Source organism: Idiotropiscis lumnitzeri, chromosome 4 (assembly GCF_059441095.1).
Source record: "Idiotropiscis lumnitzeri isolate Australia: NSW breed Sydney's pygmy pipehorse chromosome 4, RoL_Ilum_1.0, whole genome shotgun sequence".
NCBI classification, from domain to species: domain Eukaryota; kingdom Metazoa; phylum Chordata; class Actinopteri; order Syngnathiformes; family Syngnathidae; genus Idiotropiscis; species Idiotropiscis lumnitzeri.
The window spans coordinates 24,199,659-24,254,417 of record NC_142394.1 but is presented as its reverse complement, the minus strand read 5'-3'; the positions used below and the strand labels follow the sequence as shown (position 1 = coordinate 24,254,417).

The 54,759-nt window shown below is 41.9% G+C and overlaps 1 protein-coding gene across 2 annotated transcripts; it reads right to left on the bottom strand.

Annotated features, from left to right (window-relative positions):
* Positions 1 to 2,503: 2,503 nt before the first annotated feature.
* On the bottom strand, positions 2,504 to 49,867 carry glra1 (glycine receptor, alpha 1). Of its 2 annotated transcripts, XM_088294203.1 has the most exons (11): positions 49,103 to 49,867; positions 39,035 to 39,159; positions 38,072 to 38,083; positions 31,743 to 31,781; positions 23,156 to 23,223; positions 19,306 to 19,529; positions 16,269 to 16,351; positions 15,730 to 15,867; positions 12,174 to 12,388; positions 8,090 to 8,236; positions 2,504 to 6,155 (listed from the first exon to the last, which is right to left on the bottom strand). In XM_088294203.1, exons 1-11 carry the CDS (start codon positions 49,171 to 49,173, stop codon positions 5,841 to 5,843), a joined length of 1,437 nt encoding a protein of 478 aa, XP_088150329.1. In that variant the 5' UTR covers positions 49,174 to 49,867; the 3' UTR covers positions 2,504 to 5,840. The 2 variants fall into 2 exon arrangements, with proteins under 2 accessions (XP_088150329.1, XP_088150328.1); XM_088294202.1 differs by lacking the exons at positions 31,743 to 31,781; positions 38,072 to 38,083.
* Positions 49,868 to 54,759: the final 4,892 nt, after the last annotated feature.

Sequence of the window (54,759 nt, the reverse complement as noted above, 5' to 3'; positions counted from 1 at the left end):
GTTTGTGGGCTGACCAATATAGATTTGTGAAAAAAAATTGTTACATCTGACGTTCCGGCCGGACGCCACCGACATGGGGAGCGAATCCGAACAGCACAAAATTTTGCTCCATTCAAACAACAGCAGTACAGCAACCTGCCACCAGGGGGTGGTGACGCACCGCAAGCAAAATGTTTGTAGAAACGTGGACGTAGTCCAAGAACGGCGTCGAAAAACACGTCTCTCGACTTTCAGGTAACTGACAATCACTCAATTATGATTTGAAGCTTTTCACAGCCGCCAGCATCACTTTACTCACTTCCACGAAAGGGAGGGGGCCTGGGGGGAAACTCCACCTCACTCATGGCTAAGAATCAACGGACAAGTGTGACGTCATCGCAGAAAGCAAACTAAACGACACATTTTCATATCAACATGCACCACTCACCTCAGATTACTCAATATGCTCAAATATGTCATCATTTATCACCACCACGTATCACGAATTATCAAATAATCATCACGAGAACACGATCATATTTTGGGGTGAATGAAAGCATATTGATCGTGTTCCCCCCCCCCTCAATTAAGACATTTGCAAACACTGCTTTTACTTTGGAAAACTATGGTCAATGTTTTCACGATGTTAGAGACCAATTAAACCAGTAATTGAATCATAAACTAGATTTTCTGCAACAGTCAATTTGAAATGTCCTGTTTTGTAATAAAAGGGTGGAAACTGAAAGCAATGTTTTTTAAAACTCATTAATTAATTAAAAAATATCAACTGGTGAATCAATTATTTTAAATTCTTGTCAGGTGTAGCAGTCTTATTTCTGAACTTAATGCAGGTGACATCATCAACTATTAAGTGCACACGAAGTTTTAAAAAAGTACAAGATTACCCAAGTGCATTGCAACACCAAAAATGAACAAATAAATAAAATATAAGCTTTAACCACGTACTCTGGTTTCTGCACTCTGTACAACCAAATAATCAAAATTTGCATTTCACTTTTCAACAGTGATGGAAAAACCATCATCCACATTCTAAATATTTTTTTTTCTCTTCTAGTAGCGTCTTGCGATTCATCAGGAGTCACAGCCCACAATATTGTAATGAAATACATCAATTTATTGCAGATCCGCCTGTTGTGAAATGCGCTATATAAATAAAATTGTATTGTATTGTATATGAAAATTAATCCGGGCAGACAACTCCAAGAAAGTGAAACAGTGCCCTCTACTGTCAACTTGATCTCATTAGCAGCAAGCTGTTTCATTTTTTGGTTGCAGTACTTCAGTTTTTGTTGTTACAATTTGAAGGGCACTCAAGCCAAAAATAATTTTTACTTAAGGACTTTCCCTCTTGTGGAAGAGAGTTGACCTTGTCAGTATAACGTTAAAAGCGGTTAAACGGAACATTGGTGTTTTTTACACGTACTACACTCTAATTTTATTTTAGACACATAAATGGAAAATATGCATGTTACTCGAAACACTTCACAATAACCGTTACTAGTAATTAATATTACTAATACCTTTAAGCATTCTGCATTTTGTGTTCAATTACAGTTTCATTTTTCTGCAATTTTTTAATGAGAACACAGTTTCCGTACTTAAACAAATTAAGTGTGCGTAAAACATGCAAAATGTGGACAATAAATAAATAGTCACATTGCATGCAACCTGGCGACTGAATTTGTCCCGAAATGACGAACAAGGAAACATCTGTCAATCAAAACAAACAAACTTACCTGATGTGGATCAAAGTTGCTCCTCCAGTCAAGTATTTTCCCGATAAAAGTTTTTTTTTTGTCCTTGTGACTTTGCACAAGTCTCTCGCCAACCTGTCAACATCAAGGAATGTCTCTTTTTTTTTTTTTTTTTTTTAATCACACGTGTGATGATTACAAGAGAGGACTTCGTTGTCGACGGCCGAAATGTTAGCAAGCTCGATAAGTTTGAAATTGACACCAAAATTCCATGACTGAGCACATTAACTGCCAATGACATTCCTCTCCTTTCCTTTGAATTTTGTCCGTAACATCAAAGACAACACCGACACTCACAAGAAAGCAAATGAACAGCAACTATTGACAAGGGGCACCGCAAAGCATGCTGGGAATTCACCATCGCAAATGTACTCTCACTTTTGAGGGTGGATATAGAAAATCGGGGGAGTGTAGCCAAGAAAGTTTCAACGGTTATCAGGTATTTTGGTTTTGCTGAATCAAAATATTTAAAGTCCCCCCTCTCATGAACTCTATTTTTTCAGATATTCCATTATTTTTCCCATCAGTGTTAAAAATACACCAATTATGACATTTGTATAAACTTATGCTACAAATTTGCTCAGGCTGCATCTGTCTTTTCACACATATCCACACAATATTCTTTGACTTTTGATGCGATATCATGAAAGATGGTATGGCAGATAGCCTTTTATAAACGAAAAAATGTGTCATGTAAAAATCGTCATTCATCGTCAGGCAATGTCAATCAAGAAATGAGACATCACAGAGTCAAGTTTTATTTGCAGTTTTTCATCTTTTTTTTTTTATTTGAACATGACAGATTTTCGAGCGAGCAGTCGCTGACGTTGTTCAAAATGATGTTGATAAAAGGTCGTTAATAGAATAATTAGTAGGACATATTTCAATAAATAGAATATGTATATATATATATCTATATATATATACAGATACAGCAGAAACGCTACATTCTTTTTTTTTGTTCATCAAATTGCTTCACAGTTTTTTTTTTTTTTTCTGTGGTTGTGTGCAAGCAAAAAAGCAAAAACATCCGCCAATCTCACCGTCTTCATATTCATGCAAAATATTCTTGGTCAGATTTTGGAAAATCAACGCGACTTGCGCCACTTTTTCTTTTTTTTTTTTTGAAACTTCTTTTCACCTTCCGTTCGGCTCGGACGGAGTATGCTGCCGTTGCTTGGCGAAAGCAAAAGGGCCGCACAAAAAACGTGCCACCGCAGAAGCTGGAAAAGCGCAAAAAGCCAAAGAAAGGAAAAGAGAAGAGTAAGGCCATTCCGACGTGTGCAAAAAGAATCAGCAAGAATCCAGAATCAATCGTCTCAGCCGTCCGTCAGATGCAACAAATCAAACATGCTACTTGAAAAGACCCCCCTGCCCCAACGATAACAATTCGGAACTCTTCCGAATTATGACGTGACAAAGTAACATGATCTCACGCCAGCACGGCTTTGAAGCGGCGCTCCTTTGGAAGCCCAAAAATGTTTGCGGGTCAGAGGTCAAAGGTTGGGGTCAGCAATATTTGAAGCATTTTTTTTGTCAAATTGGTGAATTAAAATGTATTCCTTCTATTTTTTTTAAAATTCACAGTAATTAAATTGATATATTGCAAATATATAAACATATTATTTCTTCCAACATATAATAAATGTTTTAGTCATCTCATTAAATTGTCCTTTTGTAAATGTAAAAAAAACAACCCACAAAGTAAATGTGTAGTTCATTATATATATATATATACATATATATATATATATATACATACATATATATTTATATATATATATGTATGTATATATATATATATATATATATATATGTGTGTGTGTGCGTGTGTGTGTGTGCGCGCGTGTACATGGACCTAAAGTGAGCCCCCCGTTCATAGGTCCTTGTTTTGTGTTTTTCTGCCAGTGAGCGAGTTTGCCAGCTAGCTAGGCAGCAGCAGTGGCTACGGCACAAACTGTCAGAATCACAACAGAATTTCTACATGAAAAATGAGAGCCAGGTGGCACTAATGTGCCGTGAGTATGGAAACAAGCAGCAAGGTATTGTGATGCTGACAAGCCACAAAAAATTACAAACAAAAAAAAAAAACATTACGGCATTATTTTCATTTTGCAAACACAAAAAAAAAAGTTTGCTTTCTAGGAAAATGTCACGTAGCACGAGGGGATTTTCTTGTGCATCATAAAAGGAAGAACTCAACATTTGAACCAGGAAATGGTAGAATGACCAAACAAAAAAAAGTTTTTTTTTAATCGCGTTTATGAAATGATTTTAATTGTTACGCAAATGTGCAAAAATCAGGGAATGATTTGTACATTTCAAATAGCAGCTGCTGATGAAGCTAAGCTAGCTGTTGGCTAACTAGCAATTGCACATGTCCCAAATTCACGATCGTATTTTTAAGATTTTCATTGTTTTACCAACAAATTGATTGCAAATAAGGGTTTGCCCATGCTACCAGTCACCAACTTGTTAGTAGCAGGTTAACCAAGAACAGTTTGAATGGAAGTTAAAAGAAAAGATGCTAGCAGCTAGCTAGTCTCGTTCAGTGTGAGCGCATTCACCAAATCATGAACAACACACAAAAAGCGGAGAATGACTTGAAGGCTAGCACAGAATCTTACTTATTGAAACACTATTTGTTAGCCAATTAGCATTAGCATTGGTCTTGCCAGTTTCGAATGTCTGATTCTTGTCGTTGCTTCCAGGAAAATCTAACACAAATATTCACGTTAACGTTTGTGCACAACTTGCTGCTGCCCACTGCTGGTTTGGAGTGTGATGGATACACAACATTTGCCGGAAAAAAAAGCAAAAAAGCAAATCATGTGACAACTTTTCCATTTTGTTGTCGAGTTCTGTTGTAGAAAGTCTTGTTTGTACAACTGAAAGGATTCGAGTTCTCGGTCCGTGTCACGTGACGAATAATCGGTGGATGATTGGCGGGCAATGGCGACATGGTTTGCATACGGAGCGCTTTGCATAGAGAAGCCGAGTGAGGATCACGTTCAGGAAGCACGAATCACACCAGTTTGGCACATCCACCCCTCCCCCTGTGAAAAAAAGCTTTAGATTTCAAAATGAAAAATATGAAAATAAAATGTAAATAATCACTTTCATAAATACACAAATCTATTTTTATACATAAAGGAAAAACATCAATGTTAAAAAAATAAAGAAATAAAGTGAAAATATAATAACAAAATAGAAAGTCAATTATTATAAAATAGCAAATAAAAAAATTAAAGAAATTACAAAAAAAGAAAAAAAGGAAAAATAATAATAATAAAAAAAAAATCGACCATGAAAAACAAAAATTAAAAAAAAGTTGAAAACAATCATGAGATTGTTAAAAAATGAAAAATAAACTAATAATAAGAATAAACACCGGCCCTTGTTCGTGTGTGTGTGTGTGTGTGTGTACTTTTTGTGTGTCGTCACTTGGGGGGGGGTCATGTGAAGGGGTTAGCGTGCTAGCATTAGCATCAAAGCAAAAAGTTCATAAATATTCTGGTAGCGTCCCGTCGGGGGGAGGAGCTTGAGTTTGTGATGCTTATCCGCCGTCCATGCCCCCTCCGCACACGTGACTCCGCCCTCAAGGCCCGACGGGCGTGGCCTCTTCTGCTCAATAGATTTTTTTTTTTTTTTTTGAGGTCTCTTGTCATGCAGCCAATCACTTCCTTTCTGGAGGAAGAGGAGGAGAAAAAGAAGAATGAAGAGGAGGAGTTGACTGTGCATGTCCGTCGTGCACAATCTTGAAGAGGAAGAGAGGATGAAATGAAGCGGGAAGAAATGAAGGCGAGGTGTAGAAAGAGGAGACGTGTGAAGATGTGGTCGGAAGAGAAGACGAAGAAGAGGATGAGAGGATAAAGAAGGTGGAGAAAAATGAAGCCGATGAAGAGGAGGAGCAAAAAAAAGATGACGAAAAGAGAAAGAGGAAGAGGAGGAACGAAGATGAAAAAGACGAGGAGAAGAAGAGGAAGATGACGACAAGCAAGGGGTGGAAGTGGATGACAAAGAGGAGAGAGGAGGCGAAGAGGAGAGGAGGAAGCTGGCGAGGGAGCGTGGCGCTTGCGTTTGCATTTATTGTTTGTGGATGTCTTCGCTGCGAATGATCTTGTAGATGATCCAGTAGAAGATGTTGAAGATGAGGAAGACGAGAGGAAAGGCCACGCGCGACACCGTGTCGATGCGCTTGGCGCGGCTGATGAAAAGTTTCTTCATTTCCTCGATGCTCTTCTCGGGCGGCGCTCCCACGGCGTGCCCCGCCCCTCCCGCCGGCGCGTTGTTGTTGTTGCCCTTGATGGCCGCCATGCCGTCCTTCTGCAGGCACGCCGGGCCCACGCCATAACCCGAACCCGGGAAGCTGAAGCGACCGTCGCCGCCGCCGTCATCCTCCTGCAACCACACGACACGCACGCACGAGCGCGTTAACATACAAATTGCCCGTACGCCACGGTTAGAGTTGGTCGAGGTCATTTGTGGATCCCGATGAACCTCGGCGCTAAATTGTCCGAGACTTGAACCCTTTGGCAGGGTCACCCATTACAAACTGGTCCTCAGTGAGGGACCAGAAAAACAACGGCTCAAAAGATGTCCCACCGAAAAAGAGAAAGACTTTGAGACAGCTTCCAGGAAATTCGGAGATTCGGGAGGATGAATGAAAGGATCATATTGAAACTTCTTGGAGTCAAAACACACCTGCCGCCATCTCAGGTGCCTCTCATTAACCACAAATAAAGTTCAGCTGTTCGCATCAGCTTCGGTTTCAGACTAACAAAATGGTGATTTTCCCTCCATTTTGGAGCTAGGACCGAAAAGTATAAGCTTGCTGTCATCAGAGCCAAAAACATTTTCAACCAGAGTGTGAAAATGTGTGGCGGACCAACGAAAGCAATCGCTCGTATTTAAAACAAACAAATTGTACATGCACATACGCTCATTTTGTGCGTGTGTGTGTGCGCATCAGGTAACACGCTCCATTTTTAGCCTTCGTGTCCCAATTCTGTCCTTGACTTCAGGCAACACCGTGTATTACACTTTTGTTATCACACACGCACGCACATGCACACACATATACGCACACACACACGCGTTCGCGCCTGACGTCCTCCATGCGCCCTTGAGCTAAACTATGACAGATGTTGGCCGTTGTTGCTGCCAGGATCAATGGGAGACCAAAAAAATGGAGACACAATAAGGAGGAAGGGAGGGGGGGGGGCAAGAGGATGAGGAGAAGAGAAAAGTAGGAGGAGCCTTAATGGCACCCTAAGCAACATTAACAGGAAGTGGAAGTAAAACATGGCGAGAACGACGGCAAGCGTGAAAGACTGGAAGTGCAATCAAGAGAAAGAACAAGAGAAAGTAGAAGCGGCAGAAAACAGGAAGTGGGAGGAAATAAAGCTTCAAAACAGGAAGTAGAATAAAGACCAAGTGAATGTGGCAAAAAAGGACGAGGAGGAATGAAAAGACAGAAGAGAACAACAGGAAGTTGATTAAAAAGACAAAGAGAGAAGAGCGGAAGTACGTCTTTTGTGCTCTGGCTCGTTTTTCTTTCTTTTTGGGAAGCATAATTCTGGCGACCGATCAAAGAGCTGGGCAGCTTTCCGGGCCGCTCATCAATCAAGCGGCCCGGAAAGCTGCGCGTCGCAGAGCGGCATCCCTCAGGGCTTCGTACTCGCCCCGCCGAGCTTCTCTGGCGGGCCGATCGATGGTGATGCCGGCTAACGAGCCGCCGCGGCTGCCTCGCTAATGGCTCCGCCCCTTAATTGGAGCTGACAAGTTTGCATCGTCTCCTTATCGATTGGCGCCCGGTCATCTTCGCTTGAAATGCTAATCACCTCAGACCAGCACAAAATGGCAACTAATACCAATCACATTTCACTTTCAACTGGACAAAAACGGACTTTTTTGCTTTTTAAAAGTGAATTTAAAGCATTTCTGTGTGAAGAAAGCCGATACCTTTTTGGTTTTGCATGCACAACATGAATCAAATTGTAAGTTTTCAATTCCGAGCATCTGTAAGAACATTTTCTGTTGGTTTCTTGTCAGATGACGCCTGATGTCAGATTTGAGGACTTTCGATCCAACAAAAAAAAAGCCTTTTTCAATATTTGCCTCCTAATGAAAAGCGCTTGTGAGCACAAAGCAGACATTTTGGCGTTGGTTTCCTTTGTATGACATCACAGCATTGAGCGGGTTGCAGAGTTTTTCAGGTGGACCCCCAAAAAAATAAAAAAAATAAATATATATATTTTTTTGTTTATCTTCCGAGACCTAATTCAGAGTCAGTGAGCACAAAGCAGACAACTGCAGCAAAACGAGTAACTGACCTTCATGTGCCGTCGCCGCCGGCGGAAGCGAAGGAGTTCTTTGTGCTGGCGAGCGATGAAGTTGACGGCGGCGTACTCCAGCAGCGCCGAGAAGACGAAGAGCAGACACACGGCCATCCAGATGTCGATGGCCTTCACATACGACACCTGCCGGGAAAGAAGGCCGACGACGGCGCTTTAGTGGGAACATTTAAAACTTGCCGTTTCTCTTCAGGACGTCCTTTGCAATTTTGTCACACACTCGCTGCGGCTGTTTGCAAATAGCAACTTGGTCCTTGTGTGAGAGGAGCCCTCAGGCCAGAAAGATTTATATTCTCACACACACACACACACATCACAGCTAAAACTAAACTCTTAAGCATTGCAATTTGTATCTGGCTTCTTAGGTCTTTTTTTGTGGGCCTACTCATGATAGACATATCTGACTTGGCCGCCATGTTGTGCCCACAAGCAAGAACCAAAACTCAAAAGGTTTCTCAATTTAAAATCGTCCTTCTATTAAGAATTTGTGCTTTAAATATGGAAGCAATTGGACAAAATTATCGTGGGGTTATTTGCTTTCTCCTGGAAATGACCAAGATGACCATAAAATGGTAGATTCAAAGCAAAATGACAGACTTGTGCGTTTTCAGGCAAGGCTTCTGAAGACTTCTTTTTTTTGTGGGTCAACTCATGATGTCGACTAAATGTCATGGTTCCGATTAAAACTGAGTTCAAGGGATAGATTTTCTAAGAATCTGGCAAAATCTAGATGAGAATAGAAATGGCTAAAATATCTATTTCAAATTAAAATTTGCTCATAGCCTCCGACATGTCCACCAAATTTCATGATGGCTTCAGCGGCAAAAAAAAAAAAGAGAAAAAAAAAAGACCAAGGCCAGCTTTCAAAGCGCACAGAAACCAGAAAATTACAACTTAAAGTGCCGCTTCAAACAAAAATGTTAGATTTGACTATTTGTGTCTTTCCAGACTTTTTAACAGGTCTTCTCCTGATAGACATGCCTACCAAATTTAATATTGCTTTTTAAAATTGGCTTTGAATTTCCAGAATGAATTCCCGAAAATTTGAAATGGCTCTTTCAGCGGGTGGCTTATTGAGACTTTTTTGTGGGTCTACTAAAGACATGTCAACCAAATTTCATGTAGCCAAACTGGTTTGAATCTTCAAAACATCTGATTTTCAAATTTGAAAGGGGAGTTCATCTTTCAAAAGGGTCAAAATGCCCTCTTCAAAGAAAAATGGGAGATTTCATAAATATTTCTGGCCGGGAGTTTTTCATATTTTTTTGTAGGTCCACAACAATAATTACTTGAAGTTCCACGAATGTCCAAAAATGAGTATAATGAGCCGCGTCAGACCAAAATAGCAGATTTTTTCTTCATCTTATGGGTCGTAGATTCTTAAGACTTTTTTGTGGGTCCGCTCGTGATAGAGAGGCCTCCCAAAGTCCATGTTGCTACGGGAAACTGCCTTCAGAGGCAGTGAAAAAAAAATGCTTAAAAGCCCTCAAATGGCTGCGTCGAACCAAAATAGAAGACTTTTTAGGCATGGCCACTTGGGACTCTTATTTTGTGGGTCTTCTCCTAATAGACGTTTCAACCAAAAGTCATGTTGTTTTGTGCAACTGGCTTCAGGGTCTGAGCTTACCAGTGAAATTTACGGAGCAAAATACCGGGAAATGAGCCCTTAAATGGTTGCTTCAAACCAAAATGGCAGACTTTCTGTATATTTTCTGTCTCGTCATGTTTGCCAATTTTAACTGGAGTGGGCTGAATTTTCTAAGCATTCTGGCGACGGCTACTGAGCCCATTTTGGAGTTCTTGAGTATTAAAGTCTCTAAAATGTTGATTCATTCACAATGTTCATCATTCACGGTAAAGAGAAAAAAAAAAAAAAACGGCCGCATTTAGAGTGTCTGTTGAGTGGTACCGGAAAGCGGCGTCGTGTTCGTGTACACACGAAGCTAACTATGCTAACTGCGCTAACCACGTTCTGCTCTTTGCCGGTGCACTTCCTTCCTTCGCTAATCTCACCTTCAACATGACGTGCAGCGACTGGATGGGCAGCAATGTGTGTGTGAGCTACACTCAGGTGTGTGTGTGTGTGTGTGTGTGTAAGCTCAGCTGTGCTGTGTGATCATTATTGTGACAGCTGAACTGCAGCGGAATCACGGTTCACTTGTTCAATTTTTAGAGCGCATGAAGCACCTAATGTCCACAAACCATGTGTGTGTGTGTGTGTGTGTGTCTGTGAGTGAGTGTGTGTTGGGGATTACAGCTTCCCTGGACATAATTATACAATCCTATACTGGGTCACGCAAGCTACGACTGTTTTTCTTTCTTTAATCTGAAAATCCCTCACAGGAAAACATTTAGTTGCCTTTTTTTTTTTTTTTTTTTTAACTTTGGCCGTCTTTTTACTTTGCATGTGAACATTGTGTTTGGGTTCATAGACTCATTCTGGATTCCCTAAAGGGATTTCTAAAAATTCTAAATACTAAATCGTGATTTTTAAATGTGGACCATTTAGTTGGTTTCATGAAAAAAAAATAAAAAAATGTTGTGATTAGGGAGTCGGGAATGAGTCAGCGATTTGGAATAGTTTTATCACTTACTCCCAAACGAGCGATGTTCAGAATATTGACAATATTTTTCACAAAAATCTTCAACAAGAATTTCACAACTTGCATAAAAAATACTCTAATGCCACAATTAAATCGAATGAAAAAGAATTGCACTTTTTTTGTCACGCTTCTTGTGGCCACCAGGGAGCAGCATAAAACTGTTGTTCCTCTAGAGAGGATAAAGAATATACGACTGTGAGCAGTGAGATCTACTCCATGTGTGTTGCAACATTTCTGTTCAATCGATTGCTTCAATGATTCCGTACCATAAAGACCTTTTTACACTTCAAATTCAAACCTTTTAACTCATTCACTGCCATTGACGGCTAAAGACGTCAAAAATCTTTTTTTTTTTTTTTTTACTTGGCTGGCAGTGAATGAGTTAATGTAGTTGTTTTCGAAAAACACAAGCTGCAATCTAGTGGCAGTTTGAGAGCAAACTTCAGCTGGGAGTGGCAATCAATAGCTTGAAGCCTCTTTCTTTGAACGCTTGTTCACGAGCTGCCAAACTGCTGCTTGATGTGAAGCGAGTTGAGTCACTGCCATCACTGGCAGACTGCTGCGGCAAGCCAGTGGGATCATTAAGGAACCCCGCCCCGGAAAATACCACAAGACACGCTACTCGAGAACCACGAGGCTCAAACGCAGCGTCGAGTGCAATACAATGAACAAAAAATTGCACAATAGCTGAAAATATCTGTTGACATTCTCTCAAATGTTCATATAAATTATTTTTAGTTATATAAGTTATATCATAAAATTGTACGTTCTCTGAATACGAGTGTCTTTTTGACAACTGCATACCTGTGTTGAAGCCAATACTGCAAATTGTGAGATGCCGGAGAGTGGAAATGAAAGTCTATCTATTCGAGTACATCCATCCAACTTGGGTTGCAACGACAGTAATCTCTCGCCACTTTGTAGTTCGAGTTTCGCGGCCTCAGTGCATCATGGGTTTTCAAAACATATTCATAAAATAAATAAATAAAAATGACAAAAATATTGTGGACCATATTATGGAAAGACGCGTTGTTTCAAAAAGATTTAGTTGCATACGCTCATACGAGGCACCTGATTGGTTCCGGGCACGAGATCGACCAATGATTTGAGGATAAAAATGAGAACTCGTCCATAATTGTCCACTGCCGGGTTTGCAGATCACGAATTGAATTTGTGTATAACAAGTATTTAGAATGTCGGGAGGGTGCAACGGTGTAATAAAGGCGTAATTACCCCGTAAATAAAAATTTACATTAAAAAATAATTATTATAATAATAAAAAAGTCCACCTTTACTTTTCGGTTTTTCGCACTTCGCTGGGGGTTCTGATCGTCATTAACCGTGAAAATTACAGCATTACTATTTATTCGCTGCACAATTGAACTGCAATGTCAAATGTCCGACTCACTACACATATGGCGGCTTGGGAGGGGGGGGCCATTGTTTTATTTGCGACTGACCTTGGGCAGGGAGGCTCTGGATCCCGAACTCTGCGTGGTCATGGTGAGCACGGTGGTGATGCCCAGGCCCACCCTGGCGGGGGCGGCGTCCATGTTGATCCAGAAGGACACCCAGGACAGGATGACGATAAGCAGGGACGGGATGTACATCTGGATCAGGTAGTAACCCATCTGACGCTCCAGGTGGAAGCGGGCCTCGATGCACGTGAACTTGCCTGAGGAGGAAGACATGCAAAGCAAATGATTGGACACCGAGGCGATTTATGAAATTTGAAACAATTACAAGGTATCGGTTCAAATTGTGAACAGACCCCGTTCCGATACATCAATTATTTTCAAATATAGGTACTTGCGTTCAAATGTTTACACTTCAGTTCATATTGCTAATAAACTCATTCACTGCCAGCCCAGGTAAAATGAAAGTACGTCTATATCCGTCAATGGTAGCGAATGAGTTAACGTGACCGTGAGAGGATTCTATTCGAAAGCTGAATATTCGGCCGTCATAAAGTACTCCATATATTAAGTTGATTTGAGTTGAGTTGAGTCTGCGCCAGCTGCAGCGAAAGCAGGAGATAAGGAGACTCAAGTTGACGTCGGAGGAAGCAGAAGAAGCGTGGAAAAGCCCAAGGTTCAAGGAGGCGGCGAGGAGACGAAGGAGTGAGGAGGCATCTGTGCCGGCTGAAGCGTGAGGAGGAGTTGAGGAGTAAGAAGTCGACGGTGTAGAAAGCACACTGCCATCTTTGTCATCTTCGGCGACGTCAAAATCCAGGAAGCAAACCGCAGCGACAGGAAGTCAAATGGCCGCTGACGGAGAAAACACCGTTGACGCCAGCGAGGAAAACCTTCATGCTGCACAAACACGGCAATTTTCATCGCAGCCGCTCGTCAATTCTCTCAAGAGTTGACTGAAATGTCAAATGAAAGATTCTAACGAGGTGATTCGGGAGTCGGGAATGATGAAGACTTCAACGAGAGGCTTGAAACTTCCATGCTAGACACTAAAAACGAGTAAAAACGTTTTGAATTAAAAATAATATATCGAGTATATTCACCTTTAGCAACATTATTAACAAACATGAAAGGGGAAATTTTTATTTGCATGTTCGCCATGAGACTAAACACGCTATTGCCATTAATTGACAATAACATTGACAGATTACGAACTGAACGGATTCATTCATTAATTTTCCTCCATCTTGGTGTGCCGCCATTTTTTTTTTTCCTATATCGCTCGCTGCTGTCGACTGAAACCGACGTCGTTGCGAACGTCTCTTCTGCGATTGGTCACCTAATGATGATGAAAATAAAAAGATTGGACTTCCCCATCGTCACTGCGCATTCCAACAAAATGGCCAACTCACAATTCCCAACCCAGCCGTATCTCGTCAACGCACGCTAACAACGTGCCACGTAAAATGGCCGACCGGCCATTTAATCAGCGCCATCAATATCCGCAACAACCTTCATATGCCTCAAATATCAACCAGGGAGGAAGAGGAAGAGGGAGCTGCGGCTGGATTTATGCGCGCGATACACTTGAGAGCTTTTAAGCTACGTCCATATTTTCCATCCCAGGACAAGATTGAAATGATTCATCCGTGTGTGTGTGTGCGAGAGCTTTAATCAATACAGTCCAGTGGACCGGGACGCACCAGCACGCACACACTCTCACACACCTCACTATATACTACAGGATGGTATCGAATATGCGGGCGAGAATTAGGTGCGGCACGTAATAAGCTTTTCATTTTGTGCTGAAGATTCCGCTGGAATTAACCACAACCAGGACATTCAAAAACCAACAAATACAAACCAGGTTACAGATTTTTTTTATCCAGTAAATTCTTTTCCGTCTTCCACTTCTAACCATCCTTCTTTCCTCCCTCAATTCCTGATCTATACTTTCCTGCTTACCTTCCCCATTTCCTTCCTTGCTGAAGATAACATATGGAAATCGGTAGATTGTTGGCCAGTAAAGGTAGTCCTGCCTGTGTGGGAGGTACAGTAGATTGCTGTTCAGTCGTGACTGTCTTGAAGGCAGATTGTTGTCCAGCAGTGGAAGTTGTGACTGTGTTCAAAGTATTTTGTTGTCCAGTCAAAGTGAATCACGGAGTCAAAATTGGTCAGTCGTGATGTGGTGAAGAAGTTGTAACAATATTGTTAGCGTAATGCAAAGAAGTTGTGGCATTGCGAGGTCCAGCGATCGCTTCCTATTGTTCTCGTTGTTGTTATTGTTCCTGCGGCGGCTGCGGTGCGCAGGGCAGGCGAGTTGTGCAATGCAGCAGGCGGCGAGTTAATTAGTATTTCAAGAGGCTTTTTGTCGCCCACTCTTTGTGTTGCCGGGCGGAATCTCGTCTCTCGCAGTCACACTGCAGCTAATAAATCCCAGCCTCATACAAAAAAAAAAAAAAAAAAAACACACCTTCACTCGTGCTTTATCTCCCATTGGGGGCCAGCCGCCAAAACAAACACACACATGCGCATATTGAGAGCGATGGCCACAGATAAGAAGGAAAGGAAATGAAGAATTGCGTCCTCCTTGACACAAACATGAGAAGGAGCAGCAAGCCTGTCAGCGATGAGCGCGTGACAATCAAGGAGGAGTGAAGAGGAAAACGGAAGAACAAAAGAGGAGGATGACCACGTGACAATAGGGACTGAGTTGAATGTAGATTGTTGCCCAGTAAAGGCAGTAGATGGTTGCTTAGTGTTTTGTCTTGCTGTCCAGTGGAGTGGTAGTGATTTGGTAGGTAGATTGATTTCCAGTATTGGTAGTAGTCACTGTGTTGAAGGCAGATTGTTGTCCAGTAGTGGTGACTGTGTTGAGGGTAGATTGTTGTTCAGTACTGGTAAGAGTAACAGCGTTGTAGCTTGATTTTTGGTGTGTGGCAGTACTGACTGTGTTTGAAGTGAATTGTTGTGTAGTAGTGGTAGTAGTGACTGTGTGGTAAATCAATTTTTGTCCACTAGTGCAAGAAATGACAAAAAAAATGTTGTAGCTGGGTTGATGTCCAGGAGTGTAGTTGTGACTGTGTCTTAGGTAGATTGTTGTCCAGTAGTGGCAGTACAGCCTGTGTGTGAAGAAGATTGTTGTCCTGTAGTGGTAGTAGTGACAGTGTAGAAGGTAGATTGTTATCCAGTCGTGGTTATACTGAATGAGTGGTCGGTAGAATGTTGTCCAGTAGAGGGAGTAGGGATTGTGTTGGAGGCGGTTTGTTGTCCAGTAGTGGTAGTATTGACTATTGAGGGAACTGTAGATTGTTGTCTGACAGCGGTCGTAGTAACTGCATTGTATGTCGGCAGATAATTGCAAGTTGGGGTCAAACTGACTGTGTTGAAGGTAGAATGTTGTCCAGTAGAGGCAGTAGTGACTGAGTTGAAGGTAGATTGTTGTTCAGTACTGGTAAGAGTAAGTGTGTTGGAACTTGATTTTTGTCAAGTGGTAGTTCGTGTGCGATAGGTCGATTGTTGGCTGGTAAAGGTTGTTGTGACTGTTCTCGGTTATTGTTGTGGAGTTCTGGTAGCGGCGCTGAGTTGTGTTTTGATGACTCACCGGTATTGTAGTGTTTGGTGCAGTATCTGAGGTCTTTCTCCTCCTTGAGGATGAACTGCGGCAACGTCAGGCCGTCCGCCACCTGCACGGCGCCTTTCTCGTCCCACTCGAAGATGAGGTCGTTCATCGTGTAGCCAACTGGACACGCACACACACACACACACGAACAAGCGCGTTAGCTTCGCGTCCCCTCGCGCATATTCATCATGTCGGACGACTAGCGTAGCGTCGATACACGTCCACATTTCCTTGTTAAATTTGATGAATGTTGTTCTTTTCTTGTTATTTCCACGGCAAAAGCAAAGGTGACAGGAAGGAAGCGGGACAAAGGATGTGGTCGCTATGGTTACCGAGTGATGTCACGTCTCTGCGACGTTGGCGCCGGGCCGAGAGCGCGTCCGCCGGCCCGCTGCGCCGCTCCTCCTTTCCAGGCGCCTCACGTCTACGCACACACATCTATATCACGCGTCTCACTCTATCCGTGCGCGTGCGTGTGTGTGTGTGTGTGTGTGTGTGTATTTCGTGTGTGTGCGACTCACAGCTTTCCAGCTGCATGATGCACGTTTGCACATCCATCGGGAAGTTCTTCAGATCCATGGGACAGGCCAGCACCAGTGTTATTCTGAGACACACACACACACCCAGTATCAGTTGCCGCTAAGAGGATTCTGTTGATCTTGATCAGCTGAGTAAATATGGTGACGGCTTTGCAGCAGTCGTTGCCGTTCAAATAATTCAAATCAAACTGCAGTTGCCTCAATTGGTCGTCATTCGAAATGAAAGAATTCAGACGAGGTTCCAACGTCAACGACTTTGCCTCGTGCGCCTCAGCTCCGACTGTAATGCGTTTTTTTTTTTTTTCCCGCGGCAGGAGGCAATCAAATCTGGATCGTGAAGAGGGAGCTTTGTAAAACGGCGTTTATGCTCAAAGCTCAATAATTGAAGCAGCAGGAGGATATTTTGGACGTCTTAGGAGATGTTTGGCATCGTCCATGAAAGAAACGAAAGTGAGAGCATCTCAAGGGAGAATATTTCTCCCAATGGCGTTATCATCACCATATCAACACCGTGTACAACTAAATACCACATCGAAAAAAAATTGAAAACAACAGATTGAGATTTTTTAATTTTTTTTTATGAGAATAAAGTCAAAAGATATGGTTGTAATTATTAAACAAAAACAGGACATTACGTCAAGATAAAAAGAAAGTTTTCCCAAGATGAAGTCATGATAATACGATGACAAAGTTGTACTTTTTTTTTTTTAAGTTGTAATGTTCGAAGAAAAATATAAAAAAAAAATATATTTTCATAAAAAAAAGGAAATAATCTTTACAACAAACAAATACATATTTTGTCAAGATAAAAAAATAATTAATGAATTAATAAAGTCATATTTTTCCAAAACAAAGTAGTCGTATTACGACGAGAATTCTTTTTGTTCTCATTAAGAAAAAAATGGAATGTTAGGAGACTAAAAAAAAAACAAATTGTCAGAATATAGCAGAATGAAAAAAATTGCAATACTCTGACATTAAATTCAAAGTTTAAAAGGGAAAGGTGGACCAGCTTCCATGATGTAAATTAGCAAAGAATTTTTAATGACTTTTTAAGATAAGAAATCTGTGTTCTCCGTTACCATAGCGACGCAACTCCCATTGCGAATGAATGGGCCACCACTGATCAAACTTGAAACCGTTTAGCTCATTACAAGTCCCATAGTTTGATTTTCTTCCCAAAATAAAAGCCCACAATTCACACATTTTACTCCCATTTTGACAAAAACTTTTCACATTTTCATTGATTGTTTCATTTGTTTTATTCTCGTAATAAAAGTCAACATTTGCCTTCTGAGATCAGTGAAAGAGTTTCCTTTTAATCAAGGACAAAGGCTAAAATATAAGTAAAAATAAAAAAATAATTTATTTAGTGTTTTTTTTTATTGTGTTTGTTAGTTCAGGAAAGAGAATATAAACTGAATTATACTCTTTACGATCATTTTCACGTATTTCCAAATAGGAAGTCCCTTTTCACATCCGCCGTAGTTCTCCAAAGCATCCCAACGAGGCATAAAGCCATCACAAATTCAACTTGCAAGAGTCAGCAGGCACATTCAAAATGGTCCGATTTTAGCGTCCCGCAAAGTCCAAATTTCGGGGCGCCCCCCCGCCCGCCCGATTTGCGAAGCCAAGAAGAAGCCAAGCGCGGTTTAATCCCGCTTGTAAACGGATCTCGATTGTGCTGCTGTCATGTGAAGGGCTCTCGTAGCTCCTTCTTCGCCTCCTGCCGGTGGACACCATGATGGACGCCGCACGCCGCCGGAATACTAAAAAGCTCCGTCGATTACCGTCGAGGCGAGGCGAGGCAATAAAAGGGAGCGGGAGGAGGAGGTGGGACGGAGGCGGCAATAACTCCTGCAGCCTTGAATTGGACGTCGGCGAGGCGCGATGAAAAGAAAAGCAGCCAGTCCCCGCTCTGACGCATTAATACGAGTTCTGCAGGAGCAGCGTCAAGGTCTGTGCCACGCCGTAAACTGGAAGCCATCAAGTATGGCCTCAAAACTGCATCAAAGTGGCGGAAAAGTCTTCCCTCAAAGATCATTAACATTCGCACGGTTGCTGCCAGCAAGTGATAAAAATGATAAAACACGCCACAAAAACCTGACTCATTTTTCAAAACTAAAATTCAAGTTGACTCATTTGCAGCTAGCCATAATGAGCAATTGTCTGCATAATTCATCATTTTGAAAATGGAAAATTTTATTTGGTAGCCATTAGGGCTGGGTATCCATTCAAATATCCAAAATCGATTCGATTTTCGATTCACTTTGATTTTCGATTCAATCAAAGATTTTATGCCGTACCAATTTAACTTTTGTGTACCTCAGAAGAACCAATGCTGCAAGTAGTACAAACTTATTGCTGTAACTAGGTACTTTAATAAAAATATGACTATTACGCAATTACGAATTGAAGCCAATCCACCATTTTGTTTTTTTCCGCTACTTTCACGGAACACAAGATCTCAAATGAAAGTCATACATCTTTGGGGAAAAACACATTATTAAAAGTATTGATATACGGTTTTATGAATTGACATCGGGCCATGAAGGAAAATCGATTAAAGTCAATGTTTCGATTTTTTTTTTTTAAACTCGACCCGAGTAGCTGTCACACAAAAAATTTGAAAGAACACTTCAAAGGCCAAAATGACAACAGAGAAGCCATCAAATTCCTTGTTGCTAAGTATCGACTTTGGGGGCTGAATCTCCCTGAAAAATCGGACAAAATCTCCAGCATCTTTGATGGAAATGTCTAATTCAAATCAGAATGGCAGAACTTTCTGCGTCTCATCAGGCCTGGTTTCATGAGACTTTTTTGTGGGTTTACCGAATTTCATTTTGCAAAGTCAAACTGGCTTTGGAGGCAGAATTTTCCATCTTGTGCGAATGGCCATAAACGTCAACTCCGACCTGACCAAATTTCATATCGAAAAGTGAAACTGTCTTCCAGGGTGGAATTTCTATTTGAGTCTGAATAATGTGGCAAAGAATACAATTTGTCGCGTGCAAGTCACCGTATGCTGTAGAGCACATTTCCGTTCTTGGAGATGCGCAGCAGCTTGTTATCGGTGGTGACCTCGTGGAAGTTGGCCCCCTTCTCGTTGGCGAAGAACAAGTCGGGTTTCCAGATGGAGTCCAACATGGACGGGTCCAAGTCCAAAGAGTCGTCCGGGTACTCGCTGTACGCCAGACGCGGGTCGTTCCACTGCTGCCTTAAGAAGATGTTCACTCTGTAGTCCTGTCAACAAACGACACGCGAGCGACTTCTCACAAATCGTACGACGACTGAGCTAAGCTTTTCAACATTGGAAAGCAGATTTTTAAGTTTTTCCAATATTTGAGACGGCCCCACACCAAGCTAGCGACAAGCTACAGCTAGCAAGCTAGTAAAGCTAGCCAGCAAAGTCGCTTCCAAGTCAGTCAGTAATCACCGTCTCCATGGCAACCAATAGGAGACACTTCTGACGAGGATCAGTCTCGCCAAGGGGATGACGAGGAGTAAACAACAAAAACTAAAAGCCATGCTAATTGCTAAGCTAACCGAAGATTGATATGTAATTGTGAAACACGGGAATTAAGTGCTTGGGTGATGAGCAAAAGTGGTCATCAAAAAGAAAAAAAAAAGTTCTTTCAAGCCTTTATATCTCGTGTTCCCAAATCCGGTCCTCGAGGGCCGCTCTCCTGCATGTTTTAGATGTCGCCCGCCTCCATCACACCTGATTCAAATGATCAGGATCATTATCAGGCTTCTGCAGGGCTTGCTCATGAGCTGATCATTTGAATCAGGTGTGTTGGAGGAGGGCGACATCTAAAACATGCAGGAGAGCGGCCCACGAGGACCGGATTTGGATACCCTTGCTGGCTGCTAACTTTTTCCATGATAATATTGAAATGAATGAGGTGATTTTTAAAAATTTTTTTTTAATCTTTTGCAGAGTGTTCCAGTCATTCAGGGAAGAAAATAATAATTCTTTGTGTTTCTTTAATGTGCTAATAAGAATTGTTCAAACAGCAGTCTGACTGTTGTTGCATTCAAATCAATTAAGGGGAGAAAGCATGCACACACACAAACACAGGCCATAACGCACCATCATCACAAACACACACACACACGCACACACACGCACACGCACACACTTGTCACGGGATCTTCTAAATGGATTTAGCGCCGGGATAAAAGATGATAAATCCGATTATTTCCGTACTTTGTTGTTTTTCTTTCTAATCTGCTAGCGCGGATTAGTGACCAGTCACTGTTCACTTGCCTCTCTCTCTCTCGCTCTCTCTCTCCTCTCACACTCTCAAACACACACACACTCGAGTAGTTCATTCATTAAGTTAAATATGCTATTTCAGAGGTACACATATGAACTTACAGAAGGCTGCAACTAGATTTTACACCGATCTAATCAAGTGGATTGAAATCGGTCGATATTTTGCTTCTAATGCAAAATCTCTGAGTGACTATGATGTTCTGATTTGCACGAGAGATCATAAGAAACACAACCCTGTTCACCCCAGAGTCATTTTGTGCTGCCATAGGGTATACATGAGACTGAAAGTTAATCTATTTTTAGCTTTGTGGCATGATAACCACGAAGTAAAAGAGTTTCTGTATTTTAAAAAAAAAATTTTTTTTTTTTTACATTAATACAGTTTGCGTTTGAGCATTATACCGGGCAGGTAAGAAATGGACAAACAATGTCGGACAAAATAAATATTGCGGCCTGTGGGTGCCGGGACTTGTACAACAAAGCCAGCTTCTAATATGAGACAAAAAGAAGCCGGCGTAGGCTAGTTGGTGTAGCTGGGAAGTTAAGTGTACGTCAGACAAAAAATGTCTCTGAAAGATGAACCCAGTATCAAAAAATATCAAAAAATTGATGAGTTGAAAATAAATTGATTAATTGCTGCACCTCTAAAAATATCGATGACGAACCTCCTATATCACAATTTGGTCAATTTAAATTATTATTATTATTATTTTATTTAATTTTTTTTACAAATTTTTACTAACGGGTGTTATTTATTTATTTATTTTATTTTTACAAGTCACTGACCAATCAAAAGTGATGAAAATGTGTTGCTTTCTTTTACGATACCGTGTTAATGGTTGAACAAATATTTAGGGGGGGGGGGGGTCTCCTGAAAAATTCGGATTTTGGAGGCACGTAGACTTGTAAGACGCATGATGTAAATACAAAACTTGCAATCTTACATAAAAATGCTACATCAGAGGTGCGTCACATCATAAATACGTTAAACAATGCGTAGATTATCTTCCTTTAATTCAAGTCAGTTTAATATTTGTATTACATGCGTCTTTTAATTTATTTCTAGTTGTGTGTTTATGCACTTCTAAGTTTGCTATCCAAGTGACAAAAAATTCAATTGCGCATCCCAGCCCGAGCAACACGCCGCACGTGCACGCTTGCTGCTCTCTTTTATCAGCACTAATGGAATTTCCGTGTAATGACGCCGCCTCAATCGACTCCTTTGTGGGGGCGCGAGCGGGGGTGCAAATGGGCAACCAGGTGAGGCGCGAGGCGGATTCAATGAGGCAGACGACGGCAGCGGCGGCATTCATTTAGAAATTCCACAAATATCTTCTTGGAGGACAATTGGATGCTTGTCACAAGTGTGGAAATGAATGCGGAGTCAATGATTTTGTGTGTTGCATTTTTGAGCATTTCTTGGCTTTTTAGGGCTGCGACAGCGTCAACAGAAAGTTCTGTCTTTATTCGCAGGCACGTCTCAAAAAGACGGTGGAAATTATTTCCGTCATTCAATTAGTGTCACGAACGATTCATGCCGGGGGGCCAATTCCGATTTCGATATGAATAAAGAGGAAATGGCGAATCTGGGGTTTTCGTTATCTAATAAGCTCAAAACAATTTTTAAAAAAATAAATTAATAATTATTATTATTTATATATTTATATGAATTAAAATATAATTAATAATTGTAATTATTAATAATTTAACAATAAAAAATAATGATTTTCTCGGTGTGTAATGAATTTCTAAATGAATTTCACTTTTTGAATTGATCTGAATTTGATTGAGATGCACTAATCATAACATAAATTACTACTTTCTCGGCATGCACCGTGATTGAAAAAAAAAAAAATCAGAATTTGCCTGGAAAAGTTCTTTTATTTCAGTCGTTCAATTAAAAACAGTGAACGTGACTAAACAGACCATCTCTCGGGGCCAATTCCTGAAAAAAAAAAAGTTTTGAAATATTCAGATATTTTTGGGAGGTGGTGAATCTCAGTTTTTTGTTCTTGTCGAACGGCAAATTTTGCAACAGAAAATCAAAATAAGACAACTTGTGAAGTGTGATTCAAAACATTTTCAACAGTAAACATCTGAAGTTTCTCCTTTACTTTAACAGTGACATCATTCCTATGGAGCTCTGGTGGCAAACTCAAGGCCCGGGGGCCAGATCTGGATCTCCGCCACATTTTATGCGGCCCATGAAGGCTTACCACAATTTTTGCTCCATGTTTATTTCCAAACACAAACACACTGAAAAAATGCTTCACTTTCCTCAAAAGAAAATATTGAAGCTGTTGGCGCTTTTATCTGAAATGCTGTTAAATCTATCACTGTAAACGCAAAACATAAGCGGAATATTTCTCTTTCTATTTCCTTGTGAACCGAAACTTAAAACCGAACCGTGACCTTCGACATCGCGAGTATACATTCATGTGGTGTCACCATGACAACCGGCTCGGCTCTCCTGAAGGCAACCGGAACTACGACGTGGACACGGCGGCTGTAGCGCTTGAACGATGCAGAGAACTTGATTTATTTATTTTATTTTTTAGTCACACTTCATCACGCAGAGCGACGGACTTACCATGGTGGTCTCGGCAATCGAGCCAAAGCTGTTGATGAAGATGTTGCAGGTGACGTTGACGGGAGGACCTGAGAAGGAGCAGAGCACGACACATATCAAGCCACGGGAACGTTGTTCCACGAGTCACCGTTTTTGCGATCAAAATGATCACGCGGATCAACAATATTGTTTCCATTTTCTAAACGTGTACGATAAAAAACACGCAGTTTAATTTGGAAAACACAAACTGCCGATCCGAATTTTGCCCCGCGCAGGTTCGAATCCCGCTGACAACACCAATATGTCGTAAGACACAGATAAAAGACTGGAGGTCCCACCGAGACTTTTCCAAGAGCCCAGGACTCAAATAATTCCACAAAGTCCACACGAAGTCTAGGAAAGGTGAGGACAACCAAAACATTGAAGGAGATGTTGCCTAAAAGGCAACTCACGAGTGCAAACGTGTTCAAGAGTGTCAAGTTTTACCGGAAAGCCCGTTACAGCACAAGTGAAAATGTCCACCACGACGCACACGAACATGCTCACAGAGACACACGCGGACACCCAGAGGTCAATCAAAGTGTTTTATCGCCCTTCCTCCGACACCACCGCCAGCCGCCATCTTGCTGAAATATTAACACAGATGAAAAATCCAGGACCAGCGTCCATAAATTTCTTTCAAAGTCAAACTTGCTCCGACATAAACATCACTACGCTCTGCAAGTATAGGTGTGTGCGTGTATGTCGTGTCGTGTGTGTGTGCCATCGTAGAATCAAAATCAATTTCCACTGCGGATGTAAAGAGTTTACAAATTATAATTTCATATTCTGAAATTGTATTTAACAGGTGACGCTTGTTGATGCTGATTTTAGTGTCTGGGTCACCAGTCCAACGTTCCATATTAACGTGATAACTGCATCTGTGTGTGTGAGTGTGTTTGTCTCTCTATACTTGTGTGGACCAACCTAGACAAAACACCCTTGCTGTGAGGACATTTTGGCTGGTCCTCACAAAGAAAATGCGAGGATGAACCCCATCCATCCTATAAAATGTTCTGTATAAGTTTCATAAGGAGTGCGTGTGCGTGTGTGTGTGTGTGTGTAAGTGGTGGTAAACATCAGCGAGTGCATTATGGGCCTGTACAAACATGGCGGCAAACAAGCGGCAGGGCCCGGCGCCGCCATGTTGACTCCAACCTCTAAACACGCCGCACTTGTTTGTTGGCCTTCTATTATTTATGGGATTTATTTGCCTTCAGGTCACAGCGGGTTTTGGGCGGGCAAACACACACACGCACACACGCCGGCGCAGGCACGCTCACACACTGGGTCGAGCGCTTTAATATCCTGCTGCAAGTCGGTGTCTAATTCCACAGGCGGGCCGAAGGAAGGAGTCTGGATTACTTTGATGGCCAATTACTCTCCCTGTCAGCGTGTGCGCATCCCTGCAGGCGCTTTCCCTGTGAGTGCGTGTGTGTGAGTGTGTGTGAGAGAGAAGCACAATGGTGGTCCATTTAAAGGGGAAGGATGGTGTAAGAGGGCCAAGAGGGCACAAGTGTGGCGAGCTTTGATTGGACCGTGGATGGCCTGGCTGACGAGTGGGCGGAAAAAAAAAAGGGCCTTTATCGTTCCGGTTGGGAACGTAAACACAACAGAATCACAACAACTAGATGACCAGCACATACCGACATGGACTTGGAAACTATAGCGTTATAAAAAGAAGACGGCACCAAAAGACTGCAGACAGAACCTATAAACCCACAGAACATAAAGCTTTACAGAATCCAGATACGAACAATAGTGCTACAGAAGCAAGAAGAAAGAACCCATCAAAAGCAAATAGAACAAACAGAATTTTTTGTTTAACCTAAAGAACATCAAGCCTGACGGAGAACATATAAGATAGAGATGTACAATATATCGAAAAATTATCAATATCGCGATATTGACCCATGCAATAATTTGCCTCATGGAATTGTACGCTTTTATCCGAATTTGACAAGTCAGACACAAACTTGCATCGCCACCCAACTGTTGGACACCATCTCTGGGAATTTCATTTAATATGCGACGAATATATTGAACTTGCTTATTTTGCTGCAAAAAAAGATTCTTTCATGCGATATAATATAAAAATGTCCCTTCTTTAGGCACACGTCAAATATCGCAATAATATTCGATATTGCGATAGTCAACAACCATATCACATAGCGCATATCGTACAGCGCCTACCTAGAGGCCTACATAGCCCATGTACAACCGACCGAAACTAAAACCTGAAGAACTTGACGCTCTATACAAACCGTATACAACCTCGAGCTATCGAAACCAAAAAACCCGGAGAGAACCTATAAACCAACAGAACCTAACGATTCTTTTGGATACGGTCATCATCTGAAAGAACCCCCTCAAAAATGAGATGACACATCTCAAGAGGTCATCCTTGAAATGAGTACAGATCCAAAATGGATAGAATCCAGTGATCAAAAACTCAGATACAACCAATAAAACTTACTGGACGTGTTGTGCAGGATAGAACAAACGTCAGCCAGGTACTGTTAGTACACAACCCAAAATTCATGCGCGCCCCAAGACGAGCCTCTCAGGGGATCTCCCATGATGCAACCTCTTACCCACAGTTGCATCTGAACCACTAACACATTACGGTGAGAACTTGATAGGGAGAAAATCTGAGGTACGAGCAAGCTTCAGAAATGTTGCTCGGGGGGGCGTGAAAGCGGATGGAATGAAGAAAAGTGAATCGAGGTGGACGACGATACGGGACAAGAGATTTGAACGTCTGACGAACAGCTGTTGCAAAACGGCACTTGTTTGTTTACATTCAAATTATTATTATTCAGATTATGAATCATGTTTCTCTCTCTCTCTCATCCACAAAAAAAACCAAAAATCAAAATCACTCGACAAACAAATTGAACCACGAGGTTGGTCACGGAACCGATTCAACTTGTGAGTCAAGCTGCCGCAGTATTTTATTTTCCAACAAATAAAGAACAATCAAAGACCGCCGCCATCCTCATGATCCTGAGTGCAGAGCTTGCGGATGTTTCAGCGGACGTAAACAAACAAACACAAAGACTTTTGGCTGAGCTCGTTAAAGCAAGAAAAAAAAAAAAAAAACGGAATTTGTGACTTAATGAGGATTCTACAGCTTCATTAAATATTCATGGCACTGGCATGCTGGAGAGTTTACCTTTATTGCGCTAATACCCGCATTTACTGCACACGCTAACAGCTCGCGGGCTGAGAAAAAAAAACAAAAAAGAAAGCAAAAAAAAAAAAAAAACCCCATCAGGCATCTTCCAAAATAGAAAGCCAGGCACATTTTCTTTTCCGCTTCTACAAACCACGCAGAGTCCTCACACCAGCGCAAGAAAGAAAGATGCTCTTTGTCGCAGCCAATCAATAAAAAGCGCAGAGAACCTCGTAACAATCTTTTTTCTTCCTGCGAATCTTTTAATGAAGTCGCTTTTGTGACGCTGACGTTTGAAGAATGCAATCGCTGCGTGCCGCATTTTTATTGTTGTTGTTGACTCGACGTGACGGCTAACACTAAACGCTTCAAGCTGCTTTATTTCCTCAAACTTTATCGCGCCGCAACACACGCGTACACACACAGTGGTGCTAACATTTCAATGTATTCTGTCAATAAAGGGAAAAGGAAAGAAACAAGGAGACAAAAGACGGGAAGGCGTGGCAGTAATCCTTGTGGCACTCCAAAGACTAAAAACGGCGCCAATCGTGACAGGTTCTCAAGCAGCTTAGTCATGAGACACCTTCAAAATCAAAATCAATGAAAACAAGCGGCTGAGGCAGTGAGCCTTGTGGAACTCCAAAAACTAGAAAGTTTACTCCATCACTTAATTTAGTGCCGTATCTTAACTCATTCTCAATTAAACAGAATTTTCGAGAAGCTTAGTGATGTGAAGCGTTCATCATGTGTACTCTGTCAAGTTAAACTCGTATCTTGATGTGTTCTAAACCCCGATACTTTTGTAGACTTTGAGTCATGTGCTGCCTTCATACCAAGTACATCAACTTAAAGCGGTGTGGGAATGGCACTGACCCTTGTGGCACTCCAAATTCTCTCCTGTGCAGTAGTGTCACATCTAGAATCATTTTCAGTCCAAAAGAATTTTCTAGAAGTTCGGTGACATAATGCCTCTGTAATGTGTACATCAAAAACAAGGGTGGGCATGGCATGGATCCTTGTGGCACTCCGAAGAGTTTAGTAGGTCAGTAAGTCTAGTTTGTCATCATAGATTGGTCTCAACTGCAGACTTTTCCAGAACATTACGCATGCGGTGCCGTAATATTGGCGCTTACAAGTAACACAAGTGGGTCCGGCATTGAGCCTTGTGGCACTCCAGAGACCTTTCATCTATCGGTCGGTATAATCTTGTATCGTGATGCGTTGTCAAATTTTTGAAACTTGCAGACGACTGCGGCGTGTCGATCTCCACGAAGCATTCAGCTCCAGTCAGAAAGCGATCACATTCACAAAGCTCAAACGACAGTCCGACAACGTCAAGTGTCCCGGAAAGGTCGGACCACAAGCTGACAGGACCAAACCGGTCAAATATTTGAGTTAAGATCAGCACACAGTCGGACGATTTAGCTGCTTTTGAGCTCCACTTTGTTTTTTTAATCAGGCCGAATTTCAATTTCAAGCTTCGGCGGGCGTCGTTAGCCATGCAGTCAGTGCAAAAAAAAGTGCTTAGAAAGGGATTGACGCATGTGCGCCTGTGACACTTTTTGGATGTTTAAAGTCATGTTCGGAACAAACTCGTTCATCTGATCGGACTATTTCTTTGTTGGCCAATTCAGATTTTAGCCGAAATCCGATGGAGTTTGTGTTCCAGAATAAAACGCGACTTGTGACGTGAATGAAATTCACCTTCCGTCCGCCTTTGCTCGCGGCACCGTCCGTTCGGTCGAAACAATTGTGACATTCGTCGCCTTTTGATGATGTATAGTTCAAATGAGCGCCTGACAGCGGTTTTCCATTTCCGGATTTTTCATAGTTAGTTTTTTTTATTCTGCAATAATAGTTTGATACACCCGAAAAATGTGGTCGCGCATTGATATCTCAAATTTTCTTCTGACCCAAACTTGGTCACGTGACGGCTCGTATCTCAAAAGAAGCACAGTGCAGACTTGTTGATTCTTGGCGGACTTCCTGTCTTGTCACCGTTGACTCCGAGCGGCGAATTCCCGAATTCCTTTTTGAAGGCCAAGCTTGAGGCTGCTCACACGTTTCCCGTCATGCTGCTGTCAATCGCATTCTGTCGCTTCACTTCCTGCCAGCCTCTTTAACTTCATTAGTACGAGACGTGCGTGTGTGTGCAGTTGTGAGTCAACACACTAAGCTGCAAATAAACAAAGGACAGAGTGAGGAAAGACGTTCGCAGTTTAATGAGGTGCCGACTTTACACGGGCGAGTTGTTTGAAAATGGAAAATCCACTCGCAGCGTTTCGGACCCCCCAAAAAAAAATCCTTTCCTGTCGCCGTGCGACCACTTGAACGTTCTCATGATGGCGCTTTAGATGTTTTAAAGTGGCGTCACAAAGGGACTTGGAATGTTGTCTTTGCAATATGTTATAACTCGGGCTGTCAAAATGAAAGCATCGACTCTGTCTCTGTGTTTAAGTTCCCACTGGGTCTTGCAAACCAACACTGCTGGAGTGCGGCGCTGGTGGGCAGTTTTGAGAAACGTTTCCAAAATAAATGTCTCCATTTTGATCGTATTCAAGAATCCAAGAAAGCTATTAGAACAGTCTTTGAATTTAATACACTTTATATTTGGTGATTTTGCATCAATTCCAAGATATTATTCAAGTAAATATCTGTTATAAGCTTCGCGAAAAATGTGATTAATCACAATTAATCATGGATTTTTTTTTGTGTGATTAATTAGTTAAAAAAAATGAATCAATTGACAGCATTAGTTATAACAGCTTGCAACTACGGGACTAAAGTGGATATGTTTTGTGATGGAAAAAAAAAATGCAGACCATCGATAACCGCGTCGCCGCCAGTTGATTACAAGTGTTGCACACTTGATAGCTTTGCACTCCCCTTTCGATCTTCTTTGTATGCAAATGAATGTTGTTTTTTTTTCATTTTTTTTTTTTTTATGTGCGCCTCAATGTCTGAGTGTTTTACAATGCATGCAAATGCATCTGTTAAAATATATGCATGAGTGCGTGCACGTGCGCGTGCGTGTCATTTAATGCCGTGTTCTTGGCTTGGTTTTGCGCGGACAGACATTTTCTATCCTATATGCTCGTGCGTTTCAACGTGCGCTTTGGTTTAAACGCGCGTACGTGTGTTCGAGTGGATAACTTAATGAAGTGCGTTGCTGCTGTGCTTTTTAGCTCCGTTTTGTGCAGACGGACATTTTATCTCCCCGTGTGCGCGCGCGTGTGTGTGCGCGCACAATTTAATGAAGTGTGTTGATGCTGCGCTGTTAGCTTGATGCTTTGAATCATCTTGACAGGAAAGAAGATGTATCATGGCAGCTGAGTGCACACGCACAAATACACGCACACGCGCACACACGCGCATCCAGGTTGAGTCACAGTCACGGTCTATATTGAAATGTCATATGAAGGTAAGGCTATGTGTGTGTTTGCCGCGGGCGCGCTGCTGTAAACATGTCGTCAGCCTCAAAGAAAAGCGAAGAAAAGCGAAGCAGGCGTCCATTGACAATCGCGCTCACTTGACTTCAACTGCAGGCTGAGCTCCTCAATGCTTGCACAACATTTGGCTTCCATTTCACGTTTCATTCATACTGTGTTGTTTTTTTTTTTTTCTTGCCTTTTTCTTGTCATCAAATGGGACAAAATGTGAAAAGTGCAGTCAGACATTTAAAGAGGGAAATATACGCTGTTGTGTCAAATTCAGCTTTCCAAGGTCCTGTATCATCCAAATACAGTTGGTACCTTGGATTATGGGTTTGATTTATATAAATCCATTTTATACAGTGAAATGAATTTAAAAAAATGTGAATTGTGAATTGAAAATTATGAAATTAAATTAAAAAACATTTTTTTGTGCTTTTTTTCATGTTGATTATAGAAAAACAGCATTGTTCTTAATACCCCCCCCCCCCCAAATAAACTATAAAGCTTTTTTTTTCCCAAATACAGCGGGACGGCAATTTTTTAACTTTTCAAAGCTGGGCAGTCCGTCCCGCCAGCCCGGCCAGACGCCCATTTTTGAGGCGAGGGTTGGGGGGTTGACAAATTAAAAAAAAAAAAAAGGGCTCGATTAAGCAAGGCCTGAGGTGGATTTTAGTCCGGCCCACGAATTGGCCCTCATGCGTGTGATGTGGTGACGAAGCGGCCAAAAGTTCATCTCAACCTACTCAGCGAAATGGGCAAAGGACAAAAATAGCCTCGGAATGCGTCAAAAGCGCCACTTTCAACCGTGCGTACTTACTTGCATTGGCCACATTGATGGAGAAGAAAGAAGAAGAATGGGACGACGAAGAAGAAGGAGACGTCAACCCATTTCGGTTTGACGAAACACCATAATAAGCCCATAATGAGGGGAGTGGATTTGAAACGTAAATTAGCCAGCTATTGACCAATAAATAAACCTCTGCCATTAGCATCTTTCCCGCGGCAGCGTCATGCATGGATGCTTTTTTTTTTTGGGTGTTGGCGACAATTTTTATAAATAAGGCCGGAGGGTCGAGGCCGGAAGGGTACCAAGGTCGCTGCCGGACGGCGGGGGACTGCTTGGCAGTGACAAAATCTGTATATTTTTCTTAGTTTACCGCAGTTTTTCTTTTGTGGGAAATACTTTTTGGCAGCGTTTTATTCAAGTATTTTTTTTTTTTTTTACCTAAAAACAAAAATTGTGGATACAGTACTGGCCCTGTTAGAATTGGTACCGGCCCCTTCTACAGGTATTGAATATATAATACCGTAAATTTAAATGATTTCATATTTATCATCTTTATCCTGTATTATTTAAACCTATAAATAAAACCAATAAGAAAACATTAATTCTGTATGAGTAAAAAAAATTTTGGGGGGAGTATAAAATATTATATAATATGTGGATTATAGTAAAAATAAAATATGTGGAATAAAAAACAATAATGTGTTGACTTTATCATATTTATGAAAATTGAAAAAGCAAGGTCAAGGTATGCGTTGGCCCAACACAGCGCCATACTGTTCCCAGGGCCATCGAGCCCACCATTAATGTCAACCCTGCAACTGTGCGAAAAAAAAAAAAAAAAAAAAATCAAGCATTGGGAGTATTTTCTGGAAAAAAAATCACCATGCTTCATTTGGTCAACATTTTGAGGAAGAAAGTGAATTTTAGAAAAACGCAACAAAATGCGGCTAAGAAAGCCGCCACGGTCGTAGTCGCATGCATCAACATCACAACTCAAGGAAGGAAACACATTTTTGCAGTTATTAGGGTTATTACTCAAGTGCGAAAAAAAAAAAAAGGCCGGGAATGTTTTCCCACACACGCAGCATCTCCGCCCACGGAGGAAGGAGAAGAAGAGAAAGAAAAAAAAAAAAGAAGGGGGGATCGTGGGGGAGAAAAGAAAGAGGAAAGTACCTTTCTTGTGAGTAGCTTCATTTTTGGAGCCTTTGGGGTCTAATAATCAAAAAAAAAAAAAAGATGACAATTAAACACAACACAAATCGTCCGTTTGTTGATTTTTCTTTTTCTACTCAAGACTAACAAGAGCTGAGCAACTACTCGTTGTTTGTCCCGTTTGAGGAAAACAACGCGACTATCAGGGTTGGGGGGGGGGGGGCGCCATGGCACGCTGCCAACAAGGGAGGGGGGGGGGGGCGAGGGGCACGTTGGCAGCAAGGGTAGAAAGGGGGGGGGGCAACATACTGTGAAGGCAGTAGCAGCAGGGCAGGGCGGGCGAGGGTGAGGGGGGGGGGGATGCACAAGTCTAAAAGAGCAAACTGCCAGAGTGCAGCGGCCATGGAGAAGATAACGAAAAGGAGGAAGAGTGGAAGGTGTGGAAGTCAAACAAGCAAAATGCACGAGTATCTTGTGAAATGCACTACTTACTTTTTTCGAGAGGGATGATGCAAAAGGGGGGCGGGGGGGGGGGGTTTCGGAATGCATCAAGACTACATGTCAAAATGGCTTCCTTTTCATTTTAGCCATCGCGCACAGGGAGTGAGGTCACGGTGCGGCCTCAACGTCGCCACGACAACCAAAAACACACTCTCGAGTCACATACTTCATGTTTGTCCATAAATGACAAACTGCCTTCATCAAGCGCCTCCTCATGAAATACTTCAAAACCACCAAGTAGCACCATCATGACCAACATTAAAATACAGTAGCATAGTAGGCCCGAGTGTTAAAAAAAAAAACGCCTTGATTTGTATTTATTCATTTTTTAAAAAGTTGAAGTCACTTTCACATTATCCACATTGTAGATTTTAATTCAGAATTTTTGGGCTGTGCCATTCAGTTCGGGGTCGGCAACTTTGGCCAATTTCGAAAATCGCGTGCTGAAAGGACACCGGACAAGCTCTACTTTTCCGACAACACATATCTTGTCAGGAGGGATGTAACGATATCGAAAGCTCACAATTTAATTTTCTCGCGGTATTCACATAAGTGTACGATATTTCTTACAATATCGTGGGAAAGCTCCACCATCAGTGACGTTTTCCTATGTTGTCAAAAAGACATTTTCAACGACCGTGCATATCACTTCTTTCCCCGTTCATCCACTGGTATTTTTGTTGCAGCAATAATTATCTCACAATAACAAAACTGTCCGCTGAGAAATGATCTGTTCATTAATTTGGCAGTATTCGTCACATTTTTCTTATTTATAACGTTAGAAATGTGCTTACGATGAGTGATTCCTTTGCTGAAGTCCAAAAATTCTAGTCAAGTCATTATTTGCGGGTGACAGAGACCAGGCCAGTCCGCAATTAGCGGAAATCCACAAATTATTGTCTGTCTTTATAAGTGCATTGAAACAAAAAAAATAATGCTAATAAGTGTTTTACACAAAAACAGGGGTAGCACTAGATACTAAAATCACATTTGTCATCCAGGGAACAATTACTAATTCCAAGTCATAACATGACCAAACCAAGAGAGACCAGACATTTTTTTTAATTTATTTTTTTTTTTTAGAAATGTGATATAAGCGCATCTTCATATTTATCAAAAAAATGAGTTTACTGCCACCGGCGAATGCGGTCATGCCTCGCTTATATGGCCGTTCACTTTTTGCACATTCAGTGATTCGCTGATTTTTATTTATTTTTTTTTAAATTCTCTTTATTGCTCCGATTTTATGATTACGTTTCCACATAGGTACTGCTGACTCAGTTAGCAAAAAAATGCAAAAGTGCACAAAAGACAGAAAATGTCCAAATTCTGGTATCACTTAAATGAGCTCATCTAGAGCGGCCAAATGTGGAAGATGTTCCCTATAAAATCAAAGTATCAATATTATAAAAAATGGATGCATGGACTTTTTTTTTTTACACATTTCCAATGCCACTTGTAGCCGCGTTGTCACGCTTCAACGTCAGGCGGGTTGAAAGATGGACTCGGGGTGAATTGTTCTCCGTATTTCGCACTCTGTCGACTTTTACCTCTGCGCACGGCCCAGCGCTCGTGTCACGCTAAACCCCGGTCTTAAATCGAGGCTTAAAATCGGGATTAAAAGTGAGCCGTAGGCAGAGCTTAGCCCCGGGCTGTCCCAGCATCACGCTAGCTGACATTCAACGCGCGCGCACCACCGCTATTCCCGCCGTTATCCTGCCGCTCAAACGGGAGCGCGGCTAATTAGCAAGCGTTGGCGTTGATAAGGAGACATTCGCTACAGGTGTGACGGGATTCCACGCGGGCGCTAACGTATTAGCATCACATTAGCTGCCACACGGATACAAACGGAGTCAGTCAGTCATGTTGAAACCTCCTGGAAGGAATACATTCATTCAAATGTTCATTTATTACTTTTCGTTTTGTTATTTTGGGGGGATTTCGTTTTTAAATGATTGAAAGTGCAGCAGTCACACTAACCTATTTGAAAATATATATTAAAAAAAAAAAACATTTTATAGGGAAATTTAACATGTTCTACCGGGCTGATTCTATTTTCTCTTTCCGAAATTCTGAAGGAGAATTTTCTGATGGTTAAACGTAGCTTAAGTCAGATCTGCTTGAAAAACTTTATTTATTTATTTATTTTAAAGCAAGGCCGCTTTAGTTGTGTAGCGCATTTCATACACACGGTAACTCAATGCGCTTCATGTAATTAAAAGCATTTATAATCAAAATAAACATTTAAAAGCAAATTGAATAAATGAAAAGTATCTTATTAAGAGTGACAACATTTAAAATTTATTTTATTAACAAGAGATTTAAAGACAAAGTAAAGAAATCAAACGTAGCTTACAAAAAAAAAAACAAGGTACAGTGAAATTGATTTTAAAAATGCTTTAAAACAGGGGTGGGCAAACTTTTGGATTGGCGGGCCACAATGGGTTCTAAAATTTGACAGAGGGGCCGGACCAGGAGCAGATAGATGGAGTGTTTTGGTAACCTCACCTCATCGGAGAAAAAAAATACATTTGATTTTAAATGAAAGTGAACGAAAGCATTCCAACAATATATATGTGTTTGAAAAACCACAGTATTTAGAAAATAAAACATGAACAAGGTTTATTCCATTTTTTTCAAGTCCGACGGGCCGGATTAAAACGTTTAATTGACCGCATGTGGCCCCCGGGCCGCAGTTTGCCCACGCCTGCTTTAAAAGGCCTTAAATATTTGAGACGTGAGAATTGGTCGTGCTTCTATTAAATGATTCAAACTGCTGGCCTTAATTTTCCATTCCGTTTGAATTGATCTGTGTTTTGTTCATTTTCTAACTGCCAAAACAAAAACAAAAACAAACTAATTCATAAAAAGATTACATTTTCAATTTTCTTTTCTTGCAGTTCATCCTGTTGCACCATTTTTTTTTCTGTCAGTCTCGTTTTTCTCACCCTTGCTTTTCTCCGGTCTTCCTTTACTTCTGTTCTTGCTGTCCATCCTCTCTCCTTCCTCTCTACCTGTTCTCCGCATTCTTTCCTTTTGTTGCCGTCTTCAAGTCATCCTGACTTTTCCGTCATGGTCAGTCTGCTTGGTATCGTCGTCGTTTTTCCGCTCTTCCTTTTAATCACGATTTTTCCCCTTTCGTCCCATCTTCAAGCTCTTTCCGTCTTCTGCTTGTCATCCATGCCGTTTCTGTTCTTCCTGTCTGCCAGTCTTTCCCGTCTCGCAATTCTGGCTGTCTTCCACCGTGTCCCAAACTGACATTTGGGAGTTTCCACGTGACACCCAAAGCGTGTGCTAAGCTAAAAGCGTCCGAACTTGTTCTTGGTCAGCACGTCATTCGCACGCTACCTCCCCCCCCCCCTCTTAAAATGCTTCCCCCAACACCAAGCTCATTACTGCATGTCCAGTCGTAGCATTAAGCGGCCATTAAGCAAGTGCTGATCGCGGCAAATCAACGTCAGTGCTGACAGATCATAAAGCACAGCCCACCTGGACACTCGTTTACTTAGCGTGTTAGCTGACTCACATTTCGATTAGATAAGTGCTCCGTCACACTGCTGCTCGTTAGCGCCTGGTGTTAGCCAAAGAAGCGCAAATAAAGCATTATTAAACACAAGTAGCTCATGTTTTAGCGGGAGTAGCTAATGTGTGGCATTGTTTAACATCATTGTATTCGATGATTTAGAAAAAAAAAAAAAGCTAACGGAACGGTAGAGGATGTTTTCGCTCATCTATTTCATGTTTTAAAAACAAAATGGCTGATTCATACTTTGTAGAATGTTTCAGCTTTATCAGCTTTCGTGCAGTGTAGCATTAGCAATGTGCCAAGATTTCCTCAAGACGACAGTCGGTCAAAATTCCGTCTGGTTGGATTGACCACTTCGACAGTTCACTAAAATGCTCGCTAAAAATCTCTTTTTAGTGCTTTGGTCGAAGCGAATGACTGAAGGATTGTGAACACGCTGAGCTAATTTGCAGTTATGGAAGTGCGACAATAAACACATATTGATAGAACGACAGACAAATAAGTAAAACACATCAAATATAAAGTGTAAAATAAATAAAAGGTTTCAAAAGATAAAGTCAAGCTCAACTAAAAAAAATGAAACTTGAGCCTCTTTTTAAAAACATCAACGCTCTCGGCGGCCCCATCGTTTGGGCCGTAGTTTTCAGAACGACGCCTCGCCGTGGGTCTTACGAAAAGGCCAGTTACCGGAAGACCTGAGGGTCCGCAATGGGGTGATATGATACAAGAAGATCTGCGAGATATGAGGGGGCCTCGGCCAATCAAAACCAGTCGTGAAACATACAGGGAGCCAACGCAGGAATTCTGAAACTGACAAACTCCGGAAACTTGGTACTCGGGTTAAAAGCAATCGTATTGTATAATTGTAATTTGTCAACTCTGTGGAGTCGACATTATTTCTTCTCAGAAGGAGCTTGACAACGGCCATATTAAATGCGTGTGGAAAGGCCAACGTCTGAAGAGAACAATATTTGGGTGGGTTTTGTGTGTGTGTGTGTTGTGTTTAGTTGCTTTTGTGTGTTTCCCCAGCATCCCTGCGTGTGTGCGTGTGTGCGTGTGTGTGTTGGCTGTTGTCGTCAGCTCTCGATTGCGTGTCAGAGACGACTGAGCCGAGCAGCACTAGTTTGCCTTTTTTAACTGGAGCACACACACACACACACACACACACCCCCCCACACGCACACGCACACACTAAAGTGCATGACAAAGGAGCAAGTGTGAGCTGTCACGCTCCGCAGACGACACGACGGCCGTGACAGAGCGCGGACATTCAGGTCACCTCATCACAATTATCTTTTAAACGATCCCCGAGACGAAGAGGGGCTCGTCCTCCTCCTCGGACGTGTCGCAAACATCAAACGCTTTCATTCGTTACGCTCATTAATGAGGCGCTAACGCGGAAACGCAAAAAGCTGGCCCAGTTTGGCGGAAGAACGCGCTTTCTGTGATGCATCCACGACAGGAAACAAGCACGTCAGTCCAACGCGACCGCTAGCTAGCTAATGCTAGCTAGCTAAGCTAATGCTGACCGGCAAAAAAGGGTCAAATGCCCAGTTCTGAAAACCAGCTATGAATGCCCAACCAATTAATCCGTCAGTTTATTTGTTTTGTTGGCTGATATCAACGCTTATGAAAATAATCATCGGCTGGAGTTTTGCCAAAACCAACGGCGACATATTCTTATTTTCTCATAAAACAGTAAATGCAGTTCAGCGGTGGAGTCATAAAGATATCTTTCTTCCATCGTGTACTAGTCGGAGGTCCAACCCCATGCAATACAGTAAAAAAAAAAAAAAAAAAAAATTATAAATTGCGCCGACGTACTTCTTGCGAACAATCACATTAGCTTGTCACGAAAAAGCTACTGCAGCCTGTCGACCGCGAGTTCGCCGCTAATGCTAAGGTAGTTGGCACGACCAGTGAACAACCAAATGAAATGTTGTATCGGGAGTAGCGGGGAAAAAAAAAAATCCAACAGGCATGATGGCCAGTCAAAAGTTGAGCTGCTTGACTTGTTGCTAAAGTGAGAAACCTGTGACATGTGTCTTCAAGGGGGGGTAGCGTCCAATCAGGGAAAGGGGGGGGGGGTCTCTACAATTGTCATTGTATGTAACTTATTACCATCAAGAGTATAAAAAACAAAACAAAACAACAAGCAGTTAGGATAGCATGTGGCTACAAGCAATGTAGCCAGCTAGCATCAGAGGCGGGTAAAAAAAAAAAAAAAAAACATCCTGCGAGCCGGGTGCAAAAGAGGGCGGGAGAAAGGCGGGGGGCAAGAGGGCGGGGGTCTAAAGATCAAAACATTTTGTCATTCATTTACCTTTGTTCCACACTGAAAGTTGAGAACAAGCACATGAGATGATTAAACAGAGTGTTGGCATTAGCATTAGCATTAGCATCAGTCAGTCAGGGGTGTCACCGTTCTCTCGTCGCGATTTCCTGGCTGACGGTTGCGATTCCTGATGGACTCCCGCTAGCTCCTCTGAGCGCCACAAACGCAACTTGGGAAGGCTCATATCTTTTGTGACGATTTGAACTACGTTATCGTCGTGCTTCCCTTCAAGTGTAACAAATTTGTTTTTTTTTTAGGAGCTTGACTTATTTATAAATCTGTACGTGGCGACTTGACTAAAGCTGGGATTGTGATTTAAAGTAGGAGAACACAATATGGGGGCAGCCTGAACGAGCGGGAGTCCAGCATCCGGGACCATGTGCCATCTAGTGGCTCGACTTTGTATTGCAGGGCCGAGGCTTCAAACGTGTCAATTTCAAACGGCAACGACACCCCTGCTAAAGTCAAAAGGATTAGTCTCAAGTCAAAAACTGTGTTCGGAATCATCCACTCATTCCTTACTCACTCGATCAAGGGTTTTGCAGAGTGGACCTCGATAGTTTCTAAAAAAAAAGTCGACTAAAAATCTATGTGCCGATGAAGAAGTCTGAATGATGACCGACTATATTCGGAATCAGTCACTCATTCCCGAATTACGACAAAGAATTTTTTTGGTGCATTTTTAAGAACAACAGTTCAGTTGTATTTAACTTTTGATGCTACGTGATCTAGTTGACTATTTTAGTTCACCAAAACTTCCACTGAAAACCCCGACCAGTGATTACGGAGTGATTTCGAGCACAACCAAAGTCATGAATACAAACCTTTCGCAGTTGAGCACGTTTCCGAAAATGTCCAAAGTTTGGTTTAAGTCTTCCGCAGCTCACACCGAACGCAGCGACAACCGACAGCGGAGTCACCAAAATTCTTCTTCTGGGTGACCGCTCCTACCTTTAAAGTTGGGTCTGATCCTGGCATCGTAGCCCGACACTTTGCCCATCAGCTTGTCCAGGAACTCGGACGGCGGCATCGGCGAGGCGGCTTTCCGGGCCGCCGCTTCCTTGGACGCCGCCAGACTGTCGGACACAAAAAGACAATTAAACACATTCATTAGAGTTAATTTATTATTATTTTTTTGTATTTGTGGTTTTTAATAAGGTTGTAATGATACCCTAGTTTGATCTGAGTTTAAATGACAATCTTTTTTTTTTTTTTTTTTTGATGAGTCTCATTCTGAATGTGTTCATATTCTGGTGGAAATGTGTATTTGAGGGAAAAAAAAAATGGAATTTTTCAATAGTATGAAAAAGTGGAACGTGGAAGGAGTAGAAAAACAAAAAAGTGGGCAGAATAATGAAAAGAACTCTGGCACGGACATGTGCAAGCATTGCAAAATAATACGTCAACGCAGACAAACACACACAGATGTGTGTGTGTGTGTGTGTGTTTGTGTACACAAGAGCTCGCAAAGAGCAATAATTAAAAGATGTTAATTGGCTCCCAGGACACAACAAGCATCAACAATTAATTAACATTGGACTCGTTTACCTTCAATGTCAAAGTTGTTGGAACAAGAAGAAACGTCGGCGTGATAACGTGGTTCATCGTTTGCGCCACCCCCTCCCCCCTCAACCATGTCGAACAATTTTACAGCAGAGTAAAAGTGTCTGTATACTACGCAGGCAAATCCCAATTTTGGGTTGCGCAACTTCTGTGTAGTACCACGTTATGCCACTACATGCCGGGTGGCAGCACCGAGCTCTACAGGAAGAGCGATTAAGAGCAAGAATATTAGTATTCCTATGTGTTGCTGCTCCGTATGTGTTAGGTCGCAGTATTTCTGTTAGCCTATCTATGGCGTTTTACATTCCATGTTAGCATTAAGCTATTGTTACAGTGTTATTACATAAGCGCATTGAATTTGAATGGAGAACAAAATAATAAAGTTCAAACTCAATTTTTCCTAAAAAGCTGAACAACAATCGATATACGTTTTCCAAGAAAAAAATATAGAAATTATATATAAAAAAAATAAATAAATAAAAAACAAAAATCCGATGATGTCGCGCAAGTATGCGGGGGGTGGGGGGTGGGGGGGGGTCGTGTGCTTGCTGCTTGTCACTTGCGCTTGCCGCCAGCGCTCCAGAGATGGAGCAAAACGCTGGATGATGTCACGGACGCCGGCTGAGGCGGGACGCTAAAATAAGAGCGGCGGGCGCGGCCCCCGTCCAGCGAGGTCGGGACTGACCCGTGAAGGCCTAACTGGGCGGCGCCGCTGATTATATCAGCGCGCGCTTGAAATACACCACTGGAATGACTCCTTCGGATTGCTTGGACCAGTGCGACCGCACTCATTGCTTCCCAACAATTCATAACAACACAAATAATATGTTGGCCGCCGCAGTTCATGATAAAATACGATCAAGGATTATTTCATAGTTAGTGGCAAAATCTTGTGATTCTTTCAAATGGATATATTTTGCATGATTTGGGTTAAAAAGCTCTGACACCTGAAACTAAATTTCTAATAAAGTGTCACATGTTGCGACTTTTGGGACGACCCGGCGAAAACATTTCTGACCCAAACTGTCCAACAACTTCAACGGATCGAAGAGAAGCTGCAGCAATCTGAACTGGCGGTCAAAAAACTGCTCAAATGTTTTGTTGGAAAAACTAGCACACCTCAAGCGCTTGACAAAACGACATTTTTTTTTTTTTTTTGGGGGGGAGTTAATGTGTGTTTGTGCGTGTGTGTGCGTGTGCGTGCGCAACGTCATGAAACGGACGGTAAACACACCGCCGGAATGGAAGCCAACCTTTGACGGTTCGGAGAAGCGAAGCCTCGTAAGCCAAAGCCGCCGGCGTCGCTTCCTGTTTTCCCGCTCTCATGATCAAAGTTAGGCTTTCTGTGATTATTCCGGATCAATGGCGCAGAGAAGAGACTTGGAGTGTGCGTGTGTGTGTGTGTGTGTGTAATGTGCAGGCGGCGGGTGGCGAGTGGGAGGCCTGCGCTAAGGCCGGTCTGCAATCATTAGCGCTAAGTGTTGCTCATTATGTTCCTCTGAAGACCTCAACTCCTAATTGGCCTCATCTCGCCAAACAACTCCTAATGCCCCCCCCCCCCCCGCCCCCCAAGAGACACTTGCTCATCACGGAGGTCCCACATGACACTCAAACATGCACACATCAGAACCAGCATAATTTTTTTTACACTGCCAAAAGAACAACACAGTATAAGAAAAAGGCAATTCAGCTGATGATTACTTTTTGTCGATCAATCAGATTTAAAAAAAAATAAAACAACAAAAAAAAAACAACAACCGAAAAAAACATTTCTAGGTCTTTAATGGAGAAACTAAAAAAATGGACAAATTATTTCAAACTGCCAGTGCAGTGGTTTATTCCGCAATCGCCATCAGGCAAAAAATGTCGCTAATTAATTGAGAATGTAAAAGTAGATGTTTACAAATGTCTCGTTCAACAAGATTAATGGATTCTAAAAACAACGGTTGCTAATTTGATTATCGATTAGTTGTTGATTATTGCCTCACAGCGATCACACGAGTGTCAGCAGCAAATTCGCAGCCAGCTGGGGAGGCCTCGCTTTTCAGTCGAGCTGTGCAATTAATCAAAAATTCACTTATGATAATTACACTCAACGATTACCATCGTAAATCGTAAAAAAAAAAAAAAAAAAGAAGAAGAAAATTATCGTCAACAGTATACGTCATTAAATAATCACCTATGACGTACTGCACACCACTGGACAATCACCCTTAACACAGCACACCACATGATCATCACTCTTAACACACACCTCATTACCAGGAAAATCACTCTGAACACACTGCACCACAAAAAAAAAAAAAAGATCACTCCTAACACACAGCCCAGCACATCATGCCGTTTAACGCACTGCACACCACCAGATAATTACCCTTAACACACATGTGGATAATCACGCTTAAACAGCATACACACACACCACTTGATAATCAGTCCCAACACTATACAAGGTATAGTAAACATCACAGGACAATCGCTCTAACCACTGGATAATCATTGCTAATTTACTGTACACCACAAGATAAAAACTCTTAACACACCACAAAAAAAAAAAAATCACACTTACCAAACGGAACACCACTGTATAATCATTCCTAGCACCACACACCACAGGATAATCGCTCTAACCACTGGATAATCCTTCCTAATTCACTGCACACCACTAGATGAAAATGGTTTACACACCACAGGAAAATCACACTATACATGTGTAACACCACACACCACATGATAATCGTTATTACCACTGGATAATCGTTCCTAATTCACTGTGCACCACTAAATAAAAATGGTTTACACACCACAGGAAAATCACACTATACATGTGTAACACCACACACCACATGATAATCGTTATTACCACTGGATAATCGTTCCTAATTCACTGTGCACCACTAAATAAAAATGGTTTACACACCACATGAAAATCACACGTTACATGTGTAACACCACACACCACATGATAATCGTTATTACCACTGGATAATCGTTCCTAATTCACTGTGCACCACTAAATAAAAATGGTTTACACACCACAGGAAAATCACACTATACATGTGTAACACCACACACCACATGATAATCGTTATTACCACTGGATAATCGTTCCTAATTCACTGTGCACCACTAAATAAAAATGGTTTACACACCACAGGAAAATCACACGTTACATGTGTAACACCACACACCACATGATAATCGTTATTACCACTGGATAATCGCTCCTATTCACTGTGCACCACTAGATGAAAATGGTTTACACACCACAGGAAAATCACACGTTACATGTGTAACATCAGATATTAAAGGATAATCGCTCTAACCACTGGATAATCATTCCGAATTAACTGAACACCAATTGATAAACACTCTTAACACACTACAGGATAATCGCTTTTACCACATTAGATGATCATTCCTATTTCACTGTACACCACTAGATAAAAAGCCAACACACGTGAACACGGCACAGCAAAATCACACTTAACATGCGCACCACCAGTCTTTCATCATTCCTACGACCAAACAGCATGGGATAATCACTCTTACAACCGGATAATCACTCAAAAGACATCCTACACCCTTGGCGAGGAATTTTTAGCACACATCACCACATGACAACGACTCTGACATCTGATTCGCCGACTTTGATCAGAGCATGGAATAAGGCTCAAAAACACGCCGTATCGTGACGTTGATCGCAACGACGGTGTCGCAATACGAGAAGAGAGAAAGACACGCGTTGGATCGGAACGAGCGCCATCCTGAAGAAGAAGCTCGTTATTGGCCCCAAAGGCCACTTTCGGTTTGCAGCAGTGCGGCACAAGCAAACACGTGGAATTAACAAAAAAAAATGTCATCAAACACGATGAACACACCATCGCCATCATGACGTACAGAATGCAACCTCACAGATAATTGAAATTCTTGGAGGAACACAACACGGATTAAATTTAAAATTCATTTGAAAAAATCCTGCAACAGATCAATGACATGATGATGATTCTCTAAAAAAAAAGGTTAAAGACAATTAAGTCTAAAAAAAAAAAAAAAAATCAAATTTAAATTCCACAAGTGCCGGGACAATAAAAAAAAATGTTTTACTTTTTTTTTTTTTTTTATACAAAAAGGCTGCCAAGTATTGCCATAATCCAGATTGGTAGAGTCGTGACCATGTCAAATTTCACGTTATTCTTTCCAGAACACACGCAAAAAAAATGCTTCATCTCGGAAAACAGTGATCGATGGTCACGGAAATCTCGACTCGTGCCCACTTTATACTCTGAACATAAAGTATTCGAACAATTGTCTTAATATTTTGGATTTTATGGACGCCGTTAAGCCTTCCCCTTATACGTACTCCGAGAAAAAAAAATGTCACTTAACATTAATTAAAATCGAAAATAATTTGGCAATCGTTTTAATATTAATGGGATATGAAGTGGGAATGAGTTGAGGTGCGCGCATATATTTTGATGATTTGTCGGAATTTTTTACATTAAATGATGAATTTTGGGGAGTACGTATAAGGAGAAATGCGTAAAAACTTCCATAAAGTCCAAAATGTTTTGACGGTTGTTCTAATATTTTAGTGCGGAATAGGAATGAGTAGATATGTTGGGATTTAAATTTGGGTGACAATTTTGGGACATTAAGCGACGACAATTTTACGACCAGGAAAAGCAATCGAAAAAGAACAGCCGCCATATTTTGGCATCAGAGTGCTCATGTGATCAAAATGGCGCTGCCCGGGTAATGTCATTATTTTGACACTTAATCGGCTTCTCACAGAATCAGATATCATTGATTTTTTTTTTTTTGCTGCATCGTTTCTATATTTCATGAATTTTGGCTTTAATCCAAGGCAGGACCAAGATCAACTCCACATCTTTGTCGGGTATCCGGCGGTGCTTTTCATTGAATGCTCCGATCCATGCAAAAAGGTCAGCCGCGGCACTTTTAGTCCCGCTCGAGCTAGCAAGCGCGCTAATGATGGGCGCAACGGTCGGACACCAAAGCATCCGATCGACCTGCGATCGATCGGCGGCCAGTGATCAACATGTTTGCGTCTCCGGAGGATCTCAGCGGCGAAACGACTTTGAGGGGCAAGCAAACGGGATCATCGGTTCTGGTCCACGCACATAAAGGCATGCAAGCGAGAGTGTCAAATTTATATACTGGTGTCCAAATCAAGACGCAGGGGCCAGATGTGGGCCGTTACATCATCTCAGGTGGCCCACTAAAACAAATTCAAGTGTTTTTTTTTTTCCATATTTACCAAAACTGCAATTTAGGCACGGTGGACGACTGATTAGCACATTTGCTTCACAGTTCAGAGGTGCAGGGTTCGATTCCGGTTCCGGCCTTCCCTGTTTGCATATTCTTCTCATGCCTGCGTGGGTTTTCTCCGGGTACTCCGGTTTCCTCCCACATTCCAAAAACATGCATGGTAGGTTCATCGAACACTTTGAATTGCCCCTCGGTACGAGCGTGAGCGCGGATGGTTGGTTGTCTTTGTGGGCTCTGTGATTGGCTGGCAATCCATTTGACGTGTACCCCGCCTACCGCCCCAAGATAGCTGAAATAATCTCCGGCACACCCGCAACCCTCGTGAGGAGAAGCGGCTCAGATAATGGATGGATGGAAAACTGCAATTTTGTAAACATTCGAGATATCACAAGCGTAATTTTTTTCCCACCAAACCCTTTCGATGCAGTCGCTGAACATCAACGATTAAAGGCGCATTCCTCAGGTCCGCCGATCAATGTTTAGTGATAGGCGGGCGCAGGGGGTTGCGATGGCTGATGGTATCAATTAAACGACATCCAAGACGGAGGAGCTGAGGCGGCGATCTCCCGACAGCGCTTCATTAACTAAACGCCGCGTTCCCAATGCCAAGGTCCTCTGCGGCACCCAGACGGCGGGGGGGCGGGGGGCGGGGTCAGGTAGCGCCAGTGCGTCAACACTACTCCGTACGATGAAACTCTTAAGAGGCTGAATGGGGAAGAAGAAGAAGCGGAACAAGGAGAAGTCGTGTGCCAATGCTGACGAGGAATCAAGTCCACAATGTGACATTTGAAGATGAAGTGATTTGAATCAGTCAAGAGATGCGGAAGGAAGGAAGGAAGGAGTTAATACAGTCCAGTGATTACAATTTAATTTCATGGAAATGTTGAATTTTGGGAATATGCAAAAAATAATTCCCAAGATGTCCAGAGTTTTGGGGACTGTTTTCATGTTTTAATCGTTTGAGAATTGTGTAAGAGATGAGTGAAATTTTTCAAAAGCATTGTTCATTTCAATTTGAAGGGGAAAGCTACCTAATATTTTTACAATTGAGTATTTTAGCAATTATTCAAACAATTATTCAGATAAAAAAAAAGATTTTACGTTTTTATTATTATCACGTCAGAGGTGTTATATTTTTAGGAACGCTCCATACCACTTTTCCTGATCGATAATAGTACAGGTATTTTACTTCCGCGTGCGATAGCAATTTCCGATACCACATAAAATTTCAATAAACATAGATACAACTGCGACCAAAGATTTTTCGTTCTTTCAGACGTACATGATGATTCATTCATTAGTTTTTTCTTTACGTATCGGTAGCTTGTATCGACACCCTCCATAAGTACCCGATACCCTGAAAGAAGCTATCAGTCCTCACCTGTCCCTAATTATTTTTGCCCATTTTGTTTTGCCATCTTCACGCTCAACATATTTGCAACTTTTGCACATGTGTGGCTTTAAAAAGTATGGCCCGGTGAATGACGTGGGTGGCATCAGCGAATGAGAGCCGAGAGTCGACTCATTAGCCAATATTACCACATGGCGATGCTTTGAATTGCTTGAGGTAAGAAAAAAAATAAAATAATAATAATAAAATTGTGATATGAACAATACAGCTGAGAAATTTTGCTGCGTGCGAGTGCTGTTGAGGATTCGTGCAATATTAATCATCTTCATGCGGCGCAATAAAGCAGGAAGGAGCCGGCAGGCCCCTGACAACATTTGCATCCAATAAAAACGCGCATTTACATCCCATCATGAGATTCAATAAGAGCGCATAACAATCCAAACCATGTGATTGGTCCCTGTCTCACAACACGGTGTGGTGATAGGACCCGGGGCCCCGCCCCTTCTGCGGGCAGCCAATCACACGTCGATTAGTGCGGCCACAAGAAGACAAAGAAGAAGCCAAATGGAAATTGATCGGCGACCCGTGAATGTTGGCCTGTGATTGGCTGGCGTCCAGTCAAGGTTGTCGGCACCTCTCGCCCGATGTCACCTTTCAGAAATGAAATGCGGCCCGGCGGCACAAACGTGACAAGCCCCCCTCGTACACAAAAGGTTTGACATTTAAAGGGTTGACAGCAACAAGCTCATTAGAAAGTTTGGCGCCGTTTTGGCATTTTGGTGGGCCGCTCACGTCGCTCACTGGATTTTTGGGACATTTGCGAGAAGTGCTGCAACGAACGAATATGATTAATCGGTTCATTATATTGTCAATTAATCGATGAATTGGATTTTCTTTTTTAAACGATGTTTGGATTTTCATCTCTATATTAACTCGTTTAATGCCATTGACGGCTAAAGACGTCAAAGATCCTTTTTTTTTTTTTTTTTTTTTTACTTGGCTGGTCGTGAATGAGTTAAAAAATAAAGTTGACGGTGCAGAAAATCCACCACCAAATCAATGAGGATCCAGTTGCTGATTTGTCGACAACATGCTTGAAAAAAGTAAAAGCAAATGTTTTGTTTTGAAAAAATAAAGGCAGCTGTTTTCATGGAGGACTAACAAAAAAAAATCTGAGAAGATATCACTTTCAAGGAGATGAAAGTAATTTGGGTTCAGATGTTTTTGGTTTTAGGGAGAGATTGCTAATTTGTTTTATTTTTATTTTATGGGGGTAGTTCAATGTAAAAAAAATATTTTTTTTTCTTAAGTTGACAGGAAAATTAGCTCAAATGCTTTTTTTTGCGGTTTTGGGAGATTTTTTCAAATTAATATTTAATTTGGGGGGGGCTGCTGGGATTTTTGAAACCCTTAAAAAAAGACAATAAATTACAATTAATTGCTAAAATAAAATGTTATTTTGTTGATCTTGCTAATTTTCTTTTCAACTGCTTTTCAGCGTTTTAACGTTTGTGGGGATTTATTTTCATTTGTTTTCAACTAATGTGAGGTGGAATATTTTAAATATTAAAAAAAAAAATCATATTTCATGAATTAAAAAAATATAATAAAAATAAATAAAATAAAAACATTACTAAAATCTAATTTATTTTGTTCACTGCCACTGACGGCTATATTAGTCAAAAATCCATTTTAATTGGGATGATTTTTTTTCAAACGCTTTCTCCTATTTGAGTTTTTGGGTAAATTATTGAAATGGTTTTTGGAGCACATGCGTTTCTATATGAAAAAAAAAAAAAATCAACGGGGGTTGTTTTTTTTCAAATAAATTACTAAAACGGCTGAATCACCCATTCCAGTGTTTGTGCTAATGAAATTTCCTTCCTCAGCAACACAAAGACGGGACGCTTTCCTATCCCGTCCTTCACCGTTCTCAAACCCAAAACGTCCGCGGCCCGGTGGCATCCAATGGTTCAGCGGATGACAGCACAGGGACGATGACTCGGCCAGTGGCAGGCATGAGAAAACGTGTCTCCGGGCGGAAGAAGTGTGACCTCAAAAAAAAAAAAAAAAAGACAGGACCGAGACCAAGATCCAAACTAAACCCAGGACGAGCAATAAGACCAGCGCTCATGTGGGTCAGGAACTAAGAACTGTACGGAGACCTTGACTCAAAACGGAGCCAAAAATATGACCAGAATCGGGACTACGCAGGACAAGACATGGCAAGGTGACGAACACCCTGGACCGGTCATCAGACAATGTCAAGCCTAATATAGGTGAAAAAAAATGACTGGACGCCAGTTCATGTCAGGACAAATGTAGACCAAAAATGACTGGTCGTCAGTCAATGTTAGAGCACATTTAGGAAAAAATGAGCATCAGTTACAAAAAAAAAACCAGACTGGTTGTAAGTCAGTTGATCAGACGCATAGGTAGCAAATGGACTGGTCACCAGACAATGTCAGGGCAGTTGTGGACAAACATCAGACTGGTCGCCAGTCAGTCATATCCATAAAGCAATTTCTTTGTGTTCAGTGAAGCGATATGAGATTGGAACTCAGAACTGCGACAGTGTGATGCAGAAGCGCCACCCACTTTGACACCGTGCTGCTTCCTTTGCAAAATGGTGACTCAAATTCCCAAACGAGGGCCCCCCCATTGGTCAAAACAACCACCTGCGCATGCCTCCCTCTAGCGAGCGCTCGCAACTGCATTCCTGCACCCAATCACTTTCGCCCCCCTCCCCAAAAGTGACAAACATTCCCATTTGCAATAATTGTGCATGAAGCGAGCGGGCTGGTCGTCCTTACCTGAAGAAGACGAGCGTCTCCCACAAGTAGATGCTGAGTGCGTTCAGCCGGCACATTTTGGAGAGTCTCATTTTGTTTTTGGGGGTGAAGGGGGAGGGGGGGCAAGTGGGGTGGCGGCGCACTCTGCCAGCCGGAATCCCCCCCTTTAGGAAGAGGAGGGGGTGGGGGGCGCAGGTGCGGGGTCGAGGACCTCCAAGGTGACTCGGGAATTGGGGGGGGTCGGGGTGGGGAAAATTGGGGTGGGAGGGGGTCTGTCAGACTTTGGCAGCCATGCGATCACACCTGTGTCCTCTCTGGGAAAAAGGGGGCGCGGGGTGGGGGGGTGAGGTGGTCAGGGGGCGTCCGGGTTGGGGCTCCAGAGTGGGATGGGAGGAAGAGGAGGAAGCGGAGGAGGAGGAAGAGAAATTCCACCTGCTTACAGATCCTCACAGCTGGCGGGAAAATGAGCCATATTCCTTCGCGAGGGACTTGGGGGGCGTGGATGGGGGCTCTCGTCAAGTGTTAATCCAAGTGGGAGAGTGGCCCCCCCCGCGGTGAGGACGAGGATGCCGCTGGTCCTCGGCGCCGTGCACGCTCAGGGGCGCGCGCGGACGTCAGCCATGGTGTGTTGACGCACCGGCGGACGCTCCCATGCGCGCCGCGTCTGCCGCTCCGTGCGCGTCCGCCGTTGCTTGCTCCGTCCGCGCCGCTGCCAACGAGACTAAAGTTGAGTGGAAAGGAGCGCGGCGCCGCGCGCGTCACACGTCACGTCAGGATGGACGCCACGGCCGCGTGTGATGCTCGTGCTGCAGTCATTTAGCAAACTAAGCGCCGGACCCGCCCCCTCCTCAAGACACGCCTACCAGCGTTGCCGTTGGCCCGCCGGCCGACGAGGCTCACTGCTGATTGGCCGACGCAAAGGTCAGTTAGCCAGCGCTCCGATTTGGGAGGTAACGCCAGGCTGACATTATTAGCGGGACGTCACAGTAAGTTGACGTCATCAACATGCACGATGACATATTTGAATGATGACAAAAAACTACAACAACGTAGAATGTAGGACTAAAATGTTTCTGGTGCAGGTTGAGATCAAATTAATTTAATATTACACTTTGCAATTAAATGATGAATTTTCCAAGGAATTGCAACATAAATAAATGTAAATAATAAAGCAAAATCGATGCATTCAACTCTCTGGGATTTGTTCACGTGTGACACTTAAATGCCAAAGGTGAGCCCTTAAAAAAAAAAATCACTCAGTTTTGTAAAACCGCTTAAAAAATAATTCTCATGTTTTCATTCTGTTCTTTAAAACCAATACATATTTGATCACTGCACATTAAATGTATGTGGAAAATGAATCACGTGGCTAATATTTTACTTGATTATTTACAATAAGCTAATGAACCTTTTATTCAGTGAGACAAATGGATTGAAACAAATTCATAAACACATTTTAACTAATTAATTTTAGAGAAGAGCTAAATTAAGCGCGGCAACTCATTTCAATAATTGAGTAATCGGTCAACTTTATTAAAAAATGAGACTGACAGTGCAGAATATACAGAAACATAAATTGATGATGATTAAATTACAGGTTTGATCAGTATCATCCATTCGAAAATGTGACAAAATGTTTCCAAAGTAAAAGCAAAAATTCGCAAATTAAATTTTTTTTTTTTTTTTTTTTTTTAAGAAAACATCAAGCTCATCACTGCTTTCGACGAGGACGACAGAAATGGGAGAACATTTATTTATATAGAAATTTGGACACTTCCAAGAAAAACAAGGCCTCTAAATTATGACTCAAGTCTCAAAATAGTTGTTCATTAATTTGCGAATCGATGAGTTCTCTTTTAACAGTTGCCCCCCGAAACGAAACATTACATTGTGGCAAAGTCGGATTTTTGCTGTTGCGCAAGAGTCGAATTAGCGAGTAATGGAGTTAATGTTGTTGCGTCGTCAGGACGGTGGCGGGACAATGCGGTGGGGACGCTCGGGTCGAGCGTCTCCGCACAATTCCCAGGAAGGTGAAAACGGAGTGCAGAGTGTTGAATATTTCAAGTGGAACGTGGCCATTAAAGCCGTTTATGTCAAGGCGGCTGCTATTTATAGTCACAAAAGCCAATCCCGACATCAGCGCAAAAAATCACACCGACTGATTCCAGAACATCATCACGACCAGCCATACCTTCAAAGTAAAACACAATTTGCAAGGGCCACTATAAGTGCAACGATTAATCGGCAACTAAATGATTACTTGAACACGATTTTGATCAGTGATGAATCTTTTAGAGACTTTAAGTTCAAATTTTTGCAATTTCCATCTTGCGTAAGTAAATTTCTGCGGTCCTCCACGAAAGCCAACGAATTCTCTTCGGGTTTCGTACTTTTTCATAATTGATGAACCTGTTGATTATTTTTCAATGAATTCGATAAAAAAAAAATTCATCCCTTAATTGAAAAACAGAACATTGTTTCACATGGACAGTACAGAAAATGCACCAAAAGAAATTGATTCAGTTCCTGGTTTGGTCGCAAACATGCGAGAAAATCTGCAATAATGGTGATCGCTGTTTTCCGATAAAAAGCGGACGTTTGCAAATGTCTTATTTTGAAAAAACAGTCAGTTTCAATGCACGACTGCAGAAATGGAAGAATATTGACTCTTGAAAGGCTGAAATTGGGTCAATTTGAAGTTAAAGAAAATCTCTAAATACCGAATGTGTGATCAAAATAGTTTCGATTCATTTGATAATCGATTAGTTTTCAATGAATCGATTATATGTTGCACGTGTTGCTTACGTAATTGCGTCCCTGGACCTGAAATCAGTGCACAAAATGCGAAGCAAAATCAATCGGGCGAGCGACAGCTCGTATTGTGAAAAATCGGCAAATCGGGGGCTTCACAAAACCCTGATCAGCGATTTCAGTGTTCTTCAAAGGACATTTGATGCTGAAGATCTGAAAATCAAGGTGAATTGATTCAAGACAACAGTTTAAAGAACCATCACATCCACTCTACAATTTAGACTTTATTTTCCTGTCCCGTTGAGAAGGACGAGCAGCGAGAGGGCATGAAGGCGAGCGTGGCGGTCCGCTCGCAAGTAGGTCAGGAAGGCAGCCAGGGGGCGGGGCCACACACTGACCAGCCGGTTTGAAGTGACAACAAAGCGCTACAAGAACATATCCCAAGGTTCTTCCTTCAAAGTAGGCCTGCAACTAAGCATTATTTTAATAATCTGGTGATTAGTTTGTCAATCAACTGATAAATCGGATAAAAAAAACGTGTTTTCCATCTCTTTATTCTCATTTTTTTAATTAAGAAATGAGGAATTAGAATTTAGACATTTTGACCCCCAGATGTCGGTGTGCAACAAAATCCCCCTGGAGGTTAGCCGCTACGCTAACCGCTCTCCTCCGTTAGTGCAAAGGCGTGAAGGCCGTGACACGGAGACGTGCTCCCTTTCTTCATTTAGCCTCCCTAATGAAGCTCCCAGCTTTTTACGCTAGGCGAGAGACGCCATTTCCACCGTCCTCATTTGCACAGCACGCATGAAAGAGGACGTTTTGGTGTCAAAGCGGCAGCGCTAGAGGGCTCAGCTCACCTACGCTAAGTAGAACAAAGAGGAAAACGAAGCTTTGCAGTCAATTGAGCAAAAGGCGCTTTGTCGCTTTTCATTTTCTTCAAGCTGTAAAAACGAAATCTGACCTTTCGTGCAGTGTGTGTGTGTGTGTGTGTGGGGGCGTGCGTGCGTGTGTGTGCTCGTTCACCGTCAAGCTTCCACGGCGACACACTTTGCGTTTGACGCCGTGACTCAGCAGACGCTTCATTAAGGACACTGGAAAAGGCAGCAACAAGCGCTGAAATATCATCGGGAAAATCTGGAACACGTTTCAAAATGAGACATTTGCAACATTTTCACCAATATTCTGAAAAGTGTTGTGAGCCAAATTAGAAACTGTGCATTTTGAGTTAAAGGAATGGAAATCAAAACAAAGAATTAAAAAAAAGAAGATAAACCATAACGGAAACCCCAAAAATGCCTAAAACGAATTAAAATTCACAACAGTATGCCCAAGGTTGTAAAATTAATCTAAAAACTAATCCTCTTTATTACGACTATGCTAGCTTTCTGATGGCAAATATAGAAAGTAGTGACCTATTGGGAGCTGCATACACCTCTCACCGCATTGCACAAACAAACAAACAAACAAATAAAAAATAAAAAAACACGTCGCTGCAGATGAGTTCAATCATAGGATGCTAAGCCGTACTGTAGCTAATCAGGGGACATTTGCTAGAAGAAAACTTGACGTGATTTGGGATTGCCACTTTTACTTTGAATAATAATAATCATAAAAAATAAATAAATAATAATAATAATAATAAAAATAATAATAATAAATTAGATTTGGAAGCACACCATCATAAAAATAAATAAATAAATAAATAAATAAATAATAATAATAATAATAAATTAGATTTGGAAGCACATCATCATAAAAATAAATAAATAAATAAATATAAATTTAAAAAAAATAATAATAATAATATATTAATAATAATAAATTAGATTTGGAAGCACATCATAATAAAAAATAAAAAAAATCCGTTGAGTATATAACTCAACAGAATTTGTTCCGCAGTGGCACTTTGCCAATTGCACAGTATACGGGTAAAGGATTCACAAAGGTCAAGGTCAGGTTCAGGTGGACAAACACAAAATGTCCCACGTGACCTTCCTGTCTGTGTGAATGTCAGCTCAACATGTGGACAACTTGACTGAATCGTTCAATGATAGATTGAAAAAGGCAAAGGCTTCGTGATCAAGGTCAGACATTTTACTCGCAGAAAAAAAAAAATCAATCGATGAACAATGTCGGAGGGGGGGGGGTGAGAATCAAAGCTACGCGATAAGAAGAGAAATAAAACGCGCGCCGGACGGATCGGATCCACGAGAGCCCGACTTAGAACGCCGACACGGTTATGGTATCAAGGTCAAACACTGGCAGGTGCCAAGGTTGTCGGTTGTATGCCGGCGAGAGAGCTTTTAATCCCAGATAACAGCTCACTTGAATGGAGCTAAAGGAAAACTATTAGCAGGCACGCACGCACACACACACACACACACACACATGCAGGTAATTGGTTGGAGCGCGGCGGTGCACGGTGCGGACGAACTCTAGCTGTACAATGATGGCATTCATGAATAAAACACCGGCCGTTATAATGCATCCTCTGTCGAACGGAGGAGGGGGGGGGGATATATTTGGCGCGCATTCAGGTTTAAAAACTAACTAAAAACAAGGTGGGAATGGCTCGGTGATTGTCTGACCGCCTTTGTTTACAAATTCCATCACCGTGATTCTTAAAGGGCAAATGATGGAAAATTCCAATTTTTATTAAGTTCCAAATTTCCTCAAGTGAAAAAGACGATTGTTTTGTCTAAGTGAAAGGGCGGGGGGGAATCAATTAAAAATATTTAAAAAATCCTGGCCGCACAGGAATTCATGTAAGACGAGAATAAGAAGAAGAAGAGCAATGAATTTGTCTTGTTGTTTGGAAACAAGGTGCTTGCCGCGGTGAAGGTCAGCCCCGGGAGAGGAAAAAAGGAAATAAGCGCAAATGACAGAAGAATGTGAAAGGAACTTTGACCTTGTCAGAGCGCTTGCAC

Bases quoted from the DNA above. Each gene is read 5' to 3' on its own strand.
- glra1 (XM_088294203.1), bottom strand. From the start codon at position 49,173: ATGAGACTCTCCAAAATGTGCCGGCTGAACGCACTCAGCATCTACTTG. The intron at 39,160-49,102 runs GTAAGGACGACC...TGTGTCCGACAG, and splicing joins GAGACGCTCGTCTTCTTCAG to TCTGGCGGCGTCCAAGGAAG. The intron at 6,156-8,089 runs GTCAGTTACTCG...GTGTGGTTGCAG, and splicing joins GGCGGCGACGGCACATGAAG to GAGGATGACGGCGGCGGCGA.